General features: G+C 44.5%; 1 protein-coding gene across 2 annotated transcripts; it reads right to left on the bottom strand.

The window, feature by feature from the left end:
• Nucleotides 1–14,251: 14,251 nt before the first annotated feature.
• lnx1 (ligand of numb-protein X 1) lies at nucleotides 14,252–48,371 on the bottom strand. Of its 2 annotated transcripts, none has more exons than XM_041935020.1 (11): nucleotides 48,097–48,371; nucleotides 43,287–43,758; nucleotides 26,404–26,657; nucleotides 24,292–24,447; nucleotides 21,953–22,161; nucleotides 21,439–21,867; nucleotides 19,715–19,849; nucleotides 18,087–18,264; nucleotides 16,737–16,983; nucleotides 15,872–16,030; nucleotides 14,252–15,751 (listed from the first exon to the last, which is right to left on the bottom strand). In XM_041935020.1, the coding sequence occupies exons 2-11, from the start codon at nucleotides 43,694–43,696 to the stop codon at nucleotides 15,616–15,618; spliced, it is 2,313 nt and encodes a 770-aa protein (XP_041790954.1). In that variant the 5' UTR covers nucleotides 43,697–43,758; nucleotides 48,097–48,371; the 3' UTR covers nucleotides 14,252–15,615. The 2 variants fall into 2 exon arrangements, with proteins under 2 accessions (XP_041790954.1, XP_041790956.1); XM_041935022.1 differs by having other exon boundaries at nucleotides 14,254–15,751; nucleotides 26,410–26,657.
• Between the last annotated feature and the right edge of the window lie 12,577 nt (nucleotides 48,372–60,948).

The following is a 60,948-nucleotide window of genomic DNA, read 5'->3' as shown; positions in this document are numbered from 1 at the left end:
ACAGTCAACTCCAGCTTTGAAGTGTATTTGCGTAGCTTTTATCCAGGCCACTCCCCTTTCTTTAAGTAACAAGCCCAGCCTTCTTTTTTGTGATGCAAATGTGTAACATGCTAAAAATAGCCCCTGGAAAAAAAAAAGAAGCTAGGCCAGCATATTGTGGCATGAGAAATGTGCTGAACAGACTGACTGTAGGGAATAGGGCAGAGAGAGAGAAGGGCTTGTGTTTATTTTTTTTCCTCTTTCTTTATTTTTTTTTGTTTGTTTTCCATTCAGGTCACATTAGATGCCATTGTGTTTGATAGGTACAGATTTTGGAGTAGAACTGTGTCATTGCAGGGTAGCTCTCCTGTTATCTATCAGTGCAGTGCAGCGCACAGCCAAGGTGAGGCTCTCTGCTGCTCTGCGCTGCAGCTACGGGTTTCTACAGCTGGTTAGTGGGTCACTACAGTCCGTGGAGCAACACAGCTTCTATGTGAATGTCCTTTCATTTGGCACTAGCAGACTGAAGATCAAAGCTGAGCAGATGTTCAGTTCTTTCTGAATTGACCATACCATTACCACCTGCCCTCACATCAGGGTTACTGATGAGAACTACTGACCTCTATAGCTTTATCGCTGAAGGGATCATTTGAATCAAAGGAATTTCCATACTAACATGATGTCAGTAATATTTAGAAGACAATTTAAAAAACAATTTAATTTAAATTTCTGGTTTTGTACTAATTTCCAAGAAAACAAAATGTATGTGCTGCAATTTGTTTTTTGATTGAGTACATCAAAAGGTTTCCTTTGGAGGCTTGGATTGACCAGCAGCTAATGGCTATGCTCTCTAAGGGCAGCAGGGCAATGACAGGACACTATCACGGCAAGAGGAGTTGTGCACATCTGTCCATGGAGATAGCATCTGAGAGTGCGGCAGACAGTAGCTTTCACCTAAGCAAAGAAAAGTCAGACCTATACTGTGCTGCAGAACGGCAGCATGTGGTTCGATGTGAAATATCAACTCCATCTAAAACCCTCCAGCGTGCAGCTCTGTGAAACATTACCATGAGAGAGAAAGCCACGCAAGCACAATCTGCAGCAATTAGCCCTCAGCCATTAGCTCTCTCATATGCTGCCAACCATGGAACTCCAGCCCTCATCAAACACTCATTCGAGATCACCACAGGTAGAAGCAATTACTCACTCACGCTAACATTCATGGCATGTGTGTGGACAAGCTGGTGTTTACTGTGAATGCATGTGGCTTTGTGTGCAGTGCACACAGCATTTCAGTTACTGTGGGAAGGAGATGTTCCAGTTTTAATTACTGTTCTATTCATACTTCTAGTATTTTCTACATAATAATTGATTGCATAAACTCTTGGTCTTGTCTCATGCAACGTTGTGATGAATCCTTATGGCAGGTGTTTGCTTGCATGCAGCACATGTTCCTGATGAATCACACTGTTGTCTTTTGGTTTATTTTCTTGAAAGGAATTGTCTCAGCTCGGCTCTCAGCACTACACCTCAGGCCTTTTTTTGTCAGACTGTTGGAAGTTTATGTGTGTATACATGTGTGTCTTCCCTTGGGTGTCCAGGTGTCTGATGTATCAAAGGCCATGCTGGGTCAGTCTTCCATAGTGAGCAGTTCAGACCCTCTCAACTCTGTGGGACTTGTATTTGAAAGGGAAGGAAGATGTTCTACATTTCACTGACAAAGCAGGGGAGCCGTGTGCCCTTTTTTCATATTCAAGCTTGAACTCCCAACAGCTCTTATTATTCTTCCTCCTGTTTCAACAATTTTTTGCGTTCTTTATGTTGTTGAAAACTGGTCTGAGCCACTCTCACGTTAGGGGTCTTTTTGGAAGAAAGAAGGGGATGGTATCCAGATGTGAATGTGTGTTTTTGTCTTGGCTGTTGTGTGCGCATGTGCACACGAGTGAATGTGTACTCAGTGCAGCCTAAGTGTGTGATTTAGGACTGATTGTGTTGCTTGGTCACGTAAAATTTGAGCATTATAACAAGTGGAGCCATTAACTGTGCACCCAAGCGTTTGACTTGTTCTGTTTTATTAATGAAGGAAAAGGCAAGTAGGACTAGCCACATTTAATTGCTCTGACATTTTGAGGCTGATCTAATTTCTCTACCTTAAAAGGAGTAGCACCATCAATTATGAGGTTATGTTGTTGGTAATGGGTGATGTTTTTTGACTTTGTGCTTGTGTTCCTGTTCTTTGTTCCACTTATTAATGCTGACACATTGATCTGACACAATGCACCTTCCTAATATTACAATATCCATCCAACTGAAGTATCTGCTCTGTGTTGGACAAGATTCACGTAACTTTTGCCATATCCTCTGTCGTGGCTTTTGTCTGTTTTGTTTCTCATGTTAACTTTGATTTGCTCTAATAGCTGTCACTCCAAAATACATTTAGTTTCTGCCAATTTTTGTTCCTTAAATTGTGAAGCAACTTCAACAAGGGCAGAAATCCAGTGAAAAAAAAGATTGCTAATAATAATAAAATGATGTTATGTGTTGTTGATGTGTCTGCTCCCTCCCCAGGCGAACAGAGGAGTTGGCAGTGAAAATGACTACACTGCATTGAGAACTGCACATTCCCAATTGGGGAGAAACCCAGGGAAGAAAAAAAATATTTTGCAAGAGCATAACATTGAAATGAGGCACACTGATTTATTGTTCTGTATTTTCATCACAGTACAAACACCCAAAACGTGTACTGAAGATGGAAGACAGACATTAATCTAGAATCTAGATTAATGATCTCTTTTTGAAGAGCGTGAAGTGGTTATCTCAACTCTTTCATCAGATTCACATTTTCAAGCTGGGTGCAGCCACGTTATTTGAAATCATAATTTTTATATAAAATCGTGTGTTAACCTGTCAAACTAACTCAGTCATGGTCTTGCCTTTTCCTTCATGCAGCTTTCCTTTGGCGACGAGGACCCCCTCCTCTCTCCTCCCTTGCTACTTTGGACAGGTGAGTCCATTGGTTTTGCCATTGTGTATGTGTGGTACAATGGAGGTGTGTATGTAGTGGTTATAGGAGCAGGAAAAAAACGCAGGTGGGATGTAGGTAGCGTCAGGTGAACAGCACACTGATCTGTATTCAAGGAGATTTGACTCAGGTGCAGCCAGAGGTAAGAAACCAATTCAGCAAAAATGTGAGAAGAAGAAAAGAAAAACATTAGTCAAAGATTGGACTACAGATCATTAATAAGAAATGCATTAGTGCTGAAAATTTAAAATTAAATAATTGCTGTTGGAAGCAGTTTCCTAATTTCTGAGGCAGACCTAGTGTCTCTTATTTGACAGCAAAGAACAACCCATATTTAGGTTTTCTGACATTTCATTCTGAGCTGGATCAGTTTTATCACTGTGCTGCTGATGTTGCAGCTGGACCAATGGCCAAATAAGGTAGAAAACAAGACAGCAACCTTGTTTGTGCCTGTTTATCAGTATCCAAGGCACCCCCCACTCCCCTCTTCCGATCCATGTCACAACCTGTCTGCAAACTCCCACATTTCAGCTGTAATTTACACTGCTTAGATCACAAGTGGGCCACGTTGTACCCTAGGCCCTCCTGCATTTTCTTACAGGGCCCTAAATGCAGCTTTTCTCCAGTTTTGTTTGCGGCATACCTTGTTTCCCTTGGATGTTGTCTGTATCCAGCCTGTCTCCTTCCATCTCTCTGTTTGTCTGTCTCTCGAGCTTCCTGTCCCTTCATCTTTTTTCTCTTTTCTCAATCCCTCTCTTTCCCTTTCTCCTAATTTGCTGCGTCTACGTGTGCCTGAATTCACTCTGTGCTCTGTCCTAGAAGATGTTTTTTCTCACATCTCAGTCCATCTGCCAAATCCTCACATCCTTCAGGGACTTACTGTTCCTATGAACTCTGCCAGCCATCTCCCGTATGCTTTATGAATCATTTCCTTTATAACTTTTCTCTAACACACATGTGTGTAGTGTCTACACAGATAGTCCCTGCCTTACTGTTGGTACTCAGCCTTTCCCTTAGGGATACTAGGAACAGCAGGTATTTCTGGCATGATTTGGGCCCTGGCTTCTCATGCTGTGTGGAGGGCCAAGGGCCCAAAGGGCTCCTACTGTCACATAAGAGGGGACTGGATCAGTTATCATACAACTGTTTAAAAGTGGCATAATCTGGGTAATAACAACAAGCAAGCGAATACAAAGCTTCTCATATTCTAACTCCAACATGTCCATGCAGAAACAAATAGTGGTAACGTTTTATATTGTGGATTAGTAGTTCTTATGTAAATTCAATTAAGAAATGTTTTAAAATAACCAAAAACCATAAATACTGTACCATGCTTCAACACAACATTATCGCCACCAACTGTCGCTCTCAGTTCATGTGAGAACGTGGTAAACAGTCATGCTGCCAAAAACATGTGGCCCTGCAAGGCAGCTGGACTGCAACACCGTGCTGCCTGCCCTGAATATATAGCAGAGACACTGAAGCTGTTTTCCTCATACTGTTTTCTCTGATATCGATACTACACGTATAAGCTGGACACAAAAGGGCCATACTCCTCCCTTTGACAAATGTGTCACACCATAATATATATTGCTGACCAGTAAATGAACTTGTGTTGCATTCTTAATAAAGTAAGAATCATGAGTGTTTACACTGATGAAACACAGCGGCCACAGAGTAAAAGGTGTGAGCACTGAGTAGTGCAGCGTGCTTTGGTGAACAGTTATTATCCCCCTGTTAGGGCCCTGCCAGCCACCACATGCTCACCCAGTCAGACTCGCTCTTCCATTCACTCATTCTGTCTCCATTCACAAACAAGTCTCTCTATGTCTCTGTTACACCAATATAAAAATTTGTGAGAGAGAAAACTGGCCAGGCCAGTGCTGACGTAGCACGGGGAATGATGGACCTACTTACTACAGGATTTATGCTGCAGTGTGTTTGAACTCACACCTGGTGGGGAGCAGTTTCATTGGATGAGCTTCATACGCACCTTCAGCACACTAGGAAGTTTTCAATTGAAAGCGGGTGTGGGTCTGAGCCACGTGGATGGGGCAGAAGATCCAGATAGTATCAGTAATATGCCCTCCATCCGTTCCTCAATGGTTGGCGAGCACACGCTGCGTCTTGACAAAGAGCCAGTCTCTTCAAACACTTGGAAAACACAGCTGTGCATTTGGAAAAAGTGCTTTGATCATGATGCAGACATGTTTTTTTATTCATTGATTCATCTGTAAATGTACTTTTTGTGCAGCTTTAGAATGAATTGCCTGAAGTATTATACCAAGCTGAATGATAACTGGCAATACATGCCTGCCAGGAATAGATAGTTAACGAGAAGGTTTAAAAATACTATAAAATGTGGACTTCAGATGTGGCCACAGCTCTGAAACATACAGTGTGGAGTCATGTAGAGGTTTTATGTTGAAAGTGTGCTCACTTTTTGTTTTAATTTTCAGAAGACAGTATAAAGATTTTGATGGCCCCTCATCTTCACTGTACACATGTTCATCAGGTATGTCTACTTTTGCAAAAGTCCAGAATGCATAATGTTTCATAATAATGACCCCCTCCTTGCTATGCCGTGATGAGTTTACAGACAGCCTATCAACCAATATTCAAGATGAGTGTTGCTTCAGGGCATTCTGCTTATACTGTGTTAATGGATTCCTCCAGTGTACTCAACCATTCTCAGAGTTTACTCATGGCATGCTCTCAGTTATCTTTGAACACTGAGACCTTTACATCAGGACAATGGATTTTGGCCCTGGAAACCTATAAGCCTTTTAGACAGATCAATGTACATTTACATCCTTTTGAAGGTTTGTTCTGATTGTTTTCAGCACAGCCTTTTGTATATTTTCTTTTATATTCATTAGAAAACACTTTTAGTACCAGCCCTATATATTCTGTTTGAACTTCCAGTAAGTGTGTCTGTCCTAAATATGCTCTCTGAAATAATGTTACCATTGTTACCATTGAAGTCTTTCCCTCAGAAGTCGCATTAATCATAATACATAAGTATTGTTTTTGAAGAACGTCAACAGAAATTGACATACTGTAAAGGGGTCAGGTGCTGCGCTGAATACAGTCACTTGGTGAATGCTCAGTTTATAAATTGAGTGACTGATGCAGTTGATGTAGTTGCCAGCTTCTGCTGTTTATGGCCCTCTCCAGTTAGCTGTCTGGCATGGCTCTGCTTTTCCTCTTAGGTGTGTCATCCTCAATCCCAAGGAGTATGTCCTCCAGAGCTGGACTGATTAACGCCACAACGGCCTGGGAATGCCACATGCTGCAGGAAAAGCATGATGAGCGCAGAGACAGATCAGAGCATGGCCGGGCTAAAGTCAGTAAAAGAGGCAGCGGTGGAGGCAGGGAGAGCTGTCCCTCTTCATACAACAGGTGAGTCTCAGAGACTTGAAGTTATAAAAATATAGTTTCTTCAAGTCCATGTCCATTTTGTTGATTGTGTTAATGAAGCACAAGACATAGTGCTCCCTCTTCATTCACATATGTCGCTTTCCTCTCTTGGGTGCCTCTATAGCTGATAATTGCAAATGTCTGCTGAGCAGCTGTGGCCTTTAGGATTGGGCAACATATAGAACATTGGTTCAGGTCCAGATATCCAGTCTCCTTCAATATGTGTCCATCCCACACACACACACAGGCACATACATGTGTGTACAGCAAGTCAGCATTTGCTGAATGATTTGAAAAGTTCAGAGGAAAGACAAAAACAGAGCAAAGAACAAGGAGGAGGAGGGGAATGCCGTCTGTTTGCCAGGTGAGACAGGAGATGATCAGTGCATCAGTGCTGGGTAGTATTTCAGCATGGCAGTATAGTAGTGTGTGATTGTATTCACTGTAGGAGCCTGTACTGAAGACGAGTGTATGGGGGAAAAATGATTAGAAATCTTTTGGCTTTTGTGTAGCCTTGGATTAATTGTATTGTTCTCAGACTGACTTAATATGAGTTTGATATATAGTCCCATGTTAGTTTTGTGTGGCACTATAAAGTCAGAGTATGTTCTTTGTGTCCATTGTTGCAGAGAGAGGGGGAAAGTTGCAGCTGGGATTGTGTTTTGAGTCTATGAGTGGTTCCTCTCTCATATCTCCAGCTGACAGCTATAATATAACCAGCTATTTGTGAGAAAATGCACACTATTGCAAAAGAGCGTAAGACTATTGTGACAGGAATCAAGACTACTGCAAGGCCAGGAGAAATTATTGCCAGCATATGCAAAACTAAGTGCATTTTTTTTGTTCTGGAGCAATGAGTGGGCCAGGGTCCAGTCCACATGAGGGAGTAAGTCGCTGTATTTGCCAGCTACTGCCAGGAAATAATTGAGTGTTTGCTCCTCTGCATGGAGCTTGAGCTCTTCCTCCCTGTGGTTCACGGATGATAAGAGCCAATCTGATTTCCACTCCAAATTTCGCATAGTGCCCTACTACCCTACAGTCTGACAGCCAGAGCGCTGCCGTATGTGTATTCAAACGCTCATGCTCACATGCATGCACGAGCCAAATCCTGCCCTACATTTTCTCTTCCCACTCGGTGTTGACCGGTAGCCAGATGTCTATTTAATTATTATCAACACAGGCAGCTGCCAACTGTAATACACACAAGCACATCTTCCCTCCGTCTCATATACTTGTCAGCTGACCTGAGGCTCATACTGTATGAAAGGTTGAGCGTAGACATTTTGCTGTCACAGAGCATTCCTCACTAAAATATGTACATGTTAGGTATCAGGGATACTCCTGCCATTGCCCCTGACTGAGCACTGGCCTCAGATCTGGAGTTAGTGACTGAATATTTAAATCTATAAATATGTGAGTATGTATGAATACAGCTGAAATTTGAAATTTCTAAATCAGTCTGTTGTTGGAAAAGCTGTAATGCTATTAATTACAATGATATCCTGAGTCAGCAAGTTTTGGAGTTTCACTGTTAATGAACTTGCATGACAGTAAGTGCAAAATAACAAAAATGACAAAGTGAAGCATCTCCTGCTGTACTGTGCTCTGTTGAAATATCCTCATATGCTGTTCTGCTTTTCAGCACTTCTCCTACTTAAAGCAGTGAGCTTTTGCTGGAGCATTTGTGTGCATTAGACGACTGGATTCAGGTTTTGTACGGAAAGCTCAGAACAGTCTTGTGGGTCAAATGAGGGAAGTGGGACATGGGGACAGCTGGAAAGCTGTAGGCTAACTGCAGATAGGAGGTACGTGAATCACATGTGCGTGACAGACACACAGGGAATACACAGGAGATTTGGGTTCTTACGCCATAAGATTTGCTCCAGTGTCACAGTCACAAAGGACTACTCCTGTGGCCCAGAGTCCAGTGGGTGCTGCTCACACCTTCTGGGCTCTGTTGACGTGCTTGCCCTACATTCTGGTCACATGATCACACTGCGCGTGTCACACACACGCTCATATGTACAGGCTATGTGTTTTCTGTTACATTGATTTATGAATGTGCTCTAAGCTATTTTTAGACTGGAACCGGAGGGATTCATTTTCAGCGCCTGTGTGTGGGTAGTGTGTGTGTGAAAGAGAGAGAAACAGATGGAGCCTTCCATGGCTTTGTTGCTAGCCACCCTTATTGTTCATTGGTGAGATCAGTGTGAGTGTTACATTGCGCATTTAGGCTGCTGATGCGGGAGCCGTGCTTGGTAGCCCACATGTCCTGTGCTGAGTCACACACGAGGCGGAGTGTGGCAGGGCAGCTCTCGAGGCATCAGCTGCTGGTTATCAGCTGTGGTTGTGACCGCGTGCCTCGGATTTACCACCACCACTAACAGATTGCATGAGCTTAATGCTCACATTTTCACCCATGCATTTATCGAGTGAGTGATATACTGTTTGTTTCTGTCTCTTCCCTTGCCTTCAACACCCTCTACCCTTTCACCGATGGGTGTAGGCTGAGGCCATTTGGTCAACACTGACTGCAAATCACATCTCTGGATGATAAATGTAGCTCTCATCTTTCTCACTGGCACCGCCTCAGACTCTGTCATCACCGCCTTCATGTGCACATATGCACACACTTGCACAAGACAATGGCAACACGCAACATCCAGTTTTTTCTTGGTCTATTTCTTGCACATGGCCTGGGTTAATACGTTCAAAGAGACATAAATCTAATTTAAATAGCCTTCAGCTGGTTTGATCATAGATTGAGAGAAAAGATTGCACGCATCAGCCAGTAAGTTCATCGGATGACAATTGAGTCCGCGTATGATGAGGAAATTAAATGATAATTGTCTCACTGCTTAAACCTTCACTAACAGCTTCATTAGAAAATGCTGTAAGGCTGGTTTCAGTGTTAACAAAGGGTATAGCTGACTCTGAATATGGAGCAGGAGCTGATGATTGAAAAAAATGCAGCTGTAATGCAGTGCATTGAAACCAAATTAGGGCATTGCTAATTCAGAACAGCGAAAGCATGGCAATAACATTTCACAGCCTTAAAACAAATTTGCACCTGTCAACAATAACAGCCTCATTCCAATGCATCAATGCACAACAGAGATTTTCTTCTTTAGCTGAACACAATGGAAAGTTTCATAAGTCTTGTCCGTAGACTCCTCAGTGCAACTTTGATGGCAGCCTTGTGATTTGTCTGTCTGCCTTCCAGGTTTTTGATTTAGATTTAGGAGGCATAGCAAGATCCCAAATTGCCTCTTTCCTTCTACCGTGGGCAGACAGGGTACAGTAAAACCTGTCTTTTACTTGATTTTCCTCAGCTGCTTTTGTGCCTGATGCCACTTTTATCCTGGCTTCAGGGTCTGTATATTGTTCCACCTACATCTGTTTTTATTTTTCCCACTACCCAACTTACTTAGCCCTTAATGTGACATACTTTTTGTCTTTCTGACTCAACTCCATGCATGAAACTCATTTCTTTCCAGAGCCAGTCCTGGGGTCTGCAACTCATCAATTTTAATGATACTTCTACTGCGCTTGCTTGCATTCAATGCTACTTTCTGTTTTTATTTATCAAACATGCAGCATCATTGCCTGTCTTGACTTTGCATAGCTGCCCCACATTCCTCTTTCTGCTCTTTGTCTTCTTTTCCTTGCCACTAACAGCCAACAACACTTGCCCACTTACTTGCTTTGTGTGGGTTAAAGTGTTATTCCCAAGGGCACACCGCGCTGGTTGTCTTTTATAAAACATGTTTGTTTCTCACACACTCAGCTGCAGTTTGCACTTTTTTTCTTCTGTTGACCTTAGCCCCCCAATTTTGTTCGATTTTACACGCACCCTCCTACAGAAATAACAGCTTCTAAGTAGTATTATTCTCTGTCTGGAGCAAAGTGATTGGCACTGGTGGCTTAACACAACCATGGCTCCCTCAATGACCTGATTCAATGGTCCATTTGGCCAAATTAAATTAACTACTAAGAAAACAAACACTGTAACACAACAGTATATGGAACAAATCCACTTCTATTGAACCAGCAATGCACTTCCTTATCAGCTCACAAATTTAATCCTTTATGCATTTAGAATAGCTATGAATTATTTTATGATGACTCACTTGTTACTTGCAGGCTGGTAATTAATTAGCTTTTTTTAGGGGCCTGAACTTTGAAGCAGATGAGTGGGTTAGCCAGCTAACTTTGAGCTTTACTCAGGTTTTCTGGCTCACTTTTAACTGGAGTGTATCGTCATGGTAACCTGTGCTGCACAACTTAAGTGGATCAAATCAAACCCATCGGCTCACTGGAAAAACTGAATCATTATTCCTGCAGGATCCTGACATGGACACACAGCAAGTACTGACTTTATAATAAGGGGACAAATAGAAAAGCATTAGATATTTTTATAGATCAGTTCAATAATTTTGTTATTCAACTCTGGTTTTAAAACAGAGCCTCTGACAAAGGAAGAGATGGTTTTCAGCACTATAAATAGATAATGACAATTATAGATACATTTTAGTTTCTTTCATCCTGACAAGATTCTTGACAGTGCCAATGCTTTTACACTCCTATTGCATCGGTGCAGCTCAGAATAACATAAGGTGGCTCTGTGATGATAATTGGAAATAAAAGGCATTAACTACTTTTTCTCCCTCTCTCTTCTCGTCCTCTCTGCTTTGGCAGCAGAAACAGTCCTGACATTACTTTTAACTCTTTTATGTGCATTGCATTTTCATAATAGAATTGTTCATCATCAGACAAAACAGCAAAAACACCAAATATATACCAAAGACATATAATAATTCACACACTTATTAATAGCCTTGCTTTTAATATTTGATTATTGTCTGCGTTCTACTACTACATGCTTTCTACATTTACCCTTGCTGAATATCACTTTTTGCTACAAACACATTTTCTTGTGCATTTCACTGTTTATATGAAGTATTTCATTCATGGTTCTGATGCTGCTTGTAACTAACAACTCTGCCTCTTTCACATGACTGTGCTCTGAACGTAGTCTGTCACCAAAATAAAGATTAAGATCAATTCAAATTTTCAATTAACAGCACTGTGTTTTACATACATTTAGCTTCTGATGCACATTTAGAGAGAAATACAAACAAGAAGAGTGCCTGAAATATTTCTGAGTGGAATTAACTCCAGCTGACACATAACACTGCTGGATGTGTCATAGATTCCAAATACGGTACCATTAGTAGAATCTACATGTAATTTGGCTCTGATCTGTAAATATCAAACATGATTATCACAGAACAGAGTTGTAAAGAGAAACAGAACAGAAGAGACATAGAGGGAGAGGCAGCAAAGCCAAATAAGGTTGTATTAAGTTATTTCGGTTATATTTTAGTCTAAAAAAAGGTTATTATATAACTTTTGAGAGAACAATCGCTGGCTTTTACAGAAAGCTGTCTTATTGCTGTCACACTGGCACAGTTGTGTTTCTCTTGGCGATCAAATTTTCCACCATAGTGTAGGTGAAATAACAACGTCTCCTGCTCCAGGACTCATTAGATGTTGCATTCTATCTCTCAACTCGCAGCTTCTGTTTGTTTTTGTAGATATTACTTTCACGTTAATTATGTCAATCATAAATTGTGTTTCATATCCGCAGTGCAGCTCACTGAATCATCTGGGTTCCTCAGTTAAATAACTGCAGGGATGGAGTGGATGAAATTACACCACGGCAGGCTCAGGCATCTCATGAAGTCTGTGATACTGCCCGCCCTGACAGGCCTGGGAACTAGTAATGAATAAAATCATAAAATGTGAAAACATATCCTGAGGCTTCTACACTGTAATTTACTGTTTCTAACACTGTCTCCTTGGGAACTGTTTGACTGTGTTCTTGGTGTTATGTGAGGTGGTTGTTTCTGTGTTAAAGCTAATGGCTCTGAGCAAGAATAAATGTGGGCCTTGGGTCCTAATCCCCGCTGCTAACAGAGGAGCTGTCTGCAAATATTGAATATATTTAGCTTTGTACTTGCAACAACTCTGCCCCTCAAGGCTCTCTCTGTTTTCTGTGTTGAGCAAGTGAATGGTAATAATTACTCCAGCCATGTGTGAGCTGTTTGCTTCTCCAGTGCAGTATCTGTGCTTTTCCTTTTTGAGCAAGATGATTCGTCTCTTTTGGCCTGGAGAAGTGCCTTCAGTGTGATGATTCCTAAAGGTCATGTTGATTATTCTAAATCTACAAGCTGTGCCAAGGTGTCTTGTGTTGAGGTGAGGGAGCGTGAAACAGTTTTAAATTTATACACAGGCTACAGATTCTGCTTTGGCAGACTGTAAGGTTTTCTCTTTATTCTAACAATGTATAGTACCATCTGTATTCAGTATGGGCCTTTAAGACCCTCCTCTATAACTGGAGCCCCTCCTAATTATTATGACCATCCAATCCGCCTTCGCCTCCCTCATGGATGCGTGTGCTGTGCATTACTGTATTTTGACAGGCAGCATAGGAATGACCATAAACTGCTCAAACTGTTTTTGATAAAGAAGGTCAACAACAACACTACTGTTGCTCTTGAAAAGGAAAATGTTCTCAATTTACATGATGTAGCATTATCTAGAGTATGGTTTTGAGGAAAGCAGCTGCACTGGCTACTGTAGATGGTTAACTCTAATCCCCATTGTGTAGAAGCAGGCAGAGTGGGACTGACAACGCCACCGTCATTGAGCTTTTTGTCTGATGTACTACTCGTGGAAGCGTTTACGTAACTCATTAACTAAAGCATAATGAAGTGAAGTCTAGTAGTGGTAACGTGTAATAACGTTATGGTGAATCTCATTTCGGGAGGAGACAGTGTTGCAGCCAACCAGCCTCTGATTACGACAGACGCCCTCTGAAGGTCACACTGTAATAAACTACATCCTTCAAAGAAGGCAGCTACTGAAATGAGACACTATGCCAGTGGTTTCTGAATGTTTTGAAGCCATGGCACCTCTTCAGTGTGATCTGTTTTTCATGACACTCCCCCGTGCTACTTGCCCTAGCACTGAATAAAAATAAAAGTGAGCTTTCCCTGTACACAGCCGAAATGTTTTTTTTTTTTTTTTTTTTTTTTAATGATACTCTGATTTTGCATTCGACAGTCTTTCTCATAGAGTTCATTCCAAACAAATTGTGCTATCAGTGATCTGTCCCTCCTCTCTGGTCAAAGCTGTAGGTGTGTGAAACCTGCATATTCTCTCCATTGTCACAATGCCCTTTGAATGAGTATGTTTTTGCATGCGTGTTTTCAGAGGTCATATGAGGGGAGAGAAGGTGTGAAGTAATGATCAGTCCCGTGGTCTCACAGGACTGCAGGTCCTACGGTGAATAATAGACTTTTTTTTTTTTTTTTTTTTTTTTTTAGATTAGAGGATACTGCAGCATGGCTGCTTGGCTTTAGTGTAAAGGGCATGCTGTGACACTAGTGTTGGGCTCTTTGTTACTCAAAGTCTTGGCCAGGGGGGAAGCTGCAGAAGCCCAGGCAGGCAAGCAGCAGGCACTGTGGTTAAGGTTTTGGTCCCTTGAGTTCTGACTTATCTCTGTCCCAGTGGAGAAGGGGAAAAAGGCCAACAGCCTCTTTTCTGTGGGCTATGAGCTCTTTCTCCTTTTGTGTTATTTCCCAAAGAAAAAGTCTCCAGTTTCATCAACAGCAAATGGAAAAAATACACTGCATGTGTGTATGGTATTTTTCAGTGGAGAGGAGCGCCTGAGGCACAGGGACACCACAGAGCGAGGGCACAAACACCACAGTTTTAAAAGATCCAGTCTGGAAAAAGAACAGCAAAGAGAGAGGAGGCATAGAGACAAAAGCGACGGACGGCAAAAATCCTCATGCAGGTCTCACAGCGACACACACTCGCACTCTCCTTATGAAAAAAGAACGAAAGATGACAGATTTATAGTGTGGTTGTCATCTATGTCCTCAACAGCAGCAGCAGTGGCAGCAGGAGTAGCAGGGACAGTGGTGAGGACAGAGACAGTCAGAGTAGACCTAACCACAAAAAGGCCAGAAGAAATAGAGAAGACAGAGAGAGCAACTGCTGACCAAGAGAGGAAATTAAAACCTGACTGACTTTCAGTCTCTCAGTCTACTTAATGAGAAGAACTGCCCTGTGGCATCTTACTGTATGTTTCATCAGAAAATGTGAGTTTAATTGGATTTTTATTAGAAACTTAAGATCAGTTTATGGACATATTCTTTACAAAATGTGTATGTTGCATTAGCTTTTAGTGTTGTGTTTGTTGATTTGAAGTAAGGCTTTTAAGTATGAGTGTTCTCACACGACATTCGCTTTTCAAATGACTTTATTGATCATTTAACCAAATGTACCATCAGATATACTACACAGGCCGAAGCGTGACAGACAGAATCACAGTAGATGGGCCCTAGACCATCCACTGATACACAGAAACCAAGTCAGTTTTTTTTCTTAAAAGTAAGAAAATTAGTAAGGCCTCCACAATGTCACCTAATTAAATATTATTTTTTAACATGTTATGAACACACTGATCCTTTATTTTTTTTCAATATATTTTATTGCCAGTGGTTTGATAATTTATCCATAGCTTCTGAAATAATAATAACAAAAAAACCTCAACACAGACTACTACTTGGCAACGTGTCCTCAGGTCAACGGATGAAGATGACAACCACTGTCAGTACAAACAGAATGGAGCCTATATTTAAAGGCCATACCACAAACAAACAAAAGAAACGTATAACAAGTGCTTGGATCAGTACTTTTTTAGACACCCAACATTTACAGTAAAGAAATGTGAGTCCAACTTAACGCATACCCTAATATATAACTACTGGAATTGGCAACGTGTTGTGTCTCCTCTCAATCCACCCACCCCACTCACTGGGTGCTGTGCCAGAGAATGACCACGTCCTCTAAAGAAGTGGCTCAGTCCTGGATCCTCCCAGTTCAGCGTTCTTGGAGGGGCAAGTTAATCTCTGGTAACAATCCAGTCTCATGTTTGTCCTTCTCCAAACTCCTGGCAAAGTCTCAGCTGTCCATCACAAGTGAGATATCCATACAGCTACGGCACTATTCTAAGCTTCCTCCCACACAGCAAGCTTAGGGTGGTCAGCCAGTCTAAAGCTCTGCCCTCCACATTCCTTGGTCGGTGCTACTGAAACAGCGCTGGATGGCTTGGAGCGCTGCTACATCAGGCTGCCCGGCCAGGAGACGATGGTCAGGGTGATTCTGCCCCGAAGCTCCTTCAGGAGGCGCACCAGCGCTGTGTGGGTCATCCCCCATGTACTCTTCCCATTCACCTCGAGCAAGATGTCCCCACACCTACAAAAGAAGGAATTATTCCATGGATATAATTAAAAAAATGAAAAAACTGCACAATCTTTTTGCATATACAGGTTGTGTTGAAGCTGGTATAAAAGGCTTTGTGCACTGGCTGAATACCTTATCCTGCCGTCGTTGTAGGCTGGCGTCCCCTCCACGATGGAGCGGATAAAAAAGGATTGATTGCAGTTGACCTCCTCTTGACCTCCCACGATGCTGAAGCCCAGGCTGCCCGAAGTGCTTCGCCGCAGGACAATGTCTTTGCAGCAGTAGAGATGCCTGCATGAGCCAAGAGAGAGATTAAACGCGCTAATCTCTCAACTGCATCTTTAAATTATATATACTGTATATCCATACTGTGCAGCAGCTAGATTGCAGAAACCAGTGCAGCTCAGAAGACAGCGGGCCTGGCTTGCTCCTTGAATGAAGGCATGACTTTTCCTCCCAGGAGATGTGAAACAATAAGAATAGTTGGACTTCTATATCACTCTCATAAAGATAGCTCCAGGCTGAGTGAAAATTATATTCAGATCCTTTTGTTGCACCGCTGGTCTAGACTACATTCCCATTGTGACTCAGTGCTTGGTTTTGACTCCTAATCAATTCACTGTGTGAGGAGAAACACTTTTTATTTCACTTTAAGCTACAGCAGCAGTGGTTGTTTATTGCTGCCAGCTCACTGCTGTCTTCCCGGCAGCACATTGTAGTAGGATAAATTCCAATGTTTCAATCCGAGGGAAAGTTTTTCATTCTCAAAAGTTTTACTGATATAACAGTGGTGAACGTTTAAGCTGAAAACTTAGCTTGAAAGTATAATGAGCACTCTCTCCCCAGCTGGCTCTGTCAAAATTTCAGTTGGCACCAGCTGGCAGAGGTCACAAGGACCAGTGTGGGGGGTGTAAATTATACTGGGCTCAGAAAAAAGGAGTTTAGAAAGTAGAAAAATGTATGTGGAGTGGAAACAGAGACATCACGGGAGGCTCACCTGGGTAGCTGCAGCCATGACACCCACAGTGGGGAGTAATCATCATTGGGCAGTGGGCTCTTGGTGCTGTCTGTGGGCGAGGGTGTGAGACAGGGCGGCAATGTGCACTCTTGCAGGCTTTCCTCCGGAGGACGCATCTCCAAGACCTTGAGCACAACGGGAGAGGAGGTGTTCTTCAAGTTGGCCACAGCTTCTCCTCGCGTCACCCCCGTCAAGTCCACCCCGTTCACGTTTAGCAAGATGTCACCTGCGGGGGAGGAAGCGGACAGCACAGTTCATCCTCTGCCCACGGTTGCTGCTCTGATAAATGCTTTTCAAAGGACCTCACAGGACAGGGACTCATCATCTGCCTATTTAATATTCAGCAACCTCCGTGCTACAATACAAAGGGATGGAAACCAGGCACCACCTGTGCTTTAAAAAGCCTCCTAGTGATGAAAGTGTTGCAAAGAAAAACAGACGGCGCAGTCCAGCTTGCTAATAAGCGACTCAAAGGACACATTTGCCCTGGGCAGATATGCAAATGAGAATGAATAGTCTATTACAATACACAAACATGTTTCATCAGCACACAAACAGACACAGCTGCTGCTGCTATGTCCCTTACGAATACAGTAATGTGCGCCTTCAACCATCCATCGGACAAAGAGACTACATTTACTTGTGTTTTTATGAAGTCTCTATGCTGCTGTTATGCTTAATGACTTAATATGTTCATATTGTAAGATGGATATACAATATTCTGGAATCAGCACTTGGGGCGAAAATCTCTCACTCCTCTGCTTTCAACTGCGTTACAGGCTATAGACTGCCGCTATTACATCCAATTATTTGCGTGCCGCTCCATGTTTTGCTCTATTTCAGAGCTGACTGACTTCATATAATGAAATAATTAAGTACCCCACCAGTTCTCCTCTTTAACACAGTAAGTCCTTAGTACTGCTATGCTAATGTTTGTTTGTGTTTTTGTTTAAGTGTGTTAGAGCCAATTTGTGGAGCACTGAACCACAGCAGCAGCAGCACTGACTTTTCCCGCTGGATGAATGAACTTCGTAATGAAACATGAGTCTTAAGTGTTCATCAATCACTACGTCTGTTATATACAACGTATTCATCATCATAGCTAAATCCATGACAGTCTGCCTGCCATAATATGAGCTCCAGAAGACGACATCCTCGTGAAGCAAATACTCCATCCACTAAATGAGTAATTATTTGCACAAGCGCTGAACATGACACTCCTTGTAATAAAACACAAGAGTAATAGTCTGATAATTACATTATAAGATTGAGTGTGCAGGTAAGTAATGGAAAGAGACGTCAAGGGATTCCTTAGAAGTTCATTATTACCTTTGCGGATGGAGCCCTCCTGTCCCACCACGCCGTCAGAGTCCACGTTTGTGACATAAATGGGGAGGTCCCACCCGCGGCTGGACATGCCGCCCGCCACCGTCATGCCCAGAGAGTCGTACGGCTCCTTAGTCAGAGTAACTGTCTTCTCATAGCATGCAGGCTTCTGACAAGAGTCCTTCACAGGGGAAAAAAGACAGTGCAGCGGAGAGTAAATTAATAATGGAGATCTAAAAGCAACAAGGCTGTTTTCTGCCCCAATTCCATGTACTAATTTCTGTTCTGCTGCCATGCTAGGAGACATAAAGACATGCACGACATTCATAATTGACGCCGTCACAGCGGCGTCTTGGGTCTTTCGTTGTGTATCCACATTCTTACAAACACAATAACTGAAGACCAAACACGATGTGAACTTAATTGTTACACCAAGGGCACCTTCTATACACTTCATAATCTAATTGGATTTTGGAGCCGCACATTTGCATATTAATGACTGATTTCTCTGGGACTTGCAGCAGCCTCTTGCTGATTGGAGGATTCATACAAATACCACCCATGCTGTGCTACAGGAACAAGAGTCCAATGACATAGACATAGTTGCTAATTAATGACTGACCTCATTAGCATAACTGGTAATGTATAATATATGGTGGTTATTAAGACAGGACATCAAGCAGCTCAAGTGCCTCTTCATTTTGTGTCCACGTTGGATATAGACGATCTGATTTATTCATGGGTGCAGCAATGCGCGACTTGGTTTGGGGGCTGCGTGAGGGATAAAGCGCGTGAGATTTTATTTATGGCAAGTGTGTTTAGAGTAGAGTAGTAATGAATAACACATGGACTCATTGAGGTTTATGGGATGTAGCTTGTGCTGTTTCGTTATTGTGCAGCATTCACACATTTCTGCTGCGCTCACAGGGGGCGATCACTTGCGGTCACATGACTGACCCCGGCGCTGAATGTAGCTGCGTGAACACTGTCCACACTGACCTCCACACTACACTGCAGGCTGTGTAAATTGTGTACTGTGCACTACCACATCATGAAGAGCAAAGAGTGTGTACAGACATGGGAAATACACTAATTTATTTTCTTGCTGAGAGTTTGATGAGAAGTTTGCACTCTACAAAAGCAAATATGTGTGTTCCCAAAATGTTTGCAAATAATTCTTTTACAGGATATTTAGGCCAAAATGTATGCTGTTTGAAATGTGGTTCAATGCATTTTAAAGGATAGTGATCTACAGAACGATCAGTGGCTGCCTTTAAACCAAATTTGAAATCATACATTTGAGCTTGAAACAGTGATCGTAAAGAAAATTGCTCTGTAAATCAGAAAATAAGGCAGAGCTGTCAAATTGGTCATTACTAGAACAAGAGACATGGCCAGATATCTCTGAATCCTGAGGGGTGAGTGGCTGCTTTCTGTGCAGTGAAAAAGATCTCTGAGAGGCTTAAATGACATGCTCAACTTTGACTGGATTATAACACCTTCATGGATCATTTGCATGTGAAAGACAATATTTATCACGGGAGGGGGAGGAACAGAACACATCTGAATGTATGTACGTCCATGTTCTTGTCTCACGTGTGTGTGTGTGAGTGTGGGTGTGTGCAGCTCACCAGTAGCGTTTGTTCTATGTCCACAGGGGAATATGGCGGGGGGCCGTCCATTCCCCACGGAGCTTCTTGGAGGATGTCTGGGGTAGGTAGGCAGATCTGACGGGACACTATGAAGTGGACGCCCTCCTCGCTTGCCTGGAGGACATTCAGAGACAAGTTTAAACACGAGTTACAAATGAAAATAAGGCAGTAGACATTTTCTTAAAGAAAGACTGAGAGGATTGATACCACTCTAATGTCTGCCCGTTAAATTTAATGCTACAGCCAACATCCAGCGAATTAAAACATTATATCTCGCTTGTTTAATCCTGACAAAAATTGTGTTAAAAATACAATAAGCAAGATATCAGGCAACCAGCGGAGACTGCAGGAAGTTACTGGTAGAAATAATTTGGCTCATGATCTCCTAAATGTTGTTTTTACACTTTCGGTTTTGTGCAGATTAAACAAACAAAATATAACACGTTGATTAGTAAGCTTTAGATGTGCTGGTGGGAAGATTTTGTTGCCTTCATACAAGGCCAGGCTGACTGTTTCCAGCCTTTATGCTAAGATAAGCTAACCAGCCACTGGCTGTAGCATTATGTTCTGTGGATAGATATGAGAGTTGTATCAGTCTTCTGATGCTGTGAGCAACACAAATGCAAATTCATTCACTCCATTGGGTGAAGGTGGAATATGTATGTTTTTGCAGTCCTTTCAGGAGAAATCAGCTGGTAAAACATAGTCAGACATAGTTTAAATTCACTACCACCTATTAGTAATCTATTAAGCAATCGACTAAGTGCTCCTTTCATACCCAATCATGATACTATCACCTGTTACCAATCAACCTGTGTACCTGTGGAATGTTCCAAACAGGTGTTTTTGGAGCATTCCACAACTTTCCCAGAATAAGTATATACTATATATAGAAAAATCAATTAAATCGATGAGGTAAACATGAAATATATTGTCTTTGTAGTGTTTACAGTTGAGTTTATGTCAAAAATTATCACAGATTTATACAGCGCCCCAACTTCTTTGGAACCGGGGTTGTACTACTGAACTGCCAGTCCTGCTTCACTGATTCACACATTCACATGCAAATGGTCCAATAGACACAGACCGGCTGGCTGCTTCCCTCTCCCCCCACTCTGTCTCATTCCTCTGAGATTTCCCCTGTCTTCTGTCACACAGAGCTGACTCCTGAATTAGCCAGTCCAGCCCATTATTGCCTTAATTGGACTAATTTAATTTCTTCCCAGCCAGTTCTTAATCTCTGACAGAAAGTGCCCGCTCTGAGAGGCCATGTTGGCTCCACAGAGACCCAGAAGAGCCAGTCAGACTGCTCAGACAGGAACTCTGGGCCCAGAGACCCTGCACAGTCAGCCGCAAACACACTGCAATTAACCACGATTAACCACAAGCACACCACCATTGACTGGCATCAACCAGGAACCAGAGGCGGCCGCATGGCCCGGTCCATCAGGGAATCACCACAATTAAATACCATTAACTGCAGCGAGTGCAGACACAACAGCACAGCACAACACAATTAGCCTGAATCACCACAATTATCTTTAATACCTCAGGGACCCGGAGTAAGAGCAGAACACAGTTGCTTATGGTCTGTAGCAACATGTGGATTCGTTTGACCGTCACAACTATGAGCTTTCTGTAAAATGCAAAGACCTGCTGTCTTAGTTAAATCAATCTGTTATAAGAAAGACCTGCTGACTGACCTGGATCAGCAGAGCAGCATGTTCTGGCGCTCCATAGCGTAGATCGTGCCCGTTGATGGCCAGCACGCGGTCGCCGACGCACAACTGCCCGTCGCGTGCCGCCAGGCCGCCCTCCAGCAGATGGAAGATGTAGACTCCGTGCTCCTCTGACCGCCTCACTAGCTTAATGCCCAGCTGTTCATCTGGAGTGGTTTTGTTCAGGACCACATGGATGCTATCATCCCTCAAGGGATGGTGGGGGAGGCCGTGAGACGGATGGCCCCCGGCGACGTCATGGCCGTGCCCGTGGCCATGCTGGTGGCTGTGTGAATGCGAGCGGTAACGGTGGCGCTGTTCTCTGAGCACGGTTAGCCGGAGGAGTTGGCAGGGCTGTTTTAGGGTTGCCACGGCGTAGCAGTGGGGTACGTTGCTGATGTCAATGCCATTTACCTGACAGGGCAACAGAGACGCAGTTTAATAAAGGGACCTGGGATTGCTTCTTACTGATTTGTGAAACCAGTTTTGAATGCGATACCTTCAGGATCATGTCCCCAGGCAGCAAGCGTCCATCCCGGGCAATGACGCCTTCTCTGTAGATATCCTGGATGAGGATGCGAACCAAAGGGGTCTCATTGCCGCCGACGATGCTGATGGCCAGCGGCTCTGAGGGGTCCGCCCGCGTGATCTTTATACTGGTGAGTTCACCGTCGGGGATCAGGTGATGCAGCTGAGGAAGAGCCAGCACTAAGGGAGAAGAAGCGGAGGAGAAAAAGGCTGAGTTAAGTCCTGAATTTCACTGCGCAACGACAAGAAAAACCAAATTTGACAAACAGCCAAATAAAACAGGAGAGGAAGTGGGAGAGAGAGAGAGAGAGACGCATCGAGGGAGAAAGAGTGGAAGACCGTGGTGGAGAGGTTCAGCAGTGGAACCAGCTGTCTCTACTCCCTCAGGTTACTAAAACAAACTTGTACAAGCCAAGAGGGAAAATTGACTTGGCTGATCATCCTGCACAATGTTTGTATCATTAGTCACATACATCTGTAGCAAGTATGCTTGGGAAAACCCTTTATTTCAGATTTCCACAAGGTTATTACTCGGGCGGGGATGCAAGTACAGTTCTAATACGCACAAAAATCCACACATATTGCAACCTTTTCACAGCGAAAACGTTAATCCAACAGGGAATGTATCTTCTTCGCGTTTCTCGAAAGGAGTAAATCTGTTCAAGCTTTTCACAATGGGCGTCAGAAAAGGTTTGACTTCAGGAATTTCTCTTTGCATTTGTAGAACATTTTTTTCACTTGTTTTCACCTCGAGACTCCAAACCAAACACAGGATCCTGTCGTCAGAATGAATGCAGAATTTTACAGAGCTAACTAGGAAGATTTATATGCACCCAAACCTCATTTAACATTGCTGAGAAATGTGTACTTGTCTGCGAGTTGTATCTCATTTAGCTGTGCATGCTCTCCTCCTCTCATGCCCAGTGGTGAATTACACTTTAACAGCATTACGACACATCCTGGACTGGCCCGTGTGGAGGTGGGTGGGGATCTTTTGTGACTATTTTGGCCAACAGCCTTGGCCAATAAATGACAGAGAAGATGTATTCCTCGTCGTATTTCTTTTTCTTTGGTTATGAAAAATGTCTCTCTCTCCTTGTCCCTCAGTGGGCTCTCTCCCTCTGTGTCTCGAGCTCCATAGCCTCATTCGTTCGTTCTACTCACGCTGCACTTTCTCCATTCCAGAGTCAATATTTTGTCGTTATCGCAGCAGATTGCTTCCAGGGTGGAGACCACATTAACACAGAGACCTGCAGCTATTATGTAACCCTTCTATCCATCACACACACCCTTTCAAGGTCTGTCTTTCTTCATCCCGTCATTTCTTTTTTTCGTCGATTCCTCCATCCACGGAGACATTCTTATACCTTTATTTGTTTCCTTGTCTCCATTGTTTTTTTCTCTATCCTCTCTTCCCTCCATTTGTTTTCTATGGATCTCCACTCCAGTCTTCCATCCTCTCCGTCTATCTTTGTCTCTCCAGCAGCAGGCAATGAATATTTAATCTATTCTCTTAGCCTCCTTGGTGATGGCCTCAGAGAATAATCTGGTCCCTGATCGTTCGTCATCCGTTCTTACGCAAGTACACATCCATTTTCCCCTTCCCTTCGTGCTGCAGTTCCCCTTCAACATTATGCCCTCTTATGGTTGACTTTATTTCTTCCACTTAACCATCACGAGCGTCGGGCTGGGGATATTACATTAAATATCTCTAGAGCGGGTTTTCTTTACTACATAGCATCTTGTGGATCTGCCATGTCGAGAACGCTGCTCACCCCGGGGACTACTCCATCAAGTTGGTGCAAACCTGTTGACCCTGGCTGTGTTGGAGGGACAAGGAGAGGAGGGGTTGGTGGAGGAGGAGATGGAGAAGACTAGAGAGGGGAGTATGAGATAGAGGAGGAGACGTCAGCAGCCTCGTCTCCAGTGACCTCCCCTATCCCTGCCATGTCCAGAGCGCCTCAGGCTACCACTCTCCATCTTGATCCGTCTCTAGTGATGCACCAGCGGACTTATGCAATCTGCAGCTGAATTATTAAAGAAACATATGCTGCTGTGACACTCTGGGCTCCCACCCGTGTCATCCTCCTCGTACAGCCGAGGGAACATCACACGCACACACATTTGGAAACACGCACACACACACGTGCAGCCCTCTCTCTGGAGCCCTCTTCGGGGAATCCTAAAGTGCGGACGCAGCAGTTACATCATACAATGCTCAAACACAAAACGCACAACACAAGCGCAAAAACATGGCCGTCAAAGGAACAAAGACAAGACAAGACACAGCACGCAGGTCCTGATCCATACCTTCCTGCGGCACGCTGGAATTCCTGGCATTGTCTCGCTCCTCGGACGTCTCATTGCTCACCGCGTTGCCGCTCTTGGTCCTCCGGAGGACACTGAACGCCCGGTTCAACCTCCTGAAGGATCGGCTCCTCACTGAAGAACGGTCAAAGTTTCTGACTGCAGAGGAGAGGGGAGAAAGAGAGGCACTTTATAGTTTACCTCACCCTCGACATGCCCGGACATGTCTGAATCTGCCTCCTCACAGCCAATAAACCGCCTCTTTGTGGCTTAGTGGCTGTTTGAGATCTGTGTGGGCATGTGAGAAGATGAAATACCTGTATGAGCCAGGAAGTCCAGTTAGTTAAAAATACAACCATAATTTTTAAAGCTTACTAGATGCGATTAAAGTGCACACTGCTTTCCAATACTATGAAATAAGTGTGGTAAGTTTCAGCAATCATTTCCTCCTTCAGTGTCCGTTAGAGTTCTTGATCTCTAGTAGAGGACAGAGGCACAGAGGAATGTTTTAATAACTGGGTCCTTATGTTTGGATGCAACAGGTTTCACATTCCTGCCAGATTCATGCTATTCCCGATACAGTCCTGATTTTTGTCTGCAGATAACACTGTGTGGAGTTCATTGGAATTGTTTTACGTAAGGTCAGCGACTTGCCCTGACTTAGTTAATTTAACTGTAACTGATAGTGGAAATACTGAATTTCATAATAACACTGACAAAGAAAGCATTTTATGTGGATCAGTCAGGTCACGGCCGAGACCTGATCTGCTTCATAAGATCAGAATCTGCGCAGATGCCAGTCCAGTGTATTGGATCCCTTGTAAACACAAATGTAAACAATGCAGGATTTAAAATGTTTCTAAAAATACAGTCTACCTTTAAGGCAGAAGCTGGGCCAGGCAACCTTTACCCTCTGTATCACTGCAGTGGTCTCACTGAAGAGGCTTAAGAGACTGTGTTTTTGCCTCCAGTCCATCCTTTTCTTCTGAGGTTTATTTGTTGAGCCACTTTCAACAAGCTCAGACTTTGTGTCCTTTTTGTGGACAGAGGAGCTGCTTTCAACCAGTGGCTGTTTAATTAATAAACCCAATCCGTGCTGTGTATAGTTACATGGTTGCGTAACTACAGCAGTGATGTAACACACGGTGGACTCTAGTGACCACATCCAAAAGAGACCCTCCCAGAGAGACCGTTGTCTGTTACTTTGCTTTTCATAGAAGAAGACAGACAGGTTGCAGGAGGCTGCAGTGGAGAGGCAGCAGTCCCAGCCTGGCTGCACCGAGCACGGGGCAGCAAGCCTCTGCAGCGCCCCTCCCTCCCTCCCTCTGCGGGCTCGGGGAGATGCGAGGACTCCTGACAGCCACATTATTCTTTAAAAGCGCCAGCCGCTTCTGGAGCTGACAGCTTGTTCAGCAGTAGTGGCGCTTGTGGTGGTGGTGGGCACTCAGCTGGCCGGGCCTAAAGTGCTGGTGCAGCGTCATTTGGTGTCCCCACTGCCTGGGTGTACTCACGTTAGGGGGTGGGAGGAGAGGGGTGGAGGGGCAGAGAGGAGCACTCGTGACTGCTTCCTGGTTTCACAGGTGGGAGAAATGGAGTGAGAGGGGTGTTTCATTCGTCATTGGGCATTAACACACACACTTGCATCAGCTATATTTAACCCATCTCTCCTTCCATTTCTCCTTGACTGCATAATGTACCTGCCCTCTCAGTGACTTTCTCTCCCTGTTTTTCGACTGTTTTCCACAAAGCGAGATTTTATGGATTTGTGGGGAAAAAAACAAGGCGGTGGAGCTAATTGGCTAATAGGATTTCTATCAGAAACCATTAGGGAGAACAAAGACTGTATTCGAGGTTGAACGAGCGCCTCGGTTATACAATGTAAATCTGCAGGTGTAAGTGTATACAGCGTTTGAACATAGATCACGGGCATCTGGTTTTGACTGGGAGCCTATGTGGCTGTGACCAGAAAGCTCTCGACTCTCTATTGATTTTCAATCTGTCATTCTGGAAAACACTCCCTCCAGCTCCGTCTCTCTCATCACGAAACTTCAGGGCGACGTGATGCAGGACTGAACATGGCCACGTACAAACACAAACATCCGTTCGCCCACTCACACTCACTCTTCTTGGTGCTGCTGCGGGCGGCCAGGCTGGTCGTGCTGCCTGACTGGCTGTTGTCCTCCATGCTGGGGTCGAAGGCGGGGTTGACCAGGCCGGGCTCGTCCGACAGGAGGGCCACAGCGGCGGAGGTGGGGCCGTCGTTGGGCAGCGTGGCGATGGTGAGTTCCGACGTGCTGTCGGTGCATTCTCCCTCCTGCGAGCGTCGCTTCCTGTCTGCTGAGAGCCCATAGTGAGAGGCCCCTTTACACCTGCACACAGGGCGAAAATGTCAGGCTCAAACACAGATTGCGCAGTCGGCATTGGTGCAATTAGTACTGCACATGTTGATGAAATGATGACATTAATGCTCAAATTCTGTAACTCAGTCAACAAATCCATGTTAACATCTAACAAAAAGGTCACATTCTCAAGACTAGTGTGAGCAGATTTCAGCATCTCCCCCAGCTTGAGGCTCTCTGCATGCTGACCTCTATCTTCTGCTTTGGGACTGCCTCACACAAAGACGGCTTATCTGACCTCAACACTCAAACGGCACCTCTCCGATACGCCACACAGTCTGTACACTAAGCCACAACAACAGATGTTGTGGCAGGATATATTTCCTGGTGCTCTCACTTAGAATTTATGCAGCACCTCTCTGGGAATGTACCACAAATGTCATATTTGCTCTAAAAGAGAGAGAGAAAAAAAACAATTTCTGTTGACTGCACACTGTCTTTATGACAGTATCTGTAATCACATGTAGGATGGGTTTTCTGTGTGGCTGTGAGTGTGAGCATCCGACAGATGATTGAATACAAATGCAAGAAAACAGCCGTTAGAGGGGAGAGAGGGTGGATATCTGACACGTTTGAATATAAAACAGAGATCATTTCAATGTTGTTTTTCTCAAAAACAAATCTAATTCCCAAGTTCCAGATGTCTCCTCCCTGTCAACAACACCACAGCCACAACGTATTTCCAGACTCTCTCACACACACATACACAGATACACACCCATGCACACACTCATGCACATATTACGCTGCACGCCATAAAAGGATTTTCACACTGACATTATTAAATTGAGAATGTTTGTGTGTGAATTAAAGATATCCCTACAGAGAAGGGTGGTGTATTGTTGGAGAATTTCCCTCCATCTGTAAGCCATAAAGGCTTTGAGCTGACGCTTCATCAGAGGCAGGAATAACACTGGCTTGTCTCTCCGGCTGTCTCTGCGGAGCCATCAGCACAAACATTAACCGGGTTTTAATGAGCTGGATCAGACCCAGGCTCCACTTCAACAGTAGCTCGGAAAAACAAGAGGAGTGGCATCCATTCGCCTGCGCTGTACCACTGGATCTTACGTGCAGGATACCAAACCAAAAAGGAGCGGTTAAGGAGAAGCAAGGTAAAATGGTGGCCATCATCACAGAGGCGCAAAAGACACAAGATTACATGGTGGGAAGCCATTCGAGCCCAGGGAGGCCGTTGCCCCCCTTGGGGCACCACATCACTAGAAGCAGCATTTTGTCTCAATAACAGAGCTGTCAGAGTGGGTCAAGCACTCTGTCCATATTTCACTTGGAAAATCATTTAATCCCGAAGTGGGTTCTATATCTCACAGTTAGGCACAGCGTTGAACAGAGCTGAAGCACCTATTGATCCTGCTCTGAGCTCTGTGACATAACACCGCATGTGTCCCCGCATGTGTGCCTCGGCATACCTGCGTGTGGACAGCGCCATGTGAGTTACTCTTGTTCATTCAGTTACAGTAGTAAATTGAACGCTATCAAGCATGTCTCTGCAGCAGCATACCACTTAACTGAGTGAAGTGGTTGAATAGAGCAATATTTCAATCAACAGCAGAGGAGAGGGCAGCGCTGCAGTCTTGAGGGGGCAGAAGCTCTCCTCGTGTCACTCACTATCAATTAGAAGAATTAAAGCCGTGTGCAGCCCGAAAACACTGCCGGTCCTCACTGTCTACAGGGAAGGAACTGTAAAAAAATACCTGTGTGCCCAAGCATCAGCGGACAAATGTGTGCACACATGGCTCATATACACTTTGGTGTATGTGCAACTCTGCTCATGTTTGAGATCTTTGAGTAAAGACGACGAGTTTGAACTTTGGTCATCTTCTGATGTTTCATCTCGTCCCAAAATGTGTGGGTGTTGTGTGTTTAGGGCTAATTTAGCAACATTAGCATACTAACGTGCTAAACTAAGATAGAGAGCATGGTAAACACACATCCTGAGCATCACTACGTTAGCATTATAATCATGACTGACGTTAGCCATTAGCTTGAACCACCACTGTGCTGAAGCTGCTGTTATAACACACACCAACCTACAGATAGAAAAAATAACTAAAAAAAAAAAAGGTTATTATAGGTTCATTTCTGTTACACAACCTACAGCTGCTGTGGCCATTCCTGTGTAAGGATGTCCTCATTAACTTTAATCTCTCCCAGCTGGTGTTAAAATCTTCATCTATATAGCCGGTTTGTTTTGGGGTTGTGATGCATCTGCTGATGTTCTCAGAATGGTGGAGGCCATGGAAGTTCATTTTTCAGTAGATGGTAAACTAATACTATATTGCGATAGTCATATTGAGGTTTTTTTTTTTGTAATTTTTCTAATATGTCTGATTACGTTACATGCTCACTAGCTTGCTAGCTCGTTAGCCTCGGTGGCTTCTGGACGCTGTTGCCGAGCAGCGGTGGTCTCACTTGAATGCCAAGCATATTGTGTACACGAGTTCCCACATCTTAACCTCAAGCTCACAACTTCCATTTGAAGGCAGCATCACACCCTACCAAAGCCTCCTGCAGCAGCGCTGACTGTAGATGCTTTCTTTTTATTTCCACACACACACACACACACACACACACACACACACACCTGAAGAGCTTTAGACAACATTTCCCTGTTTCAGCATGGGTAGCGGAAAATGGAAAACCACAGTCAGTCACTGGAAATGGGCAAATACAGATGAATACAGTTACATAAGTCTTACAGACCACCCAGATCTTAGCAAAATGTCTGTCCAAGGCGTAATGAATGCACACAACCCACAAAATTTGTGCGAGGAAGCTCTTAAGGGGTTAATGTCTTGAACATAGGCTGTGATTTTAGAGCTCGGACACAGGATAAAAAGCAAAGATAAATAAAAAATATTGTATTATTATTATATACAGAATTGTCACAGAGTCTCTGAGAGAGCAGCACACGGCCATTGTTTCGAGTGCCCCCGGTTTATTAAAGGCCTTGTCTCCTGCTAATTAAAATTTCCTTCCTCCAGGGCACGAGAGTTCCCTTAAAAGCGTAGCCACATCTCAGCTGCTTAGAGTTTGAATGTTGAGGACATGGTCTGTGAGGTTAAAGGCAGGGACGCACGACAGAAACCCCTTGTATCTCTCATCAGGGTGGTCCTGGAGTTTCAGAGCCAAGGTAAGCGAGCCAATTAAGCCTGCATGCTGGAGGGGTGCGGTGCATCGCGGGAGGTACGCTTGCAAACTCTTGCCCTTCTTTCCTTTCTTCTTTTCTTTCTCTTGTAAACAACCATCCGTTATGTGTATATTAGTGGAGCTTTTCTGTGCTCATGCAAAGCCCTTTTCTCATAAAGCGTCATTTTTCAGGGGGGTGATGAGTGAGCTTTGAGGATGCTCATTAGCGCTGCAGTATCCATATCTCGGTCGGCACAGCCTCACTTATCACAACATCTCTCTAAACCCCGGGATCTGTGGCGAGATAAGGAGCCAAGACACCAGAACATCATCAGCACTCATCCATACCTCCTCCCTTATCCCCCTCGACCTCCCACTCCCTTTTCACCTCTCCAGCGCGGTGACAATTAGCCATGATGCTTACCGTGGTCGTGCCGAAGCGCCCTGGCTGTGACACAAACATCCCCGTTCTTGTGATGTGAAATAAACACCAGCTCACAACTCATCAAAGCCTGTGAGATTCTCCAATCCTCTTTAGGGGTGAGTGGATTATCCTTCCTAACCCAAATACTCTCTCCGCTCCCTGACTGCCACGGACAATCGTGTTGGGCCACATTTTGCGCACGAGGCAAATTACCTCCGCTGAGGTGACGATTCCAGGTCGGGCAGTCAGATACAGAAACTGGGATGTGTCTCAGTGCATATTTCCAAATGCTGTAATGTGTAATCATGCAAATGGTTCGGGCTCTAAAGCATTGTTTATTCAGAAACTCATGTGGGGGCTGACCTGCGTATGACACACGAGTTTGACTGACTTTGCTCAGCTGAGCTCATTCTCGTCTTCCTTATTAATCTGAAAGCAGCAGCAGGCAGTTGCTCCTGATGAGCTGTGACTCCAGCAGCCGACTCTGTGATGCTCTTGAAAACACACCAGCGACACCTGACATGTAAGAACCCGAGAGAAAGGAAAGAGTCTCTGGTTGCGCCGTGAGCCTGGAGGTAGCCTGCAGGTTTTTCTCGCTGAAGAATACATGGAATACGACAAGTGTGTGTGTGTGTGTGTGTGTGTGTGTGTGTGTGTGAGATATGCAAGGTTTCCTCGTGTAGCAGAGAATGTGAGAGAATCTTAAAAGTGATAGCATGCGTGTGCTGAGTTTATTCTTGGAGCACTAATGAATATGGGAATGCACAGGTGCTGCTGATGCAATATTCATCCTCTTCTTAGTTCTGCTGATCTGATCGGTTTAGAGCTCCGGAACATCATCGGGCTAAAAAAGCCCATTTTAATTTTCTTTAACCAACCGCCTGCAGGCACAGAGCAAACAAAATGCACCAAAATATTCAGAAGCCAGGGAGGCGTGCTATCCCTTCATTACCAATGTTACCATCGCTCTCCTAATGAAGGCAAACGATGCTAAGAAAGCAATCTTTAAATTCCAGAAATGTTTTATGGATTTTATGTTATTAAGGATTTATGCGTTGCTCGACATCTACTCCAGCTGATGCAGCGACGGGGCTCCTGAGAGAAAACTGTCTGTCCATAACAGCTGTTGGCTGAGACTCATCAAGGAGTATCTCGCTGGAGACCAGACTGAGCGGCGAAAAAATACAGCACTCTGGCGAAACACCTGTGGCTGTAAAACACACACACACACAAACACACACACACACACACAGCTGTACAAGAATCCTGGTGCATTATTGAGAGGGGTGGTGGTCATTCATTGAATTTATGCCGATAAATGCTTAGTTATCATTCTTCCTTGATTAGATTAGTGTATCAATTACTCCTTTATCGCAAACACGGGTCACTTGCTGGATGCGTAAAGTAAAGTTTGATTGGAGGGGATAGACAGAATGATAGATCGAGACATAGAGGGGGAGCGAGATCAGAGAGAGAGAGACAAAGACAGACAGAGTAATCCAGTTAATGATGAACTAGAGGAGTGTTAATCAGAGGGTGCGCTGGTGTGTTGATTGGATCCGCCTGCTGTGAGGGGTAATCCCATCTGCTGCGTGAGGAGGGGGTGAGACCGCAGCTAGAGGGGACAGTCGCTGCGGTGGGAGGAAATTTTGGCTAAGCTTGTTTCCAAAGACAGATCTGCTAAGTCGGAGTAGGAGGTGAGGTTTGAGTCGGGTGTGACTTCTTACAGCCTTTGAGGATGATGCACAAAAAAAAAAGCGAAAATGAATGCAGCGGCCCACGCAGCTCATAAATCCCGTCTTTGTATCTGAACTTTTCCGTTGCGCTCCAGTGCAGCGAGCGGCGGCTCGGCAGGTTTGGCGTGCTTGATTCATCCGAGTGTTTGCAGGGGCCTCCCCAGCCAGCGCCGTGTCAGCCTGTTAGCAACGGCCCAAACTCCTCAGTCATGCTTTTTCAGCCAATCAATATGTATCATCGGCTGAGCCCTGACCTCATGATCGGGCTGGAAGGACATTTATGCAGCATTTACTGCGTCAGTATCCGGTTTCAACCGAGAGGTCAATCTGACTCGTTTTGTCGGCAGAGAAGAAGAAGGGTGCAGGAAGTGGTAGAACTGATTTACTCTCTGCTCTCTTTCTGAGTTGGATCCCAGCTTGCTAATACACTTCACATATGTGCACCTCAACAGTGGCTGAAATACTGTGTACACATTTCTCTCTTCTGAAGCGTAACTGTAAATCCCTCCACGCTACAGGACGTGATCACAGAGGATCCCCACTAGGCTGCTGTCCCACATTGCTCTTGGCACCTTTTTAGCCTATATTTCTCACTTCACGCCACACTAGCCCTTGGCAGTGTCCCGTTTTCTCTACCTCCACGTGCCACGGTACAACTGCCTGAAACACGGCCAGCGCTGATCGGCCCAACCCAAAGCCCTGGCACTCAGTGGGGCACCGTTCACGTGAGAGATTAACTCTACGCCGCTCTCCTCTCCGCTGTCAGTTACACTCGGCTGCCTCTCTGCTCTGCAGGCCGCTCACACGGAACCCTTCCTACAGATTAGCCCGCTGCAGACAGGAGACTAGAAAATACTCCATGTTAAACACGTCAAGCCTCAAAGACCCTAAACAGCAGCCAGACTGTGAGCCAGCCAGAGGCAGAGGTTAACAGACACCTATTTTCACAACTTCAGTTACAAAGAAAGTGGGGCGCTTGATGTAAATGATTCAGCACAGATTTGAAAGTGCACTGCAGTGCGGGAACAAATAGCGTGCATTTAGGTTTAGCGAAACGCTTCTCTCCCCAAAACACCAAACTCAATCTCATCTTTAAACCCTCTCCGCCTGCTGACACTAATACCTGTTCACCTTGCTGGTGTGCTGCATTTCTGCTTGAGCAGAGACACATCTGACAGGAAGGCTCTGCTAAAGTAAACAAGTTGACCTGCTACTCATTTCTGTTCATGAATAAATGAATACATGCATAATTCATGTTGTTCTTCTGTGACTGTGTATGTACACATGCGTTGTGCGCACTTCAATTATACATGGTCAAACGTGTGTATTTTCATGCGTGTTTGTTTTATGTAATATGAGATTTATGCATTTGTCTGTTTGTTTGTGAACAAATTTCCCCGTGTCCTCTACATGTGTCCTTGCCCTGTGTTTCCTTTCACGTCCGATTGTGTGCAAACTGCTTAACACTGTTGCAGCTTGTAGACTTTGTCTACCCATGCACATAAACACTCCCATGACACATTCACCGAATATGCTTCATATTGTAAAACTCATGCAAAGAAATAATTAAGCTGATTTAGTGTTATCTCTTTTTAGAGAGCCGTGCAAGTTGCTCAGGAGGGCAGGAGGCTGTTAGTATGATTTTTATCTCTCAGACACTCTTCCCCTGGCCTTCCCTGTATTTCTGGCCTGCCAGATACAATGAGACAGGGAGAGCGGCCTCACTACAGATCAGGGATTAATATTTAATCCAAACAAAAGTCTAATTAGTGAAGCCTGCCCCACACTCGAAGCGGCCACGAAGCCAAAGAGGGCATGGCATGCGCTGCCTTTGACTCCGGATGGACCCGGCATAAACAAATGACTCGTGTTGTTCGGATCTGGCGAGTGCGGGGCGGCCGGGTGGCTAATCCTGTTAGAATGCGTCCATGCTGAAGATGTCGGGAACACTGGGAGTGCGCGCAGCTCTCGCTGATCAAACACCTCCTAGATCAGGGGTGAAAGGAAGGAAGCTAAGCTAATCATAGTGTTTAAGACATCTCAGCGCAGGCCCTGAAATGAACATAGATTAATCATTAATGCTCTACAGCGCTGTGCTGTGATTATCAGGAGAGGCCATGTGGGCTGGGGGAGGGAACGTGCAAGGTCTAACGGTGTATGTGTGTGTTAGGAAGTAAAAAATCGCAATCTAGGTGCTCCACTGCTGCCTTTTTATTGGCTGGTGCTGACAAATGGCTGTGGCCACATTAAGCATTCGTCACAGAGAAACATTCCTGCATTGTTAGCTCCATCTAGTTAGCTCCATCTCCACCCTGCGTGGAGCCACTGCACAGTCTGCATACAAGCCTGTGCACGCACGTTTAGGTGTGAGTTAGACTGACAGCAGCCGCTCAGATTTTCCCCACGCGGAATAAACTGACTGCGGTGATCATGAAAATTGAAAAAACGAGGAAAGGAAGAAGGGTGGAGGAAGGGAGCAGGCGGAGACGGTGGTCACACAGGGGGGAGCTGGAGGAGGCTGCTCCTGACAACAGTGTGGATAAAGACAAATGGTGTGCCAGTGCTCTCTAGCCAGGCAGAAAAACACCACGTCCGCGTTTGTCTGCTGCTGCTTTCTCTCTCCGTCATATCATAATCAGCGAAAACCTCACTGTCACAACCTCACACACACACACACACACTGTCTGACTGTCAATACGTCTCATTTGTTGGACAAAGAGAGTCAGAGGGAAATCTGATTATTGTATTTACAAACAACCCCTCATTGAAATGACCCACATACCGTCACCATGGCAGCTGAATGTATGGCCAGATGGGAGGCAGGCACTGGAACTGACCTTACACCCTCCTGCCTCCTTCATCTCTCCTCTCCTTTCTGCTGTACTTCCCTGAACCAATCATCCACTTCATTTGCATTCTTATTGCATCCTTCTCCTCCTCCCGTTCTTTGCTGTATGTAATCAAACGTAAGGATTTCATCTCTGCTACCTCTCCAACCCATCTGCCCACATTGTCCTTCCCTCTCTCTCCTCTCTCCTCTCTGGCATCCGCCGCCGTCCAATATGGGCTCGTGGTGTCTGCAGGAGCTAAAGCCCCACTCAGTGGAGAGAGCATACAATGAAATGAGGGGATTTGCGAGGCGCTCCATTGTTCCATGTATTCATGCAGTATAATGGGACATTTCCGTCAGGCTGGAGAGAGGAGCGGTAGCCCAGCTTGGGGATCAGAGAGCCCTGGCTTCACACGGAGCTGCTCAATATAGCCAACATTGACTCCCACACAAAGAGAGTCTGAGGGCTGATGCAGAGCAGAGAGCACATTTCATTGAGGTCTATCCTGTTCGGATAAAAATTCCTCGCTGTGTCGCTGAATTCTGCTAAAATGATCAGTCAATTATTCAAGAAGTTGGCAACAATTTTGAGATGTAATTGTTCGTTCTTTTCTTTTTGCAAAAATGCCAAACATTCGCTGGTTCAAGCTTCTAAAATGTCTCTATTTCTCTGTTTCACATCGCTGTAAACTGAATGTGTTTGGGTTTTGGACTGTTAGTCGAGCCATATAAAGATGTTGCCTTGAGCTCTGTGAAATTGTTATTGGCATTTCTCACTATTTTCAATATCTTTTTAACTAAATGATTAATATTAATTGCTGAAATAGTCAAAAGATCAGTCCATAATAGAAGCAATCTTTAGCTGCAGCCCTAATATTGACACACTTGATAAGAGGTTCATTTCCACGGTGTCAAAATTCAACAACATCTCGCTGCCCATCTGTGTTTTTATGGTGATATAACTATTGATAAAATCTTAATTTAAAGGAAAGGTTATGCACCAACAGGTGTGTTCCTTACATTATGTGTTATTTTATGCACTGATGGTGATTTTGTTTTTGTTGAATGCAAGACGATACTGTACATTGAACAGATGTGAGAGTAGCGAGAGTAGGCAGCTATGAATTTTTAATGCTGAGGTGAAAGTCTGTTCCACAAACAAACACACCGTAGTTGCCACCGTCCACATGCTTAGCGGGACTCGCGTGCGCACACGGCGTATAAAGCCTACAACTGTCAGCAAACGCATGCTGACATTTTGCTCAGATCAATAGTCACAGACACACTCACACATGCCACTGAAGAGAGAGAGAGAGTGAGACCATGCTGCAGTGCTGGAGCATCCAAACTGTCCTGGACAGCACAAAGCATCCCGGTGCCACAGCAACCAGTGACCAGACTATTAGAAAGCATTTCTATGATCGTCTTCACACCAAAGAGGCACACCTGAGCTTGTAAAGTGACGTAAACATCGGAAGTTCCACACAAACAAGCAGGACGGTACCGAACAAACACACAGACCAAGTGACAGACATGCACAATAACACATGAGCGGCTGCAGGGGCTGTTGATGGAGGGGAGAGATGGAGTGATGTTGGATGCAGGGGGGAGGCTGAGTGTCGTACTCACAGCTCAGAATAGAGGATGTGCAGGTTGCCCAAATTGTCTGTGTAGTTGGCCGGGCTGAGCCAGGGCAGGACCAGCAGCAGCAGAGCCTTCATGCTCAACGCTCGGCTCTTTTTCCTCTCTTTTCCCCCTCTTTTGTTCCTCTCTGCACTGAAGCGCTCTCCTCTTCTGTTCCCCCCTCCTCCCCCTCCTCCTCCTCCACCTCCAATTCTCCGGACCTGGCCGTGCTGACCCCCCACCCCCACCCACCCCCTCCTCGCCTACCTTCCTTCTCCAGAGGCACTCTCAGATCAGAATGAATCCTCCACTTCCCACCTTTTCAGCCTCTATCTTTGCCCCTCTGCTTCTTCCCCCTCTCCCTGCCTCTGTGCCTGTGTGAGCTCGGCAGTTTCCTCCTCTGCCTCAGGCTGGCTGCCCGGTCATCTCAGCTGCAGAGGCAAACGGGCCGGTTGCCAGAGGTTGAAGACGGAGCGGAGGAGGAGGAAGAAGCGGTGGCAGAAGCAGGTGCAGAGGAGAAGTCCCGTTGAGGCACAGGAGGAAGAGGAGAAAGTGCAAGAAGAAGCGGAAGGAGACCCATGCAAAGGTGGCACATTTGGAATACAATTTGAGATGTGCAGCCCCTTAATCTGCTCTGGGCACTGGCGAGTTGTAAGAGGATTTGCGCTCGTATGCGTGCGTGTGCATGTCTGTCTCCCTCAGTGTGTGCGTGTGCGCGCGTGTGTGTGTGTGTGTCAGAGAGAACAGCGCAGGCTGTGACTTATACTGCAGCAGAAACCACTGAGGGGGGGGGGAGATGGAGCAGACCAAACAAAGACAGGATGGGGGGAGAGGTACCTGGTGCTGCTCTGATTGGCTCTGGCCTCTTCACGCGTTCACACACTCAGACACACACACACACACGCTCAGCCTCTGCATTCACCTCCCCCCTGCCTGCACATATGTTGGTCCCTGAAGGGGAGGATGGAGGGGAGGGAGGGAGTGCGTTGCCGCCAAACCCTCACCCCTCCTCTCTGACGATGGACTGCTCCCTGTGCAGCAGATTGGTCTGATCGCTCAAAAGAATCTGCCTACATGTGTGGAAAAAAAAAAAAAAAAAAAAAAAGACAGAGCATGACCAAAACACACCGGCAAATTAATTAATATTCCCTGCAGCGATGGAAGCTTGTTACTCTGACTGACATGAAGGAGAAAGACAGGCAGAAAATAAGAAGATTTGGAATAAATCTTTAGAGAACCACTGTCCAATCATTCATTCAGTCAGTCATTCACACAAACGTTCACTTTCAGAATATACAAAGAGGAAGACAACGCAGGATGGCAGGTAATACATAATAACAACCCTGTCTGTCATCACTATTTGTTCTGATAGGTTGTGCAGGGAGCTGGGGAGGCACTTAGAGCTGGGAAGTCAGCGGAAGAGAGGTGTGCGTTGATGGACTGTGCTACGTGTTGCTGGCAGCGAGATAACATTTAAAGGCTGTTTGAGGTGTGTGTTTCTTTCTTCTGTCATCCCTTTCTGATTCTCTCCGCTGTCGTCACACCGTCTTCTTCTGTTGTAAACACATAGCAAGAAGGAGAGATGGCGGCAAAAGAACTTTGAATGTGAAATACTGCAGCATTTCCAAATGCACCCTCAATCCCTTTCCACGGTTATTGATTTGCCTATTTTATTCTAAGTAGAGTCATGGCAATTTTATCTGTAAAGCCCCTTCCTTTCCTTTCCTTTCCTTTCCTTTCCTTTCCTTTCCTTTCCTTTCCTTTCCTTTCCTCGTTTTCCCTCTTTCTACCTTTTTTCCCACTCTTATCCAATTTTCATAGCGCTGAGCTGTCTGCTACCCTCGAGAAAGACACTTAACTGGTGTAAATACCCTGTCTGAATAAATTTTTCATGGACGGAGGTAGTGTGGCTACAGACTGAATTCGTCTGTGTGTGTGTTTGTGTGTGTCAATGCATGCATGCGTGCATTCTGAGTTATCCTGCAGTATTTGAACGGTACGCACAGCAACAGGACCACAGGGCACGCAGGAAATGGAAATGTAATTGGATTGTGACAGGATGCAGTTTGTGAACAGAAACCAGTCTGCCCCACAGGAGTCGTTTCATACACTAGCACATTAACTCGCACTCACAAAAACACCATCATAACATGCACACATACATTCTCACACACACACACACACACTCTCACACCCTATTATTCGTTTTCATTGCGCACTCACAGCAGCCAATTCCTCATAGTGATGCGAAGTCAAAGTGAGTATTTTCAGAAATATATTATATTTTTGTGTTCTAAATTTCGCCTTATAAAGACAGCCTATCAGGACAGGTATTATAGGTATAAACCAAGGGACCCGTCTGTACATACAGTACATTCATGTTATACTGAGTACAGAAGAAGAGGCACTGATGCTTTGGAAATAAGCAGATGGCTTGAGAAATTAGAGTAGAGAGCTATTCAGTGAAAGTTAGCAGTATGCTAGAGGAGAAGAGCTTTTGGGAAATAAATGATGTGGGAACTCAACCTGTTAGGTCTCAGACAGGTAATGTGGTCATACAGTGCCTCTGTCTTCGACTAGCATGGGATGGATGTGAGCTGAAATGTTAGTAAGTTGAGCGATGATCACACTGTTCTGCATGTTTAGCTACTTTAAAGGGGTGCTGTGAGGCAAGTCCAGGTGTGCCGTGGGACTGTGTCAGCCAAACATTATTATAATATGCAACTGGTGGTAAAACGTAAACCTTGTCTGTGGATCTTAAATCAGGAGGAGGAATAATCTGGTGGATGTGTTGCATTTCACAGTCAGAGTTTCTCCAGGAGTTTCAGGTCTTGGCGGAACTTTGTGGGGATTTTTGAGCCGTCTCTGTAGATGTGAATGGGATTGGAAGTCAACTTTTTGGGGGTTGTGTGGAAAACACCCTAACCCCTAACCCAGATCCTTCACCCTAAAATTCAATGATTTATATTATGGGGACTTGTGTTTTGTTCCAGTAAGGAAGGCGAGTCCCCACAATGTGAGTGTGTAAACAGTTTTATGTCAGCACAACATGAGTGATACATGGCCACACACACACACACACACACACACACACAAACACACACACTCCTCTGTCTCCCCCCTCTTTTCAGTTCCATTACCTCATTTTTAATTTTGTGACCTCTCTGGTTTAAATGGGTGTGTTGCTGTTTGGATGTTATTTTGCAACGTTTCAAATTAATTCTTGAACTATTTTGTTAATGCAGTAAATATTTCATGGGTAATACAGTTCTTTGACAAATTTTATTCAGCAGTACTAAATAAAATCGGCATTTACAGAGTGATAACAGTGATGATAACCTATGTTACTGAGGCTAATTTGTCGCTGCTATCTGAGGCCACTTCCTGAGGTTGCCCCTCCCACCTGCAGAGGTATGATCACATGATCCTGTTTAAGGGGTGATATGATCCAGAAAAGCTCCAATAAGAGAGAGGACAGCTGATTGAGTGAAAGAAATATCTGGAAGCTGTGCATGATGGTTGTACAGACCCACCGTCCACAGTGGCTGTCTGTGGCTACAAGGTGGATTCATGTCTGTCTCTCAGACTCTTTCTGTATCTCTCGTACAAAAACACAGAAACAGCAAGGTCACATACAAAAGTACCTGGCACGTTTAAACACAGTATAAAATAATAGAAACCGCCAGGAGTTCTTAATTCTTTTCACAAGCTTTAAAGAATCCTCTGTGGGCTTTGAAAGTGCACTTGAAAACAAGTACGATTTCCCAAAAACAAGAAGAAAAGAAAAAGAACCACCAACATGCTCAAGGCAGATCATCAGTAAAACATACATATGGAGCTCTGGGTAAATTAACTTGACTAATACAAAAAATATGAGAGCGAGAGGCATTCAAAGCAGAGAAAAACCTGTTTTAAGCACAACTGGCAGTACATGTAACTACATGCTGCTAAGAACAAGAAAATACCTGCGCAGGTGAGGAGGCGCTCTCTGGCTGAATTCAGTGCAAGCCCTTACAGGACGAAGCAACAAAACCAGAAAGACATACCGACGATCAAATTAAGATTTCACTCTCGGCTGCGCTGGTTGTGTCCAGAATGACAATTTCTCCAACCAAAGGCCAATAAAGGTCATGAATGATTAGATGAGTATGAAATCAGCTCTGACCAGATGGCGTGGCTGTCTCAGTCATTACCAGTCCTGACCCACTGCCAGATTCTGGGGTGCTGCCAGAGACAGTGTATTCTGCCATCATGGCCACCAAAATACCCACAGAAAGATAAAGTCATGGTTGAGTTACTTCATAAAAGCAGGTCTTGAAACACATATCAAGGTCTGGATATGGAGGAGATGGATTTTGCCCTTACTGGCTCTATTTCTACCAGCAAGCACAGCCTGGTCATGTCTCACTATCGTCAATAAAGAGGCACATCAAACACATCTTGAGAATCTGATAAAATGTCAACTCACAGGCAGTCCATTAACTTTAATACACTGTACCAACAGGTGAAGAATTAAAGGTCCCTGCACACATGGGGTCAGTGAATGGTCCACTATGCGTCATAGTTACCCAACAGGTCTTCCATCTTAACTGATGATTCATTGTTTGTAACTCGCCTCCAGAATGACACATACGATGTTTTTTAAATCTGAAGCTCCGTCTGTGCCTGCCAAAAGTGTCACAGATGACGCCATTCTCTCATTTGACTCCACTACGGCTACATTTTCATCAGGGTTCGGCACAAAAACGATTTGGTAGGCTCAAGGAAAGATCATGATTTCGTATTATTCTGTAAAGGCTATGAGATCTTTGGTTTTTGGGGGACGTTTGTAACCATGCTTAAAAGAAACCAGGGTTGACTTTCGGTGGGAAAATGGGAAGCAATGATTGGATGGGCTTATTTGAGGCCTGCGACAGCCTCAGATACCTTTTTTTGTCAGAGCATTTAATTTTTGATTGCTGTCAGGACGTAAATAGAATTTCAAATATAAATATAAAAGAAAATGCTTCTAAAATACATGACCTACTCTAGCTTGTGGAGATTATTCTAATATGCATCAAAGCTCTTTTGTCTGCTCATGGTGGCCGAACCAATACCTCATTGAAACTTAAGTGGACAATATTCTTTCATTATAATTTTTGTTTTAATAAAAAAATAATAATTTTGAGCACTGCATGCCACTAACAATATTTAATTGAAGGGTTCCTTTAAAAAAATGTGCATCTGTTATAGGCAGGCCCTGTATTTAGTTTTTTTTTTTTTTTTTTTTTTTTTTTTAAACTGAACCCAGTCTGAATCAGACAGCCAATCAGGGTTCATATCATCATAGTGACTCTGTACAAACAAGTGTCTACCAGGTTGTACCACCTCTCTGCGAGGTTTGGCAGTGAGCACGCAGAAGTTGTGTCAAGCGCTATGCCTACACCCTTTGCCTACAACAATGTATAAAGTACAATACAGGCCAAAGGAAGGAAGACCCTGGAGGAGAAGAGAGAGAAGAAGAAAGCAGTAAAAACAGAAGAGGATCAAATGAGGGTCAACAGTGGAGAGGTGTTTTCAAGATGGCGAGAGCTGTGGGAGTGTAAGGGGCTGAAGAGCGATGCAGATGCTTGACCTTCTAAGTGCGAACAGCAGCACTACAACAAGCTTTCACTGCAATGTTGACATCTAACCAAGTCAGCTAAGTGTGGCTATTTGGGGCATCATTTGGTGGGATGGCCTCAGCGGGGTGATACAAGGCAGCAGAGAGGGAGAGGTGGAGGGTTTTGCATCATGTATGATCTAATTTGCTGCTGCAGCTCTAACATACTGTGTTGGTTTTTCTTTTAGTTTCTCATCCATCTGCATATGTTAAAACTCAACACATACCAGCACTCTTCAAAAAAACTGTTCAGGGGAAGACACAGTTACTCCACTGCATAAATAACAAGCACTATCACTGGACCACAGTAGAGTGAACAGAAGAGAAATGTTGAAACGGGCCTTTCAATGAAACATCCTCGCTCACAATGTGTAAAGTCGTCCCTCTGGACGCGGCCTCTCACCTTCACTGATAACACCTTCTAACTATGGGAGAGCAGCTGAATCCTCCTGGGAGTCGGCCTCGGCGCTCCACACCTCATTACGAAACTCACACTTCATGAAGGAAAAGACTGGGAGACAATGGAGCGATGCAGGGGAAAGATAGAGGGACGGATGGAGCGGAAAAGAAGGTGTGAAAAGAGAGGGAACAGGAAATGGGAGGGTGTATGTGTAGGCGGTGGGTGGAGGGGAGATAAAACAGAGAGAAGGGGCAGAAAAAAGGACACAACTTTTTGAGAGTTTATCGAGTTTTATGCAACTTGAGGTTTTTATAAAGTGCAAATGAATAGAAACCTCTCCGCTGCTTGTGTGTGATGTGTGGCGAGATACACTAATTATCCCAGAGGCCTTTGGGCTAGGGGAGCGTTAATGAGCATTAATGAAAACACACCCAGACTGAGAGAAACCAGAGTACTGTCTTTTAATGATATATAAACAGAGGAGCTGGGCCTAGTTTAGATGAAAGCCCGGATGGAGGAAGAACTCGTCCCTTCGGAAATGGAGCTGTGGGTTAATGACGACGGGCAGAGGGGGGTGGGAAACTCAGAGTGTGTGTTTATTGAAGGTCAATGAAGCCAGATAGCAAGGGTAAACAGGAGAGAGAAAATGCCCAAGTACTTTCCTGCATGTTTAATAATGATGATATGATTATATCTCAGTTTGTTTGATATAAAATTCACAATAATGGGCCCTAAAATTCTTTGAGATACAAAAAAATGCATGCTAGAATACACTACACAGTGCCTCTTCCATCCTACCTGCTCTTGATGTGGTCTTCCAGTTCACCGCGGGCCAGTGTTTCAGTGCAATGGTCAGTGAAGGGGCAGGCCACAGTCAGCTTGTCCAGCAGCTTGTGCACCAGCAGGCTGGGCTTCCTGCAGCTCTGCAGCATGAGCGGCGTGCGGCACACGGGGCAGAAGTCGCTCTCCAGCAGGAAGCTGGTGAGACACTCCTGGCAGTACGTGTGTCCACAGGGCGTGTCCAGGGGCCTGATGAGCGGCTGCAGACAGATGTGACAGATCAGGTCGTCGTCCACCTCGTCCTTGTAGAGGTACTCGTGGTTCTCCTCCAGCTGGTGACTGTGGCCGCATGAGGCACACAGGTCAGGAGGCGGAGACAGCAGTCCATAGTCTGAGGGGGAGAGGGGTGGAGCCGATGCTTCGGCCATCGCCGCGGGGAGGCCTCGGGATGTCTGTTTAATCCGGAGAGGAGGTCATTAGAGGCAGAGACCTGTGGGAAACATGTGAGGAGAAGGAATACAGCGTGAGAAACGTAGTAGCAGAAGAACACAGCAAAAACACTGCAGAAACGAGAATTTCCAGAATTATAAAGCTGTACAAATCAACTTTGTGGAAGTCCAAATTTCTTTGTATGCAGACAGACGTGTTTGTTTAGTCTGGCTGCACTGCTGTCAAGATACCTGAGTTCTTTGAGATGAGATTTTTAAAATTTGTTAAAATCTTGTTCCGTTGGAAGTTGGAAATTTGTAAGTTCCCAGATTTGACTTTTTTCCTTGTTTCCTAGAACTGATTTGTGCAGCAAAGTACTGAGATCATTTACTCGAGTAAAAGTAAAAATACAACACTGTCCATTACAAGCAAAATGTACTTGTAATGTGCATTAAAATGTCTCCTGTGATTTTTTTTTCATATATGACTTTATTAGAAACAAACTAAATTGCAACAGACATTTGAATTCTGTACTTTGGACATTTTCTTTTGCTAAATATTGGAAAATTGTCTCAGGCATTTCTCTTTGGTGGAACTGCTAACAACTCGTAGACATCTGAAATGTGACAAGAGGCCCCAAATATGATATAATATAAGTATCATATAATTGTCTGTTTTGTATTCAAAGTCTGAATCTAAAACGTAATACGAGTAGAAGTACAAAGTAAAGTACCTCAAACGAGGCAGACTGACTCAAGTACTGTACTTAGCCACATGTCCTTTCCACTGCTGAAGAAAGGGAGACAGCAGTCACAGTTATCATATCACGTAAACCAGGTGTGAAAATATTCATAAGGTGTGTTTCCAGAGCAGAGGACGGCCTCATCCTTCACACACACACATGAACAACAGCAGCAGCTGATGTGTGCAGCCGTCCCACAGACTGTCCTTTTCTCAGCTTGTTCGACTTCCTCCGCTGGCACGGGGAAGTGATATCGAACTACTGAGATTTCTTCTCTGGGCGCAGGGACATCAATACAACTCATCTCAGCAGCAGGTGTAGAGACAGATAGACACAGATAAGTCTCCGGCACTCACTCGCCGCACTGCATGACAAACACGCATCACTGTTAATGCACTGTGCGAGGCCTTTTCTTTCTTTTTTTGTTTTTTGCTTTGTTGCCACGCAGGTTTGCGTTGTGCCCGTTGTTGTGAGCGCGCCAGTGAACACGTCATGTCCAAAACAGGCAGGCTCCTCGAGCACATGGACACGAACAGATGGGCTCAGTCAGACACACGCCACCTTGGCTGCGGCCATCTTGTTGGCGCTCCACTAGCTTTATTTCTGGACCCACCACTGCGTCGCGGCTGCTTAATGAGACACTAGATCTTGTTAAAAAAAACAAAAAAAACCAAAAACAACAACAGCGACAAAACTCGGGTTTGGAGTCTTCAAAACAGCGCTGGTTTAAGTGGACATGTCCCGTGCTTTCACGCTAAACGTTTTAATAGACTTGGATGTGCAACTCAATATGCCAATGCAGACAAATACAAATCCTTTGGCTAAGTTGTTATTTACATTTTTATATTAGGATAAACCCCTTCAGGTGTAACAAAAAAATCAGTACAGCAACATGCAGACAGACAACAGACAAACCACGTGCTTTAATTGATGGAAGCCTTGAACACGTTGCAAACACAAGGTGAGCCAAAGTCAAAACAAAGAGGCCGCCTTCGCTCCGTTCTACATCGGCAGAATGAAGCTGGCGCGGGTTGTGACGGCCATAAACGCTCCGTGTCTTTGGTGTGTCTGCGAGGGGGAAGGCTAATAAGGAGAGGCTGAGCGGACTTAACAAAGATGAACTTTCCCACTGAGAGCTTGCGGTAGCGCGGCTGATTCATCACACGCTGTGGCACCTGCTGCGACTGAGGTCTGGCCTCATATACAGAGCCGAGCGCTTTCATCACTGCACGGGAGAGAGAGGGAGAGAACAAAGATGCCAGCAGTGGCTGAAAATAATAAATAATAATAAAAAGTGATTCAAAATAAGAGAAAATGAAAAATGAAGGTGGTTTGATATTTTCTCCTGATCCGAGCAGAATAACATAATCTTCTCTCAGTGTGCTCTGTTCTCTCCTGGGCGACTTTGGCGTTCAAAGAGAAACTATGACTGACAATAAAAGGAAAGTGAAGGGATCAGAATGAACTCCTGTTTAGTCTGAAACAAAATGGACGACGTCTTCAGCGCACAGATGCGCACAGCCCGACTGAAACCCATTAGCCATAATAATCTGCATTTGGAACGAAGATTGCGTAATAACGAGACTTTTCCCGCACACGAGCACACGAGCCTGCATGCAGAGACATGCGTTTGGATACGTGCACGCGTCTGCACATTCAAAGACACGCCCGTGCCTGAGGAGCAGCAGCTCTCTCCGGCTCCTTCCGGATCCTGAAGTGGCATGAAACGACACCGCTGCTCTTTGCTCCAGAGTGACAATCACAGACAGCTGATTGGCTGAACTTTAACCCCATAATACTGGTACCTTTATAACTACACCTGCAATCCAAGCGTGCTGCATTCAGCTCACATTTCTGTTCCACTTTTGATCTCAAAGTGAAGACAAAGCCGTGTTTGGATTGTAAATTCAGCACTGGGGTTTCAGTGTTTCATGTCAAGCTTTCGCTCAATAGGCTGCCTCTTTCCACCGATTGAGAGCTGGGAGAGTTGTTTGTTTAAGATAGCCTCTACCTCCTTCCTCATACATTGCAAGTTTTGTGCAAATAAATCCGCTGATTGACTCTCAGGTTACTTTGCAGTGATCTGAGATGGCTTGATGAGTTAATAATGATAGGAGGCCGTGCCGAGTCAGCTCCTTTTCCCAGCGACTGACTGTGAAAAACAACCCAGCGACGAGGTGACTGTGTGCGTGTCAGCACTCTCGCTGTCCACGCTCAACCGGCATGTTGCTATGTACACATCCACTCCTCAAACGCAGCACGGCCGGAATCAAATCATGTCTGTATCAATCAAAAGAAACACACCCTCCGAGCAAAAGGCGCACTAAATCAGACAAAGCGGAAGGCCTGCATGTCCGCATAGCACGCTGGATGAAATGTAGCACAGCATTCTTTTGCATAACTAGCTTGTTAATCATTGCAGATTTGATTTTATGTGCTGCAGCGGCGTGAGCTGCGCTGAAACTCATTGTGTCATTTAAGTGACGCCCGGTGACTGGAGTCATGGCATGTGCGATCTCACCTTGTCAAGACCAGAAACTGCTGTGTGATTCATGTCAGAGAGAAACTCGATCGCGCTCGCTGACACAGTTCGAGCACAGGGTGGGAGGGCTGAGCAACAAGTTGCTCATGAACGTTCCGCTTCATCATCAGATCATAAAAAAAATCAGAGCAGCGGGCCGACACTGGATTGGCTCAGTAATCATGGACCCTGAGCAGAAATGAACATGCAGCGGCCTGGAGTTACAGGCACAATGAGTGTGTGTCTAACAACACACACACACACACACACACACACTCTCCAGCACACTCTGTTGTGTTCAGACATGCCTCTGAAACACTGAAAATTCCAGCATTTTTTCTGCTGCACTTTCTGCAAACATCTGCTCTGTAACCAAACAACACACACCCAAGACTCTCCTCCTGAGTCATGTCGTCTTATCTCGACATGTACTGCAGGAATCTCTCTACTCGATGGAGGTAATGATGGTCACGCAGCATAAACAGAGCAAAAACATGGACTCTTTATTATCTTGATTTCATTTTGTTTGTTCAGAGGTCTCTGGCTTCAGCCACACAGATACTATTGCGTAACATTACTTAATATTTTTACTATTTCTCGAATCTGGCACATGTCGTTCCATTTAGAATGAACATATGGGATGTGGAGCAACAGAGCAATGTAATTCCTACCCTTTCAATAACCTCTACATAAAGCTTGTGTGTGAGTGAGTGAGTTCATAGCAATCTCCACAGTGAGTCTGAGCCAGACCTGACACCTCGGTCCGGGAGAACAGCTGCAGGCAGATGTGAAGCTCTGTGAAGTGTCTCTAATATCAGAATGGCTGACTGGATCAGCACAAACTGTACTGAACACCAGCTGAGATGCTGAGATGCTGAGATTAGCGGTCGGACACATAGGTAACAGTAATCTACACATGCAGCATAATTAGAGGCACTCTCTATCTCTTACTCACAGTGAAGCGAAGGTGGAGACACACTCACACAAGGATTCAATGCAAATGAGCCCATGCAAATAACAAAGACCAGAAACAAGCACTGGAACAGTCTGTACCGACTAACACTAGATCATTTAAGACAAGTAACAACGACACTTCTAATAAAAAAATCAACTCAGAGTGAGGGAAGTGGACTTACATGACTTCATGAGCGACGTTCACTTTCAGCGGTGTAATCCACCTGGACAGGTAAAGCCTCGCACGGGGTGTAACATTAAACCATTCAGAGAGTGGAGGGTGGGGGGGCAAAGGAGAGTTAAATGACTCAGTGAAGAGGACTTTGTCCCTGGCAGAGTCGGCCGATTGGTTGCCGGTCCTCAAGTGGAGAAATTTAATCCCGCTGCCGCTCTTCAGGGAATTCTGCAACCCAAAGCGGGGAATACTGCTCCTGTGTGAGCTCAGAACCTGCTCACCTCTAACAGGCCAAGGTGATCAGGAAGTGGCTGAGCAGAGGGGCGGAGCCACAGGAAAGGTAAACAAGAGAACTGCCCGAACCTGCTCTGGGAGTTCAGGAGAAGCTGGAATTTCCTATAAAGTGGACTGGACATGGTGACAGGAATGGATGGTTACCTCTCACACATGCTGAGATGGGGCCACAAAATCAGACACAACCTCTCCTATCCCACAATATCAATTTTATAACCCTAAAAACATTTTGTACAACTACATGATTGATTTCCTGCAGATCATTTGCGTAAACAGAGGGACTGATGCCCTGCACTTCAAACAGGAAGCCCATAATCTGAGTAAATGACAGCATGTCTCAGGTTTAGATAATTCCACCATGTACCGTGAGTACTCCAAACATGTGTACAATACAGACACTGTGATACTTGTTGCTTGTATAGGGCCTTCTCTTTTTTGTTGTGGTTTTGCTCCTCTGTGGCAATGGCAGCTTTTGTTAAGCTGTGCGTGTGACTCCGACTTTGCACAAAAACAGTTGTTATCCTCGTTCTCAGATGTGGTTTTCCTCTTGGCTTTTCCTACCTCACGCTGCTCTTCGAGCCCCCAGACTGTGAGCCACAGGTGCTCCAGACAAACACGGCTGCGGACACGAAATGACGGTTCGTCATGAGTCACGCTGTGACGCAAGCAGAGCTGAATCATTGATTTTTTCGGTCATACATTTGGACAATATATACAGACTGTTTGTGTGTTACTCTGCCACAGGATAGCAGTGACTCAAGCACGGGGAGGAAATATTAGCTCAACAACAAAAGGGATGAGACATAAATCCTTTACGACACAGAAAAATGAACTGAAACCTGCCAAATATGTGTTCATTGATTGTTAAAGGCAGGCTTATGTGTTTTATGTCATGCATATTGTCTCCTTCAGTCAGACTGAAATATCTCAACATCGACTAGGTGATGTTTTGTATAGGTATTCATGTTCCCCTCAGGTTTACTGTAATAGCTTCATCACTTCATCCTGCACCATCACCCGGTCAGAATTTCAATTTGGCTATTTCTTGGTTTGGTTTTTGACTAAATGCCACTAAAGTAATCAGCTGTGCTTTGTGTTCAGTGCTAATTAGCAACCTCTGGCTTCCTTTGGCACTAAACTAAGAAGGTGGACATGGTAAACATTATACCTAAAGTCACATCAGCCTGTTAGCATTGTCATTATGAAGTATTTGTGGCTGTAACTCTCACAGGTGTGTCACTCAGGTGCATTTAAATCACCGACCAGTGCAGGTAATGTTAAAATCATTGTACCTCCCACAGAGAAACACATCCAGTGTGAATGGGCTTTTTGTTTGGATGTTATCAGAATGAAGAGGCGATGCATCTGTCAAACATGACGAGTAAGATGGAGGCAAATTGTTTTATTTCCTTGTGATTTTACATTTTTCATTCATCATATTCTTATGCAGCTTTGAGGTGGTGTTTTGTAAGTAAATTGTGTTTCAGTTTCATTTCACTCGCAGTTTACAGGAACAGAAACTGCTTTTAAGAAAGTAGAAATGCTTTTGGGTCCGGAGAGTTAACGGCGTTTGTCATATACCGTCACACTCCCTGAACAATCAGGCTTCTTGATGAGCCAGAAACCAGCTTTCATATCACTCCCACTTCCTGTCCACATGACCGCTCTTCTCTTCTCTTCTCTTCTCGCATAATTTAGCGGGACGTGCTCATGAAATCGCATCACGAAATTATACGGTGTGTTTTGTTCCAGCGATTCAAAGATTTTGAGTTTCTTGAACTCTTAAGTTCCCTTTGAAGTGCTGAGTTGAACCTGCATCCTGTTTCATTTCTGCTGAGTCTTCAGCTCCCTGCTGCTGGAGTTTATCTAAACACCGTGGTGCAGGTGAAACCAATCTCTCCCCGTCTCTCTAGGACACTTTCTCTCCTCTCTCTTAGTGCTCACACACACACACACACACACACACACACACACACGCTGAACACACTTTCCTGCTCTCTCCATCTCCTCCCGGCTTAGCTGTGCTTCACATTCCTCTGACACACTTTCCTCTAAGTCCCTGGCAATGATTTGAATTCAGATGGCAGATGAGAATGTAAGAACTGGCTGATACAAAGACAGCGAATTTCCCTTTTAACTCAAATTTCCAAATACCCTTCATCAGTTTCTCTTTCTCTCCATTCTCATGTGGCGGCGAAAGGTCGGTCGTCTCTCTTCCTTCCGCACAGCATCCATATTTCATGGCGCCAATGCAAATGCCGTTCGTAGCGTGAATATAGAAGAGGGTAACGGGAGACGGAAGGTCATCAAACAGAACCAACGGAGCCGGCTCCACCATCACCACGGAGATGGCCTCTTTCTTGTCCTTCTGATGTGATCATTCAGCACAGACCGCGTGTGGGTGCAGGTGTGAGCCTATGCAGATGCGTACATTTGGGGGTCAATCCAAGAGAGAGGCAAGATTTGTCAAACACAAAAGAAGCACAGGCTGAGCCTTCTCAACCTTCGTCTGTTTAAAAAGGGCAGTAATTTAGCCTCAACCAGCCTGTAACAACTGCAGAGATAAAAAGCTACCTTGAGACCTTTCTGTGTAATGTAGCCCCATTTATAATGCATTTACACTCCTCGGCCTCCACTAAGACCGACGCTTGCTGCAGTTTAGTTATTAATGCTGCACTGCATTAGTTGGAAGTATATCAATGATTTGTAATTTCCAACATCAAACAAGAGAAGGCTGTCAGGATCGCACAATCAAGAATTAAAGGTTAATTCCAGCAACTGTCAATCTCGATAACGATGAATTCACTACCTCTGCTGCAGAGAATCAAGAAATGCAGACAGACATGCGGGAGCAGCAGTGATTGCTGTGATAGAAAGCACATCTCAACCAGTTGTCTTTAACTGCAATCAAAAGCAAAATCCCCTGGAAATCCTTGGGGTTGCTGTAGCAAACAGCATAGCAGCCACTTCCTGGTCAACTTGCAGGCTGACATACCTGCTGTATTCATGCCAGCTGGTTTGTTTGGTTTATAAGTGTGCGGGCGCGGTTCACTTTTGAGCTCGTGTGTACGTTGGAAGGTGAAATGACACGTTCCAAAATGTACAGCTCGTAGCCATGCCCACCACAAATTTTGTGCAGACATCCACGGTGCCCAGAGGATGAATCGCAGTGACTTTTGTGATCCCCTCACTTTATCTGACCATCAGCTCAAATTTTTCTTCATCCAATACTTTGATTTATGACATTCCCATCAGACTCAGCTGTAGGCCTGCCGTATGTTTAGTGATTATTAGCTTGATGCTCCTTTTCAGCATTTAAGATTGCTAATTGCTGAGTAAGAACTGGACATATTAAGGATTTCACACAATATAACTAATTTAAAATTGAGAATCACACATATTTTTGCAAAATAACACCAGTGGGCACAAGTGTGAGCAATATGGCAGATATAGTCTAAACTTCTGAACTCACCATTTCCTCCCAAAAGGGTGCAAAACATATTCAGCACTGGGAATAATTGCAATATCTTGTCTCTCATGCTGCCCAGGATGCTTTTAGCTCCACGTGGCCCAGTTTGAGACCAAGCAAGTAATTAAAATACATATTGAAATGATCAGTGTATCTGATCAATGCCGGTGATGTCCATGCTGTCGCGCTCCTAACCAGGGATTCAACATTTAAGCCACACATTCAGTCAAAGCACTGTTTTATCCACTCGGTACAGCCTCAATACAGCTGCTAGCATGGCTGCAGACTTCTCATTCACTCACATTTTATGACAGAGAGAGACTTGTGGCCAATTGTTTAACTGCTGTGCAGTTTGCTACAATAGCGCCATGAATCTGTCTGTGTTTACTGTCGCTCTGACTCAAAGGAAAGTGGGGTGATTTCTCCTTCGCTGCTGCCTGCTCACATCAGTGTTGCTCTTGAGTCAAATCTTTAGCTTGGAAGTAAAAGCTCATCATGACCAATATTCATTCTGAGCAAAAATATAAGAAGATCATCCAGGTGAACAAATGGCAGATTTTACAGTGGTCGTAGTTCAGACTTTCTTTATCTGTGTGACAAGATGTGGTTATTTTTCGTTGTAGTTTGTTGGGTTGTTACAGTAGGCGAACAAAAGGCGACGCTTTCAGATGTGGTCCCTGTGTAATTATTCAACAACCTGAATGAAAAGCACTCGGCACTTCACCCTCTTTGCACTGCAGGCAAATGACGCACATTCATACATCGCTGAAAAGAGAAGCCGTCCTCTTTCCTGCAATCCCACTTTTCCATCCATCTTGTGGTTTTCCCTCAGATCGCTTCTGATCCGGCTTTTTCTTTTTCATCTCTCCCCTTTCTTTCCGCACCTCTTCTCATTTTATTCAATCTCAGAAGCACAAATGGTGCTGTTACACCTTGGACGCTTTTTTTTTTCCCCCTCATGAATACATTTTCTGAGGCAAACACTTTCAATTTTTCTTGGTAATCGTCAGCTACCTAATTCAAGGTGGCATCTGAAATACACAAGCGCTCCATTCCCTGTCTCATATTGTTTCTCTTGCTCTTTCACTCGCTGCGGTAATACAATGTGGCTTTCCATCACTCCCAGAGCGATGCGCGAACGTATGCACTTCACTTTCACATATATACGCACAAAAAAGCAGCACAAGTCAAACAGGAGCTCATCCATTAGACACCGCTGGCCCGCTGCCGCCTAGCCGAGCCCCACCTTCCTCTAGCCACACACTGAGACAAGACGTCAGACAGGGAGAGTTTTCATTGCACTTCTCTTTTATCTTCTATCACTGTTGGTCTCATTTCCACAAAAAAGGCAGCCGTGGTGATAAAGTAGGGCAGTCGATTTTAATTTTCCCAGCTCTGACAAAATAATATGGGGAAATAATGACGTATTCAATAAGTCATTAGTCTAGTGTCAAAAGGGGCTCCACTTTTGACACAGGGAAAAGTGGCTTGTAGGCGTGCAGAACATGCATGACTGTGTGCTCATGCAGATCCGACAGCCGCTCCACGAGCAGTAATCACCGGTGTGAACATCATCATTCACAGTGCGCGGGATGGATGGTGTTATTTGTTACGCTATTTGTCAAATGTCACAGTGACGCCGAGCCAGATTGGAACAAAAGAGGGAGACATTTGTACATGTGGGACAAGAGGGACAGATGCCGAGCAGAATGCAGAATGAGAGAGAGACAAATGAAAGAGGACAGAGAGAGAGAGAGAGGGGAGAAGCGAGCGGCGTGTCTGGCTCAGTTTTCAGCGTTGGATCGGTGGTCTGAGTCTCAGGGGGGAAGCAGAGCGTTGCTGTTCCAGCAGGTAGCACGGCTCACACCGGCCTGCAAATGAAGATGAATGCACTTAATCTCTCCGCTGCCAAATCTCCACCTTAGCACTGAGACACACACTCGCAGACAAGCACCTAAAGGCCCTCAAACACACAAACAGGGCATCAATCTACCACAGGCTTCACTGCTAAAACATTTTACATTAGTTTCAATATTTCTGCCTCTGAGTGAATACATTTTGTTTGTCACTGCTTATAAAAGCCTGGACGTGTGTGTGTGTGTGTGTGTGTGTGTGTGTGTGTGCTGAAGTGTGTGTCGAAGGAAAACTAGAGCAGGGCCGCAGATGCTTGACAGCAGGACAGTCTCATTATCCTGGTCCAGTGTGAGAGGCTACCAGCAACCCCTGCCAACCCCGTATGTCACTCAGAAGTTGCCTTTGGTAACAACGGATTAGCCTGATTGGCTGCAGTTGCGGTGACAGGAGAGGGCTGATTAAAATGCCTCGCAGTGTGAGAAATACCATAGAGGATATGTGCGTTTAAAATGGAGAACGTTCGGACTTTAATCTAGAAGCAACAATGTGCGGACGACCTGTGGGTGAACATGCAGCATTCAGTACTTCCTTTGAGTCCTTTGATCAGTCGCTCCATTTGTTGAATCCCCCATAACCCTGCTCATATCCCAGTCCCTGACAAGCCCTCGATCTCCCAGCAGGACCTCTTTGCCTCTGAAGAGCTGTGAAAACACACTCAGTCCGCTGAGGATAGATGGCAAGCGAGAGTGCCCACAGTCTAATTTTCCATGACATTTACATCAGGATCTGCGCGGAGGCTGCTTCCCCGTATCACCTTAACGTCGACTCCCATCAGCCAAGCCCTCACCTGAAAAATGTCATTTCATCCCCTCCAATTCCCATTCCGTCCATCTTTCATAATGTTAGTAATGGTTATGTAAAAGTCAGGTCAGGTTGCAGCATACAGTAAAAAGAGGCCTGTTAGGGCCCGTGTTGGTCTTTCATCATTTCATAGTATTTTGGAGTGATTAAATTGGGCTTATGATGCAACAGTCCAGATGACCAGGACTTACAAGAATGTGAACAGACGGAGTCATTCATCACAGCCGTAATCCTCTCATCCTTTTATTAGACAGTCATTTCACTCCGCTGCCATGCAACCCTGAATCCACGTGCATGAGCACCTAACACGGAAACAACACGCAGTCTGCGGTGATGCACAAAAGCACGAACAAAAGCAAAAACCTGCAGGAGAAGACGCTGGGCTGAGGGCCTGTTTCTGTTCAGTGTTTCCGAAAGCAAACATCATTTTGGGAAGGACTGTCGAGCGCCGAATGAATTATGCTTCATAAATATTCACAAGCCTCTCCTCCTCTCGCTCTGCCCAACTGCGATCGCTTAGCTGCGCGTCCGGAAAGCCTTAGATCTTCGCAGGCGCTAACTTCCAAAGGGGCTCGGAAAACTTATTAGTACAGTGAAACTCGACATGTTTATTTGTTGAGAAAAAAATATGCATGTATTCAGAATGAGACATGACAACACGCTGCACCAGATCACATTAATCTGAAATCATAATTAAGATCAGTGGTTGTTCTGTCTGGGTGTTCTGACACATATTTGTGACGGCCATTATTTCTGTCTGTCTGTTGCCATGGAAGTCGGTTTCTGATTTCATGCTTCTCGACACGGCGTATGTGTTGTTGCTGCCACATTGACACCTGGTGCAGGTTTGTTTTCTGCGTGTCGGTGAAGCCCTTTTCTACCGCTGCAGTATTTCTGTGTTGTATTGATTTTCACTGTACTCTGCTTGTCTCTCCGTGTTGCCATAGTGGAGTCTGATGTGTTGCTCTGGCCGTCGTCCTTGCTGCTCCAGTCACAGCGGCGGCCCTGCTCTTAAGCCGGCCACCAGTGGGTAACGCAGTCTTTGATGTGAAGCATCTTGATGGCTCTCATTCAGCCTCGGGGCTCAGCTTTACAGCTTCACATTGACCCGGACAACAGCCGTGTCAAAGAAATACTGCAGAAGGACAGAAATCGTTCTTGTATTTGTTGAACAGTGTGTATACTGTAGCATCTATACTTGTATTATTACATGACAGCTGCTTTTAATACCACTATTACTAAATGCAACTATTAATAGATTTATACTACGCCTTTGTTAAGTGCTTTCTTTGAAAAACTGAAGCAACTAAGGCAGGAGCCAAGATGTTACAGAATGATGCTCCTACAGGATATGTAATAGCAGATTATCTAATAAATATTACCATAATTGAATAAAACAACCAATCAGGTATTAATAAAGAAAGAGATTGTTTAAACAGTAATAACCAGAGTTATTTTTGCTGTTGTGGAAGAAGAATTTAGGACACAGTTTGACATTTTGGTAAATATTCTTATTTGTTTTCTTGTTAAGAGTCATATCTGTCTTGCAAATTTAAGGCTGTAGTCAGCAACTGATTAGCGTAGCTACATAGACTGGAAGGGAAATACAGCTAGACTGGCCAGGTGACAAAATCCTCCTACCAGCACTTATAAACCTCTCTGATTAACATGTTTCAGACCATGGTCTGGCGATTCTGATTAGCTGCAGGGTGGCCATTAATTCCTGATAAGGGACACCTGCTAAGTAGTTCCAGTGAAACCGTCTGTTCACCCTTTTAAATTAATGCACTGCCTGTATCTAACCATAGCAACAGGCCTCGGTTTCTAGTTTATTGCAACCTTGAGGATGGTTCTGGCCATCACACATCTGTTAATTCCTGATAATCAAAACTTCATGGAGCATTATCCCTTTCATATTGTATTTGTTATATCTTTTCCAGGACTGTGTAAAACTGTCAAAACGACTTCAACATTATTTTAATTTGTGGCCATGATGTAAGCCTAATATTTGCTCTCCTCAGGGGAATATCTTCAGGGGCCCAGAAAAACAAAACAAATAGCTGAAAGACTCTAAACTGCACAAATAGGTTGATAATTCTCTCTGGTTGTATCACTATAATTGACTTTCACATACAAGCAGTCATGTGATTCATTGTTAATGTAAAATATTGACTATAGCAGCTTTAATGCATGAGTCAAAAAGAAAGCCAAAACACATCTCTTCACTTTAGCCCTTAACTAGCTTTGACGTTCCTGATACTGCCTGAAGCTTTTGCACTGTGCTCAACTGGACTTCTTCTAATTGCCATATTTTACATGATTTAATGCATCCTATAAACTCTACGTTCAACTTTATTTTTGTTTCTATCTCATACATGGTCTTTATTTATCTTTATTCTAGTTTTACTGATATTATCAGGTGGGTTTTATTCTCTATTTCTGTTATAAAGCATTTTGACCCACAGTTCTTGATACAAATAAAGTTTATTATTATTATTATAGGTAGCATCTTTTTGCTGTAGTCGGTGAATATGGAGCTAACGCTAACTACTTTATGTCATGGTGGCCGATTTTATCTTGCAACATATTTCAACTCATCATATATTTGTATGTGAAAACTAATCTGTACAAGTACAAGTTCTGCAGTGTTATACTTAAGCACAGTACTTGAGTAAATGTGCTAATGTAAACCAATGCATTTTGAGGCTGTAGTTTGTAGATTGGATTGTATTTTGTGTTACATAAGATATGAATCAACACCTCTCAGACATGCTAAAAATAAATGGAGGACCTTTGTTCTTACATGTCATGCTTTGATACTGTGAAGGTGTCCATGATACTGTGTCCACCCCGTATAAGCCTCAAGCATCAGACCCATCTGAGGATGATCTATAAACTATGTCTCTGAATATTAAATGCATCTTTCATGGGAGAATCTTGCCCTCGTAAGGCTTTTTCACCAGCTTTTGCAACAATTTGTCTTTGTCTTCTTGTGTGTCCCGTACCGCGTACACACTGTTACCGATATCTGCAAGACACACACACTGGATACGGTTTTCATAACCTCAGGGCGACATAAGATATTCAAGCGGCATTGCCCAGGCTTCTGAGAAAAGCTTAGCAGAAACAGGGTCAGAGTCAGATAAAGAATAACGGTATTTGAATCTTAAGTTATTATGATGCGGGGGAGGCTGAGGAGGAGAGCTGCTGTGCTAAAGCAAAAGAAAGCTTTCACATCTCAGAGCAGAGAGAAAGCCGACGTGGCTAATAGAGGGAGGCAGAGCTGACGGCGAGAGCGGCAAGCGGCTGGAGGCTTTTAAGCTAAATGGCTGGTTGACGAAGGAAATGGTCAGATGGACGTGAGGAAAACAGAGATTAATAGTGTAAAATGAGACTCTTCCACCGGCAGGAGAAGGCCAGGAGTGACACTTAGGTCACACTTGGAGCTTTGCCTCTCTTTCTGTCCCTCTGTCTCCTCCCTCTCCTGTGCTCTTTCCAACACCAGCTCCTTTCATCCCACTCCTCCTCATCCCTCCATCCCTCCCGCCCTCGACCTCCCCTGCGGCTGTCCTGTGACGTTGAGCAGACGTGGAGGTTAGCATCACTGAGAGGACGCAGGGGAAGGCGCAAAGGGGGACTTAGAGTGGGAGGCGGCTCGGACAGAAATAGAAACTGACCTATCATGAACACACGCTGGCAGTTACCAAACATTAACGCACAGGCAGGTGGAATCTAACCAGCGTAAACGCACACATTTCTGGTTTTAGCAAAGGTTACGTACTGCATCTACATAATCTCTTTTCTGTGTATTTTTGTACGAGGATTAAAATAAAATGCCAACTACTGTAATCTTCGCAGAGTATGCTGTCCCTGGTGGTTCAGGGAACTGATGTCCTCTCCTCTGATGGCAACCCTCTTGCCAGTCTCTCTCTTCGACAAGTGGAGGTGTAATCAGACATCTCAGGTTCGCCCTGTGCTCTGCTTTAACCGCCAGCAGTCCTGTGCTGCGCAGTGACAGAGCAAGGTTGGTACAGAGCCATTCAGCCAAAACCACTGGAAGACAAGACAAGGGAGGACACACACACACATACACACACACACTCATAGAGATTGCACACAATTTATAACGAGGAGCAGAATTAGATTTTCGTCTATTTTGAATGTTTGAAGCCTCCCCATATTGAAATGGAATTTAAAGTGGTGAGTGAATAACAAAGGGGTCCTCGGACCTGGTGCTAATCCCATTTCGGTGACTCTTAAGCCTGTGGTATAGATGGAATGAGTTGGGTAGACTGCTCTAGATGATAATGGCGAAGCGTATTGACTGTGGCGAAGGCCTATTTTTAAACTGAAATTGTTACATAATTAAGAGCGGATCAATAAGTCAATTGAAGGAGAAAGAGGAACAGTGACATAGCCCACATATAAACATGTTAACAACCCCCGAGGGAGCTGTGTGCATGTACTCTCTTTTCATCACCACAAACGCACCGCCGACACGCACGCACACAGTATGCACACACAAATGAAAACAAACATTATGCAGATCTCCCTGCTTATGCGTATTATACACTGAGCAGCCAGAAATGAAGGCTAATGTTAATTTGTGTGTCTAAATATTCGCTGGCGGCTCGTGGCGGCACAAGACGGAGCAGTGAAGTGGCCTCAGACCTATAAAAGGGAAGCAATGAACTGGTGAGGTTAGAAATTATGCACAGATTGTATTCATTCCGATCTCTTTTGTCGTTTTTATTAGAAGAAAAAAACATCTGTGTGTAGTCATTATGCATATTATGCTAAATCATTCAAATGAAAGCAATGAGGAGCTCCAGTTTGTACTGTGTAGTACTCATTTGAAAATGGAGTGTTATTGACGGCGTTATCCCAGTTGAACTGTGACAGCGTGATTATGTAAGAGCGGTTGCGGTGCGGAGGTAACACATTGCAGACAGTTGTAACACAGCGTGTGGTTAGTCTCATGTCTTGCTATTGATCTGAGCTGTGCTGCTGTAAACAAAGCTTTGCTGAGGTTTCCAGGGCTTTATGTGTGCAGTAAAAATGGATTTGAGTTCCTATGAGCTTAATGATGCAGCCTGGATGTCACTGTGACAACATCCTTCTCGGCAATACACCGCATGGCCTATTTACCTTTGGTGAAAAAGGTCAAAAATTTTGTTCAACGCTTATTAGCATATTTGCGCTAAGTGAATTTAGTTTAGTGCAAAGACTGGAAGCAGGGGGGAAGTGCTAGCTTGGCTCGGTCCAAAGGTAAGAAAATGTCAAACTGTTCCTTCAAGATACAAACACTGAGCTCAGCACACATTTCCACATTCATGCACATGTGCACCGACAGACGTGCACAGCTTACACGTGATGTTTGCACCGTATACAAATACAAACAGCTGTATCGCCTTTAAACCTCAGCTCAAACACTGAGCTCTCCAGCACAGTTTGTAAGTGTGATCTGAAAATGGCAACATTAACAGCAGCTGCAGTTCAAACCTAATGGATGGAGCTGGGATTATAGCTCGCACACAGAGGACTGATGCTGGCTCTGCGTATCTAATAACGTAAACCCAATCACATGCAGCACATATGTTAAATGCACCAGCTGCTGATTTTTTATAACACATGCAGAATTCCTGATAAAATCTCTCGATAACAGTCATTGGTTAAAATGTGCCGTTTCGTCGTCTAAAGCAGCCACGTCAGTCAACCGCCTGCCGTGGCTTCAAAGTGATGGAGTTAGGACAGAGTGGTCGTGTTGCTGCTGCTGCTGCTGCTGGAGTCATCAAGATGCAACTTCAGCCAGCACACAGTATTTAGCTCTAATGAGCCTCTGACTTTGAGGCACATCAATGAGGCGCCTCATTCATAATAAAGAGCTTCAGTCCCGCGGGCAGCAGCTAAATGAACTGGGACCGAATGCAGGCAAACAGTTTAGCCCGCTCCCTCAGCTCTGCGAGCATCGACTGTGATAATTAACCGCACAGCTAAAATCCAGAGAGGTCTGATCACACTGTAGGTAGCTCAGCAGATACACACGGGCTGGCAACATGCAAACATCTGATGCAGTAAAATTAGGTTTGGAATGACAATCTTGTCCGTTTCGCTTGACGAACAGCCAGTCAAACCGAAAGACTCAGATTAAAAGAAAAATTCAAGCAAAAAAGAAGTCTTCCCCTCCCGTTTTGCCTGTGAGGAAGAAACGACTGATTACATCTCATCACGCTGAGGATTCAACCCTCAAGAACTAACAATTTAACATAAGACCTGTGGGAGACAAAGTCAGGATTAATCAACCGTACGCTACAGAAAACTTATATACAATGCCCTGTGGATCCCAAAATAAATGCAGTGTTTTGTCACTCTCCAAATCCC

The sequence above is a fragment of the Chelmon rostratus genome, chromosome 4 (genome assembly GCF_017976325.1).
Source record: "Chelmon rostratus isolate fCheRos1 chromosome 4, fCheRos1.pri, whole genome shotgun sequence".
NCBI lineage: Eukaryota > Metazoa > Chordata > Actinopteri > Chaetodontiformes > Chaetodontidae > Chelmon > Chelmon rostratus.
This window is presented reverse-complemented; position numbering and strand designations above follow the sequence as displayed.

Coding starts and splice junctions, on each gene's coding strand:
- lnx1 (XM_041935020.1), bottom strand. CDS start 43,696: ATGGCCGAAGCATCGGCTCCACCCCTCTCCCCCTCAGACTATGGACTG. Junction 22,162..24,291: donor TTCCAGCGTGCCGCAGGAAG/GTATGGATCAGG, acceptor CTTCTCCCTTAG/TGCTGGCTCTTCCTCAGCTG. Junction 18,265..19,714: donor ACATAGAACAAACGCTACTG/GTGAGCTGCACA, acceptor TCCCCTGTGAAG/GACTCTTGTCAGAAGCCTGC.